Raw genomic sequence first — 72,089 nt, 5'->3', positions numbered from 1 at the left:
CCCACATTAGTGAGAGCTATATTTGCCAATGGCATTACACCCTACTCTACTTTTAAGATGTAAACAATTAAGAAGTATTTGTGTACTCGGAAGGTATTCATGGTTCAATACACCCTCCCTATGCTATATAACATCTATAATAAATAAAGGTCAAAGGTTGATGTTTATAATATTATAGGATTGGTCGAGAAAGCAATCAAATTGTGTATTGAAAAATTGTTCAAATGGTCCAATATGAAGGCCATATGTTGGTGTATATTGAAGTTCGATGACAAGGCATATGTGGATCCATGCTAAGTATATGCAGATTGTCTTTAAAATTGTAATGTGGACTTGTGTATTCCTCTTTTAATATAAATGATGTTATTCTAAGTTTTATTTCATAGAAGTACTTAGACTATTGATCTAGAATGGATCTTGTTAAGTCAAGTCAAAGTTTGCTATATGTTTGAAGTCCAAGATGGACCTAGGTAGAAAAATTTTTCTTGACATGTGCTGAGTTTTAACATCCTAGTTGCTCACAAAATCAGTGCCAAGTCGAAGAGCTCGACGCGTTGATTCTGGTGGTATCTCTGAATTCACATTTGGCCTTCGTATGAGGGAGAAAACAGTCGTTGAAGTTTATGGTGAACAGGTGAAAAGGGGCCTTGCTGACCATGTGGCATTCACGTAGTTCAACACGTGGCAATGGTCAAGTCAACAAGTCAAAGTTCATCTCGGTGCATATCTCCAGGTGAATGGTGAAATTTTGGGTTTTCGTTGGTTAAAGATTCATATTATAAGTCATGGGTGCATTAATAAGTTTATGGCGTAGTTGCAAACCTATGGTTTCTAAGCCACATGACATACCATATATGAAAATAAAGGTGCACAGTTTTATAAATGTTAAAACATGCCTAAGGTTAAAACTATGTGTAAAAACCATGGTGGGTGCAAGGGATGGATATCTTTTACAAACCATATAACTATATGTGATCCGGATTTAAACAGGAACGCAACAAATTACAGAGATAACCATATACACAAAGATGCAGCGGAAATAATACTTCATTTCATTAATGGAAAATACTGAAATATGCTTACAAACAAAAATGGAAATAAACTAGCTAGGGCGATGGTAGCTTATCTCTGAGAAGAGATGTGATGGCTACATGCCTCTGAACTGTGTTACAATGAGGCTCGAAGGCCTATTTATTGTTGAGAAACAATGGAAAAACCCTTAACATTCCAAAACCTAACCCTAGGAGATGAAACGCCAAACTGTGGGCCCCGTTTGGGGGTAAGTTGGTACATCAACTTCCCGGGGTCGTAACTTTGGCATATGATCTCCGTTTGATGCGTACAATAGCTCATTAGAAAGATCTATCCGAGCACTATCATTGTTGGAACGGGCAACACCAGTCCATTCCATGGACTCGTGTTGCCCCCGGATTCCCCAAAAAACGTCGTTTAGGGCCTCAAAATGGCTCCGGAAGTTCAGGACCCGAAAAACTGCTAAAAATAGTAAGTTGTGCTACAATTAAGGAAACTAAAAATGCTGAGAAATACAATGGTGGGGGTCCAGGTGGACTTGGCAAGTGGCCACCAATATCCACCTGGATCATTCCTCCCCCCTTAGGAAGCAATGGTCCCCATTGCGTTGAGCTCCTCCATGAGATGAGGAAACTTCTGCTGAACTTGTTCCCTAGTGAGCCACTTGCCCTGCTGAAGGAGTTGACCCGCTTTGACAACTCGATACAGTTGGATATTCTGTTGGCGAGTGTTCTTGATCTGTGTGTCCATGATCCGATCAGTTGCAGCTTGTTCCATGCAATCTGGATTTAATTCTGTGGGTTTGAGCTGTTCTGCAATGTCGGATGTGTCTAGCAATGGTGGAAAGTATGGCCGAAGGCGGTCCACATTGAATACTGGGTGCAGGCCAAGGAATGGGGGAATGCTGAGCTCAAATGCATTGTCTCCCATAGCCTTAGTAATGGTGTAAGGACCATATCGGAGTGGTCTCAATTTCCGATAGGCTCCAGTAAGACGTTCCTTTTGCAAATGCAACCAGACTTTGTCGCCCACCTGAAACTTGTGTGGCACCCGATGTTGATCATGTCACTGCTTGTACTTGGCATTTGATTTCTCAAGAATGTCATGGACCTGCTGGCGACTATGTTGGATGCGCTCAATGAAGCTGGTGGCCTTATCTGTTTCGGACTGGACATGAGCTGAATTCATGTGAGTAGCTGCAAGTGGCATGGCCACATCAATGGGGCATAGTGGCTGGAATCCCAAACCCACCTGAAAAGGGCTATGGCCAGTGGAGCTGTGAAGAGCTCGATTGTAGCTGTGCTGAACGTAGGGGAGGCTGTCGTCCCATGTGCGTGGATGCTTTGAGTTATACATGCGCAGAATGTGCACAATCATCCTATTGACAACCTCTGTCTGGCCATCAGTTTGAGGATGGAAGGCTGTGGACTTCGTGAGTTTGGTGTCCAGCATTGACCAGAGACTGGACCAAAAGGTGCTGAGAAACCGACTGTCCCGATCTGAGATGATAGACTGTGGGATCCAAAAGTGCACCCACACTCGTTCAAAGAAGAGTTTAGCAGTGGCTTCTGCTGTGATATTCTTCTTGCAGGCCATCATAATGGCCATCTTTTAGAACCTGTCGACGACCACAAAAACACAGTCATTTCCATGCTTAGTGGAAGGAAGGCCTGACATGTAATCCATGGAGATGGATTCCCAAGGTCGACTAGGGGTAGGCAACGGGGTATAGAGGCCTTGCTTCTTAATGGTCGGTTTGGCAATGGCACAGGCAGTACATGATCGGATGTACTTCCGAACATCCTGTCGAAGATTCGGCCAATAGAAATAGTTTTGCAGTACTGCCACTATTTTCTCGACCCCGAAATGCCCAGCAGCCCGACTGTAGTGTGCTTCCCAAATCATCTTGGCACGCTCGCTTGAAGGAACACAAAGGTGACCGAGGTGGCATAATAGGGCATCCTGGAGGTGAAAATCTGCAACCTGCCAACCCTCCAAGAGTGTCTGGTATGTGTGGCCGAATTCTGGGTCGCTTTTGTAGAGAAGTGGCCAATCAGAAGTCTCGTGCCCGCAAGAGTTGAGCACGGTGGTTAGCGCCATGATCGGTGGTCGACTGAGGCAATCTGCAACATTATTGGTGCTACCCTTTTTATACTTGATATTCAAGTGAAACTGTTGCAAGTATGTAGACCACTTCTGATGGCGATCATTCTGCAATTTCCCTTGGGTCTGTATGAACTGCAGAGGTCGGTGGTCTGTGTGGATGACCGTTTCCTTCCCCAAAATGTAATGCTTCCATTGTCGGCAGGCCTGTACAATGGAATACATCTCTTTATCATAAGTGGGGTACTTCAGGACTGTGTCTGAAAGTGTTTCACTGTGATATGCCACTGGATGTCCATGTTGAGTAAGGACTGCCCCAATAGCATAGTCAGAGGCATCTGTCTCGACCTCAAATGGTTGTTGTAAATCTGGTAACGCGAGCACTGGTGCCGTGCAGAGGCGATCCTTCAACTCCCTGAATGCCTTCTGTTGAGATTCAGACCAAAAGAATTTTGCCTTCGCCCCGCCCTTGGTGACTTGACTCAAGGGCCAAGAAATATGAGAAAATCCCAACACAAACCTGCGGTAGAAGTTGGCAAGACCTAGAAAGCTGCGAAGCTCTGTTAGAGTGGTTGGAGAGGGCCAATCCCGAATGACTTGGACCTTGGCTGGATCGACATGCACCCCCTGTTCATCAATGATGTATCCCAGATACTGAACCTCGGTCATGCCAAAAGTGCATTTCTCCAAATTGGCACATAGCTTGTGTTGCCGCAGTGTTTGGAGAACCTGTCGGATGTGGTGGAGGTGCTCTTCCCAACTCTGGCTGAAGATCAGAATGTCATCCAAGTATACTACTACAAAGGAGTTGGTGAATGGCTGCAAGATGTCATCCATTAGCCTCATAAAGGTTGCAGGAGCATTCGTCAATCCGAAAGGCATGACCAACCATTCGAAGAGGCCCTCCTTGGATTTGAAGGCAGTCTTCCACACATCTGAGGGTTCAATTGGTACCTGGTGATATCCTGACTTCAGATCGATCTTGCTGAAATATTTCGCCCCCTTTAATTGGTCTAGGAGGTCATCAATCCGCGGGATCGGGTACCTATTATGGACAGTGATATTTTTCAGCACCCGATAGTCAATACAGAGTCTCCACGTCCCATCCTTCTTCTGTACCAACACTATCGGGCTCCCACAGGGCGAAGAACTCGGACGGATGTGACCTTTCTGCAGGAGCTCCTGAATTTGCCTCTTGATTTCATTGTTCTCCAGAACGGAGCGCCGATAAATTGGTCCATTGGGTAGCGGCGCACCTGGGGTCAGATCGATGGAGTGCTTGACTTGACAGTGCAGAGGAACCCCTGCCGGGGAGGTGAAGATGTCATCGTACTCCTCCACAATCTTGTCCATCTGTAGCTGCCGTGCAGAGGGACCCCGTTTGGAGGCCGCAGCCACTGTCTTCTTCTTCCCTTGAGGGCGTATCATCAGGAAAACAAATTTCCTGGTTTTGGAAATGATCTTACTGCATTGTTTTGCAGTAATCAAAGAGATGGCAGTAGGTGGTGCTACCTCTGGTATCCTGAACAACTTATTTCCCAATGTAATAATAACAGCACGGGGCCTTGATTCATACACAGCATGTCGCTTCCACAAGTATGGTTGTCCTAGTAATACATCACAAACTTCAAGGGGAGCAATGTCACACAATACCTCATCCGTGAAGGGCTTGATGTTGTATGGAAGGCGACACTGCTGGCTCACGCGAAGATCTCGCCCTTGGTGAAGCCACCCAATGGTGTATGGTTGTGGATGTGCTATGGTCGGTAAGCCCAACCGCTTCACGACCTCTGCCGAAATGAGGTTCTTTTGACTCCCGCTATCAACAATGAACTGTATCAGGGAGCCCTTTACCCACATCTGGGAGTGGAAGAGACGCTCCTCCTCCTCTGGATCTTCCGGTTCATTTTTCTGGATCTTTGCGGTAGCAACAGTGGCGCTGAGATCCGCATCAATGATCTGCTTCCCTTTTTCATACCCCTTATCGGGTTCTGACTCAGAGTCGGAATATGCATCTGATTCTGAAACCTTTAGCTCAGCCACCAGTGACTGCTTGGCCCGACACTCACTTGTGTTGTGAGTGGAGATCTTATGGAACTCGCACCATTTTCCAGTGTCCTTTCTCGGCTTCGCGGCGTTGCTCTTTGCTTGCAGCTTCGGCTAGTTGTCTTGGGCTGTCCCGCCTTGGCTTTGTCCTGTGTTCTATGGTTTAGGGGCACCTTTCCCCTGCTTTGGATTCGCAGATCCAAAGTCTCGCTTCTTTTGTTTAAACTTCTGCTCAACCTTGACGGCATACCGGTATGCCGCGCCGAGCGAGGGGATGTTTAGGAACTGTATTTCTTCCTGGATGTACTTGTGCAGGCAGCCACGGTATTTGAGTATCAAATGTTGCTCCGAATCCTTGATACCCAACTTTGTGCGAAGGGTATGGAAAAGATTGGTGAACTCCGGCACGTCTTAGTCCCTTCCCTGCCGCAGCGTGGTCCACTTTATCTATTCATCCTCATAGCTTCCGACAGGGTAGTACTGCTCCTTGATGGCATCCCGGAACGAATCCCAGGTGGGTGCGGCTGAAAATAGTGAGCCAGTACTTTCATCCTTCTGCTCGCAGTAGGTTTCCCACCAGTCCTTGACGTGGGGGGCTGCTTTGAGAAGAGCAAAAACAATCTTTTCCCGACTAGAAAATTCATGAACAGAAAAATAACCCTCTAGCAGATTTAACCATTTATCTACGGCATCGGCGTCTATCTGACCCTCGAATATGGGGATTTCAAAATTAACTTGTACCTTAAAGGGTGTGGCGTTTCCAGAGGAGCTGCTGGAAGCCGATGCGCCGCTTCTGGGTAGCCGCTGAAGGATCTGCGCAAAGCTGTCCATCATCGCGTTCCGTTGTCGCTCGAGCGCTTCTTCGAGCAAGATTTTGATGGGATCTCCTGCCCCCTCATCTTTCTTCTCGTCCGCCATGGGAGGCCGTCGGGATTTGCGAGGTTGGTCTTGCAAAGGTTCAACTAGTTCAAGCCCTAACTCCTTATATCCCGACCTTGTTGGGGACATGCAAAGAAAAACAGAGAAAAAGCAGACCGCTCTGATACCACTGATCCGGATTTAAACAGGAACGCAACAAATTACAGAGATAACCATATACACAAAGATGCAGCGGAAATAATACTTCATTTCATTAATGGAAAATACTGAAATATGCTTACAAACAGAAATGGAAATAAACTAGCTAGGGCGATGGTAGCTTATCTCTGAGAAGAGATGTGATGGCTACATGCCTCTGAACTGTGTTACAATGAGGCTCGAAGGCCTATTTATTGTTGAGAAACAATGGAAAAACCCTTAACATTCCAAAACCTAACCCTAGGAGATGAAACGCCAAACTGTGGGCCCCGTTTGGGGGTAAGTTGGTACATCAACTTCCCGGGGTCGTAACTTTGGCATATGATCTCCGTTTGACACGTACAATAGCTCATTAGAAAGATCTATCCGAGCACTATCATTGTTGGAATGGGCAACACCAGTCCATCCCATGGACTCGTGTTGCCCCCGGATTCCCCAAGAAACGTCGTTTAGGGCCTCAAAACGGCTCCGGAAGTTCAGGACCCGAAAAACTGCTAAAAATAGTAAGTTGTGCTACAATTAAGGAAACTGAAAATGCTGAGAAATACAATGGTGGGGGTCCAGGTGGACTTGGCAGGTGTCCACCAATATCCACCTGGATCAATATGGTAGGTGGGCGAAAGACTTATGTTATCAAACCATGGTGGTAGAATATGTAATGAACCTATGGTATGTAATGAACCTATGGAAAATACGCAATATGGCAGAGTAAATCAAAACCTATGGAAAAAAGTTATAAACTATGGTGCAGAATTATAACAAAGTATAAACAAGTTCATACATGGTGGATCCCAGTCTAGTCACATGGCACGAAGGTCCAGTCACATGGTGGCAAAGTTAATGGCCATGACTGCCAGAGGATGTGAGTCAACTTGCCAACAAAGCGCCGAAGATATGGTGTTAAACCATATTTCAAACATATATGTTAAAGTTCGATGGAAAATATATATTAAAACAAAAACTATGGCTTTTATACAATGCAGAGGTGGCAACCATGTGGCTCGGTGATATAGCATGACAGGGATGAGAATGCACAATATGTGGTCGAGTAAACATATCAGAGTAGGTCGAGACCATCGAGGTTAGATTCCACAAGTCTATGGTTCTATAGACTGTCAGGTATGTGGTTACAACAAGTGTTACCCGGTGCGAAGATGTGTTACACGACACAGAGATGTGGGCATAATTAAAACAAAACCGTCGAGTTGATGCCATGACCGTCGGAGGTTGTGAATGTGGAGTATTGAGTCAACATTTCCATGGGATGTGCCATCGAATTTCGGGAACAGGTAAGGAGTAGGTCCATTTCACGTGGAAATCGATGTACGACTATGTGGCATGGGGTTACCACTGAAAGCAGTTCACATGGTCGTGGGTTGCCATAACACTTGACCACCACATCGACCAGAGTTGAGTTATGATATGGTCTTTCACCGAGTTATATGATAAAAATTTGGATTATTAGTGTAACAAAAGGCGCCGATCCACTCTATATGCAACATGAATAAACCTTAGGATAATACATTACATCAATGCACGAAGGATATTGTATTCAGTCCAACGTTTGTAAACCATATGCATTATATGGTTAGACCATACTAAAACGAAATGCGCCAAAGTTAATAGTTGTTATAACTATAGCGCTAAGTGTAATTTTGCTATTGCACTGAGTATAGGTTTGTCCACCTAATTAAAAAAACTTGTCATGTATAGCCCAGTAGGTTCGAACCTAGAACCTGACCAAGGCATTATAAAAGGATTACCATTGCACGACTGCAGAGGAGGAGTTGAACAATGAGCTCCATAACAGATTCATATTGTTGCCTATAATGTTCATTTGAGCATATCTTGGTCATCCTTGGGCCTTTTTGCAAATGGATACAGGTGTTGGAAAGTTGAGATAGAGGCCTCCTTTCTGATAGTCACTAATAGTGCCTCCAGGCATAATTCAGCTAGATGAAACTCTATGTAAAGAAGCAGTTCAAAGACATTTCAAAGGCAAGCAGTTGTGAAGTTAGTTTTTGGCTTTCCAGAAGCATCTGAAAGATTATTTGGAAATTTGAAGAGCTGAAATGGTGGTTTTGACATGTTCCAGATTCAATGGTAGTACTTATTTATCAGCAACAGTAGTGAAGTCTGCAGAATTTTGTACCTGAATTGTGTCTCCTTATACAAGTGGGGATGAGGTAAATAATCAATGTATTGATGAAACTCGAATTCTCAATTTCAATAGAGGTCAGAGTCATTGTTAGAGACTCTATGTTTCTGTTGTAAATGACAAGTTCTTTGTAGAATGTCAAGTGAAATTGAGAGAGTTCACTAAAGGAGAGCATTTATGTACTAGGGAGATAGTTGCAATTGTATCAACAATTTTGATGTACCTCTTCTTATTCATTGAAATATGATCGGCCTAGCCTTTTAGAGCAGGGCCTGGAGAGGTAGCCCAATGGGGGTGAACTGTATCAACAATCTTGGTGTCTTTTTGTTTAACATTGCATGCTTATGTGTGTCATGTCCTTTTTGGATAACTTGTTCAGATGTATTAAATTACTATTTTGAAAGGCCCATTTAAAACTTGCCAAGTGTCAGGTAGCAATCTAATTCCACAATTTCATATCAACTATAGTTTTCTTTCGTAGTGCAAGTCAGTAGGTAAGGCTCCCTACTTGGTTTGCGTTGTGAATTCATTTATTTCTTAGTTAGATTATCTAATTAGACAATTTGTATTTCTATTTATGTGTAGATTAATATTTTAATTCTCTATAATTTTAGTTCTTGAAATTTCATACGATCTTTATTGCAAAAGTGTGGATTCCTATAGAGGTTAGGCACTGAAGGTTGATGAACAAAAGTGCTTTTTAAGGAATTGCAAAACTATTTTATGCTTATGCAAAACAAAGTATTGTGATCAGAGATCATAAAATTGTTTTGTAAATGTAATCCTAGTGATCATGCAAGCCTGTATCATTTTCCTTTCTTCCTAATTGAATTTTATCTTTCAAGTGTAAAGTGCGTATTCCCCCCTACAAAAGTTAGGCATTAACAATTGAAGAATGAAAGTGCTTCTTAATTAATCATAGAATCATTTTATGACAAACAATGGAATATGATTGGAGTCCACAAGGTTGTCTCGAAAACATAAGCTCATTGATCCAACAAATCTTTGTATCCCTTTAATTTTCACTCTGATAGTTCATTTTATTGCCAATGCATGCCTTGGAGCATTAGATTGTAAAAGTTCTCCCATAGCTTGAGAATAATTTATGTATTAGTTCCACAGATACAATGTTGGTGTTTAAAATTTTATGACCATAGATTGACAATTAAATATAATGGAATTTAAGTAGCTAAATTTCTTAACAATAACCTTCTCAAACTAAAGGAGGTTGTATCCAATCAATTTTGAGCAACCTCCTCAAATCAAAATAGGTTACTATAATTTAAATTTCCTAAAATTTGATGTGGAATCTAGGAGCCCTCTCCAAATTTAACAATAAGGGGTGACACCAAATCTATATTAATTATCCTTCTCAAAAATCAATTTTGAACAACCTCCTTAAACACATTTTATGTGGATAAACTTTGAAAATCTAGGAAATATTTGGATAACTTGTTCATATGTATTAAATTACTATTTTGAAAGGCCCATTAAAACTTTCCAAGTGTCAAGTAGAGATCTAATTCCACAATTTCATATCAACTGTAGTGTTCTTTTGTAGTGCAAGTCAGTAGGTAAGGCTCCCTACCTAGTTTGCATTGTGAATTCATTTATTTCTTAGTTAGATTATCTAATTAGGTAATTTTTATTTCTACTTATCTGCAGATTAATATTTTGATTCTCTGTAATTTTAGTTCTTTAACTTTCATACATTCTTTATTGCAAAAGTGTGTATTCCCTATAGAGGTTAGGCACTGAAGGTTGATGAACGAAAGTTCTTTTTAACGAATTGCAAAACTATTTGATGCTTATGAAAAGCAAAGTATTGTGATCAGAGATCATAAAATTGTTTTGTAAATGTAATCCTAGTGATCACGCAAGCCTGTAGCATTTTACTTTCTTCCTGATTGAATTTTATCTTTCAAGTGTAAAGTGTGGATTCCCTCGTACGAAAGTTAGGCATTGAAGGTTGAAGAATGAAAGTGCTTCTTAATTAACCACAGAATCATTTTATGAAAAACAACAGAATATGATTGTAATCTAGAAAGTTGTCTTCAAAATATAAGCTCATTGGTCCAACAATTCTTTGTATCCCTTTAGTTTTCAGTCTCATAGTTCATTTTATTTCCAATGCATGCCTTGGAGCATTAGATTGTAAAAGTTCTTTCATAGCTTGAGAATAATTTATGAACTAGATCTACACATACAATGTTGGTGTTTAAAAGTTTATGATCATAGATTGACAATTAAATATAATGGAATTTAAGTAGCTAAATTTTTTAACAATAACGTTCTCAAACTAAAGGAGGTTTTATATAATCAATTTTGAGCAACCTTCTCAAATCAAAGTAGGTTACTATAATTTAAATTTCCTCAAATTTGATGTGGAATCTAGGAACCCTCTCCAAATTTAACAATAAGGGGTGACACCAAATCTATTTTAAATATCCTTCTCAAAAATCAATTTTGAACAACCTCCTTAAACACATTTTATGTGGATAAACTTTCGAAAATCTAGGAAACCCTTCAAATTTGAGGATAGAATCTTAATATGAGGCATGTCTATCATAATAAACACATTTTAATTGAGAAAAAATTACAAAAGGACTCATTCTTCCTATCGATTTCAAAAAATCTCAAGAATTTTACACAATCTTCTCAAATTTGAGGAAAATTTCTATAGTATGCCTACCATATATTATTAGATATATTATCATAATGCAATAAATAAATATCATGTGATAATTATTCTATAGCTAATCATTAAAACATATTAATGATTACATTATATAATAATTGTCATATGCCTATTGTTATATAATATTTGTTTATTATATTATAATCATAAATCTAATAAGATATATAAAGTATATTACACTTTTATAGAGAATAAAAAAATGACCAATAGTTAAGAACCTGTGTTTTTTCCTAAAAAGACAAATATTCAAATATAAAGGGATTTTCCATAAACAAGTGTCTCATACAACAATTTTGGTTCCAAACTTGGCTATGGCTTTAAAATTAAATTATTATTATTATTATTATTTGTTGAAAAACTATGAAAGATGTAAAACTAAATTTTCCTTTAATTGAAGAGAGTTATATTCTTAAACTTAAGTGTAGAATTTTGCGTATTTAAAATAATGAATTATATATATATATATATATATAGGAAGGAAATATAGGAAAGAGTATTCTCTATGATAAAATAGTTTCAATATTCACTAGTATAGATTCATTTTAATCCGAAATCTATCAATTGTGGGGAGGGATTAAATCCCTTATGTGTTAATTTCTTTTAGAGAGTAGTGTATATTTTTTGATTGTTTAAATTGCATCAATGCCTTGAAAATCTGGTTGAGCACTTGGATTATGTGAAGTGCACAACTTAAACTTACAATTCCAACAATTTTTTACTACATTTCAAATGACTGAAAAATATACCCCAAAGGAGCCAACATGTAGAATAGTAAGACTAATTAAAATGTTTTAACCATTTTTTTTATTGATATATTTGATTTAAAACTCAATTTTTATTTATTTATTATTAATAGTGTTTAAATGCCACATTAATTTTATATTAAGAATTGAACAAATTGCATATGTCTCTTTTTTTAATTATTCTTATCAAGAAATAACTAGTTTTTTCTTTATTTCAATTATTTATTTTCTTTATACATTTAAATAATTTAGCTAAATCTTATATTGAGTATTGTTGTGAAGTATAATAATTGTATATCCTCCACACTCAATGAAATATGTTTACCACATTTTTGGAGCTGTAATGTCAATAATAAATCCAGCTAGCATGGTGAGAATAAGATTATTAATATTTTTTTAATTATAATTAACAAAATGGATGTATTCATTTCTATTTTTAATTATCATTGGCATTTTTTTATTTAAAAAAAAAATTATTTTTCTTGTAAAAGGTACATGTGTCATAATGTGTTTGTGAGTCTAATACTATTATTTTTTACTTTTAATTACTTTTATCCTTTTTCAAGTTTGACATAAAGTTATGTTAGTTCACATGAACATTGAAATACTTTATTTATAGTTGAGAGTAAGAATGAAATATTCTTACACATCTTTTGAGTAGTAATAATGCATTTAATTAAAAATAACTATTCACTAAATAAATATATCTTTTTTTGTTTTTAAATATAGTGAACATTTAAGAAAAATAAATTTTGTTTAAAAACATTCAACTAAAAAATTTAGCATTGAACACATTACACATTTACCTTATTAATTTCCTAAAAAAAAATAATTTTTTTTATAAAAAAATGAATATTACACTTCTTTTATAAATTCTCAAACATAAAAAACAATTATTAACCTATTAATAATAATTAAACATATAAATAATACTAAATGTGACTTTTCCATAAATATAAACTAATCATTTTTTAAATTTTAAATAAAAAATTCCAATAATTAAATGTAAATTGGTTTAAATCACATGAGCAAGTGCGGAAGCCACCAACCACAACTCAATCGAATATGATATATATTATTTTTTTACCCAAAGTTACAGTGGGTTAAACATTTCGCTATTCAGTTATTTCTTTACACGTGCTAGGACACGCGGACGCTGGAACTCCTTAGGTTGAATTGAATTCACTATCTTGAGTTTTTCACTAGAGAGCGACTGTGGATGTAGGTACCACATTTATAGGCCATGATAAGGTTTTCCGACCATAACCAATTCCGACCGATGAAAAGGTTAACGTCCATTTCTGTAAAAGGAGAAGGAGAAGTGGGCCAGGTAAGTAAGTTTGGGAATATGCCGTTAATCTGGATAAGGGTTGCCGAAACAGAAAATAAACTAAAATAATAGGTAAAAACAGAGAACTGAGAAAAGCACGCAGCAGGTAATTAAAAGAACTGAGAAATAAAAATACTGAGTTAAAAGATTGGTTTAGTGAATAGTCATTAAGATTGGTTAAAGCTAAATTTGAAGACAACGGTCCAAAAACTCAAGCATAAAACTCACGAATGGCCGCGGCCTAATGAATGAAAAATGAGAGACAGGGATCGGTGAAGAATGAGAGGAGCAAATTCACATACTAGGAGGAGGATGTGATGGTAATTTTTGCAATACAGTGCGAAAACAAACAACAACAGGGTGAGCTCGAATGGATTATTACTAATTTTTCTGTTCCTTTTCATTTGTTTGTCGTTCTCTCTGTTTGGTTAACCCGGGAGGGAAAGGCTATTTTTATGTAACTTCACAAATCTTTTTCTCTGTTCAATCTACAGGTTAATCATCATGGGCGTTCTTTCTCTCTCAACCACTCACTGTGTGTCTTATGCAGCGCTCCATGAATGTTATGTTCTGCTCTGTTATGTGGAGTGTTGTATGCATCAATGTCCTGTGTAGTGTTGTGGTTGTGTCTTTTGTGTAAATGTTTGTTTGTTTTGTGTGTCTGTTAACTAAGAGAGAAAGTCCATGGGGAGGAGAATATGAAGAGGAGGTTGAAGGGCCAACTTGGTCAACAAATAATGGAATGCATACAGAGTGAGTGAGTTAGTATTCATGACAATATTTTCTTGAATTATTTTTAAATTCATTCGGCCAGGCCCTTCTTTATGTTTCTTTTTCTAATGACTTGGAATTTTATATACAGGAGCTGCTGGAGTAGAGTTTCCGGTGCTTTTGGAGCTGAGAATGAGGATTTTTCGAGCGCGTATCACTTTGCAGAGTTTCAATAGAAAATGAAAATTTCCTAAAAAGCAAGGTTAGTATGTTAAAATCTCTCGCCCCCATCTGTGATCATCCTTCCTTGACATTTCTGTTTGTGAATATTTTTCCATTTTAATTTAGAAAATCTACCTACCCACTGAGTGCATCTCTCTCTGTCATCCATTCTATATGGAATTTCAGTTAGGATTTTTCGTGTTCAAAATATTTTGTTCTTCCTTCAAGCGAGAACTGTTTGAATTTAATACCTTGGACTTTCGGTTACACCTAATAAAACACCTGTCCTGCATCGATGTGTTTCCAAGTCCTCATGGATGTGTTGAAAGCCGATATAAGTGGTTATTAGTGAATGAATTGTAGTCTAGTGAAATTCCTTTTGATGGCGTTAGTAGTCTGGTCTTATTGTTATTATTTATGATATTACATTTGGATCATAGCGCTAACAAAATCATCTCTTTGTTATTATTTATGATATTACATTTGGATCATAGCGCTAACAAAATCATCTCTGCGTTAACATTTTGGAATAACTCCAAGAAATTGTGTGGTATTTTCCTCTACTTAGCCCTAGTACATAATACAAGTTACGTTGCAATCGGCATTAAATCACACCTCAACTCTTCTTATTTAAATTCTGGAGAGTTATTTGAAATGGTAAACCGTTCTGGGGTTGTTTCCAATAGAGAGTGGCATGGGCTCTAAAACTTCTTCATGTCTCACGACTTTTCATTTCATTGCATACATAAACGTGTACCGTTGTGTTGGAAGTTTCTTTTCATTTCATTGCATACTGTGTTGTGTTGGAAGTTTCTAGAGTCACTGCATCTGCTCCTAACCATGCTGCTTACACTTATAACTCCATAGGCGAATATGGCTCTCGTCTGGGTCTCGTTTATGAGTTTCACTTTATTAAGTTTCTAGAGTCACTGCATCTGCTCCTAACCATGCTGCTTACACTTATAACTCCATAGGCGAATATAACTCCATAGGCGAATATGGCTCTCGTCTGGGTCTCGTTTATGAGTTTCACTTTATTAAGTTTCTAGAGTCACTGCATCTGCTCCTAACCATGCTGCTTACACTTATAACTCCATAGGCTAATATGGCTCTCGTCTGGGTCTCGTCTATGAGTTTCACTTTATTAATTTAATTAACCCGATAGGCATGTCTATGTTTCAGAATTTCAATTTATTTACCTGCTTACACTTATAACTCCATAGGCCAATAGGGGTCTCGTCTGTCAGTTTCACTTATTAATTTAATTAACCTGATAGGCCTCTATAGGTTCCAGAATTTTAATTTATTTACCTGCTTACACTTATAACTCCATAGGCGAATAGGGGTCTAGTCTGTCAGTTTCACTTATTAATTTAATTAACCCGATAGGCCTGTCTACCAGATTAAGGTTAATTCGATGGGGATATTTCCAGGTTGGAGAGGTAAGAATTTGAATCTTGTTGTTTTGGGTACATTGGCTGAATTTTTTTGTTTCCTTCTCATTGAAGATCTATTAACCTTTTTCTTTTTATATATCTCTAGAGTGTTATGTTTCGGTTGGAGAGGGAAGGGCTTTAAATTAGCCGGAGTTAACTGTTTTTACTTTAAGGTTTTGTGGTGGAGAAGGTCCAGCTTCAAATAGAGAAAAACACAGAAATTCCTACAACTTTATTTCTTGTCATTTCCATTGTTCCTGTATCACATCACAAAAATGAAATTTACGAAAAATATGTGGGAATTCTTTATTAATACCCATCACTGTCTTTAGCTCGTCTTATCGCTGCCATTTTCAGATTCCTAGAATAAGCAAGGAAATGCAGAAAGAGAGAAAAACACCCACCCAACAACAATATATTCCTACAACACCCACAAAGATAAAAGACAAAATATAATGTATGATGCATTCCAAATACCTGTGAAAACATTCCAAACGAAAATATAATATGGAATACCTGTGAAAACATTCCAAACGAAAATATAATATAATATAATATTTGATGTGGTTGTCATTACTCTGGATAAACAATATAATATTTAACTTCATCTCATAACCTTTTAGTATTGCGAAGGTCATAACTTCATCTCATAACCTTTTAGTATTGCGCACGCGCAGTCCCAGAATGTCATGATGATGACATAAAACAATCATACAAGACAACAACTCTCAGATAATCAAATATTCCTTTTTCCTTTCACTTATAAATTACATTACGTAGTTTTCTTATACAGCAAGATGTTTTCTCTTCAACGTTTTTTTTATAAAACATCTTCAACGTTTTTTTATTAAATTTCCGGAGAGAAATATATTTACGATTGTGTAGTTAGGTAGTTTTATTAATTATACTACAAGATGTTTTCTTTTTCAAATGTCTTTTTAATTACATTTCTAATTTTTTTTAATTAAATTTCCAAGGTTTATTGAGAGAAATATATTTACCAAAAATTTGGGTTGTAGATTTAGAATTTCAAAAATAAGTTTAGAATTTCGAAAATAAGTCACCATGTTATTTATTATTTTATTTTATAGTTTACTTCAAAAAATAATAACATTTAATTGTTGAAAAAATTATTTACTAAATAAAATTTTAAGATTTTATTAATAAAAGTATGTTATTGTTGTATTGAAGTTAAAAGTTATCCAATGTGTTTTTTGTATTTACTTTTTAATATGTAATGGTTAGATTTAATCATTATTATGTTAAATTTATAAATTATATCGTACTTGTATCACTTTATATAATAATATTGTATTCATGTTTTTTCTTAATATTTTTCATGCATTATAGGTTTAAGGTTTTATATATATATATATATATATATATATATATATAATATGGATTTTTTTTTATGAATGGTACATTTAATTATGTTACAAGTTATTAGGAAAGGTTTGTATACTAACAATGGCATTTTAATGTTGTATGTTGCAGAAAATTTATCAATACTAAAGTTGCTCGTGGGTGGTTGGAAGACATTATCTATTTTTATGTTTTTTAGTGTTGTAATATATATATATATATATATCTATATATATATATATATATATATATATATATATAGTTTAGATGGGCCCATCAAAAAATGTACATGAACACAAATTATCATTAATAAAATGAGTAGGCTTTTTTTTCTGTTGGAGGGGAATTCAACCCCTCCAAAATGCTCTTAGGAAGGTTAAATGGTAACCCTCCTTTGAGTTGTGTTCCTTGTGCTTATGGTTTTCATGATCTTTAGTTTATAGGAACTCCAATATGCACAAACACAAACACCTCCTTTTATTATAATAATAATTTATAAACATGTTTTAAACATCTTCCCAACATACACATAAATGGCAAAATCAATTTTATTCACATAAATCATTTAACATTTTTTCAATGTTTTAAATATCTTCCCCACATACACACAAATACCAAAGTCACTCTTATATTTCACATAAATTACTTAACATTTTTTCAATATTTTAAACAACTTCCCCACATGCATACAAATGGAAAAACCAATCTTATTGACATAAATTATATAACGTTTATAGCCTAAATTTATTGATATTTTTTAATTTCTATAATTTTCTTGATTGTTGTTTTTTTTTTTTTTTTAATTTTGAATTTCCTTTGATTTGTTTTTATTTGTTTACTTTTATATTTTATTATATATATATTATAATTTTTCCTTCTTTTCATTTATATATATATAATTTAATATTTACATTGATATTTTTATAAATTTAAATTAAATATTAAAATATTATTTGGAGTGTTTGTATTTGTAAATATTTAAATGTTTTTATTATTTATTTGTATAAATATACTATATCTAAATATTTGTGTATTGATTGTGTTATTTATATATAATAAATATATTCTTGAAAGCTTATATATATATATATATATTTGGCTTATAATGTATGCTTTGGATTCTTTATTTTGTATGTATATATGAATGTATTATTTTCAGAATACATGAAATGAGAGTGTTTGCATTACTTTTTTGTTGTATTTGTATGAGTATTATTCACTTGTATTCTAGATATGCCTATGAATGTATTCCTTCATTATTTGCTTTGTGTGTGTATTCTTTGAGTATTCTTGTGTATGGATATTGTTAACTTGTATGTGTATGAATGTATTCCTTCATTATTTTCTTTGTGTGTGTATTCTTTGAGTATTCTTATGTATGGATATTGTTTACTTGTATGTGTACAAATGTATTCTTTGTTGTATTTGTATTAGTAATATTCACTTGTATTATAGATATGTGTATGAATGTATTTCTTCATTATTTGCTTTTTGTGTGTATTCTTTGAGTATTCTTGTGTATGGATATTGTTTACTTGTATGTGTATGAATGTATTCCTTCATTATTTTCTTTGTGTGTATTCTTTGAGTATTCTTGTGTATGGATATTGTTTACTTGTATGTGTATGAATGTATTCTTTGTTGTATTTGTATGAGCATTATTAACTTGTATTCTAGATATATGTATGAATGTATTCTTTGTTGTGTTTGTATGAGTATTATTCACTTGTATTCTAGATATGTGTATGAATGTATTCTTTGCTACATTTGTTTGTGTCGTGTTTAATTATATTCTTTGTATGTGTATGAATATGTTCTTTATGTCTATATAAATATATTATTTGCTACATTTGTATGCCTCTTGTTTACTTGTATACTTGGTATGTGTATGAATGTATTATTTGCTACATTTGTGCGTGTCTTGTTTACTTGTATTTGTATCAATGTCTTCTTCAACTCTGTATGAATCTATTCTTCTTTGCTACATTCATATGTGTCTTGTTTACTTGTATTCCTTGTATGTGTATGAATGTATTCCTCATGTGTGTATGAATCTATTCTTTGCTACACTTGTATGTGTATTGCATAATTGTATTCTTTGTATGTATGTGTCTTGTTTACTTGCATTCTTTGTATGTATGTGTCTTGTTTACTTATGTGTGTATGAATTTAGTATTTGCTAGACTTTTATATGTCTTGCATAATTGTATTCTTTGTATGCCTGTGTCTTGTTAACTTGAATTCTTTGTATATGTATGAATGTATTCTTCATGTGTGTATAAATATATTCTTTGCTACACTTGTATGTATGATTGTATTCTTTCTATGTGTATGCATCTATTCTTTATGTGTTTATGAATCTTTCTTTGTTATATTTGTATATATATTATTTACTTTTAGATATATGAATGTAATTTGTGTGACTATATATATATATATATGATTATAAATATACTATCATTATTTCTATATATAAATATATTATTTAGAATATTAACTTGCAAATACATTAGTTTAAATATTTGTGAAAATACTATTATTATTGTTTTTTATTTTTATTTTTTTTTAATCAATTTTTTATTATTTTTTTTTCACTTTTTCTTTTTTTTTCCCTATTTTTATCATTTTTAAAATGACAAATAACATACATATTACATAGTATTAGCCTTCCAAGTACAACCTAATTAATGATTATCATGTTATAAAACATTATGAAAACCATGAGACTCAATGTTCAAATCCCCTAGAAAGGAACAAACAATAACATGACATTCATAATAACATCAATTTGTAATAACACATATCAATTAATTATTTAATATTAAAATCAATACAATAAATTAGTTTTATTAATTTTATTTAAAAATTCCTTAATTTTAATAATTTATAAAAAAATTCATAACACTAAAATTTAGTAATATGTAAAAAAATATTAATTCTAAAATTTTATTAATAATATATATAAATATTTTTTAAAATAATAAAGAAAATATATACTTCTCAATTTTCATAATATGCTTATTAACTTATACAATAAATGTAATTGTCAACATCATAATATCTATATTGAATCATTATCACATGTATAAAATAATGTTAATTGTAAAATTCATAGTAAGCATAATAAATGTGACCTTGTGAGTCAATATGTGTAATGTTTGTGGGTATTTGTATGTTCGTGTGCATCCTTTGTTTGTTGTATGCATGTATGCATGTGAGTAATTGTGCCTCATTGACAATGGATTGTGTGGGTGCGGGTGAGTGGTTAGTCCCATGTCAATGATGGACCATTTTTGGGGTCATAAAAGCTCTCACCTTCACGTGGTTGACCCTGTTAGTAGAGATTTTACATCTCCAAACCAAGAGGAGCTTTATATATAGTTCCTTTTAATTAATTTAAAAGTTTTTTAAACAATATTTATTTTTGTAAATTATATTAATTATTAAAATAAACTAATATAATTTAAAGTGTAACATACCTTGGTATTCATGTGGAACATACCTTGTTTAAAGTGTGAAATTAAACTATACTAGATCTATTTTAACTTTGGAACTACAAAGCATCAAGGGAGATCAAATCTCTTTTAACTCTAAAATAAGTTTCCATCTCAAGAGATTTGATTCCTTTTAGTGCTTGGTAAATCTGATGTTAAAATAAAATCTAGATTGGTTATTAGTGCTTGGTAAATCCGGTGTTAAAATAAAATCTAGATTGGTTATATTTAGTTTCCTACTTTTACATTTTATTATATATTTTACAATTATAAAATAAATTAATATATTTTTAACAATTTATAAAATAAATATTTAATAAAAAATATAAACATATACTATACCATTCATACCATTCATTATTGGTTAGTCTATATATTCAATGGAAAATAATAATAATATAATATTACAAATATAAAACACTTAATTATTAAAACATAATCATAATAACATATAATAAAATTAAAAATATAGAATATTTATTTAAATTTGAAATATAATTAAACCAACATTTAAAAATTTATCATTAATATTAAAAAAATAATTTTAAAAACTATTTTTTAATAAATAATAATCATCTAAAGCACATTATTATATAATATTACAACTATAAAACACTTTTTGGTTATTAAAACATAATCATAATAACATATAATAAAATTAAAAGTATAGAATATTTATTTAAATTTGAAATATAGTTAAACCAACGTTTAAAAAAAACTATCTTTTTTTAAATAATAATAATCATTTAAAGCACATTATTATATCATATTACAAATATACAACACCTTTTTGGTTATTAAAACATAATCATAATAACATATAATAAAATTTAAAATATAGAATATTTATTTAAATTTGAAATATAGTTAAACTAACATTTAAAAATTTATCATTAATTATTAAAAAAATTATTTTAAAAACTAATTATTTTTAAATAATAATAATCGTTTAAAGCACATTATTATAAAACTTAACTTTAAGTGTAACTCATCTTTATTTGTCTCTTAAAATGTCAACCAAAAATTATATTGTTCCAATAAAATTACTCTTTTTATACACTATACATATGTATGCTAATTTTTATTATTTTAAAAACCTATAAATATACTAACTTAATAAAATTATAATTATATATATATATATATATATATATATATATATACTTACTAACTTACTTTCTTTCACTTTACAACATTTTTTAAACTATATTAACTATAAAAATAAAAATCTAAATAAATATATATTTATAATTATTGTGATGTTTTATTATAAAAACATTTAAAAAATATAAATATCAATAATATATTATTATATTTATCATTCATATTTAATTATTATTTTATATATATATATATATATATATATATATATATAATTTTATTTTGATGATGAACTTTAGTTGAAGGTTAGAAATTTTAATCTTCAAGATATGGATAGGATGAATCCTGAAAAACTATTACAATCCAAAAAAAACTATTACAACAAGGTAATAACCCTAGAAATCTTAAATATTTGTCTTGAGAAATGCTTTCTAACCTATATGGTAAAGATTTTGTAAACTCCATATATATATATATATATATATATATATATATATATATTTAAATAAAATAAAATTAAATGAAAAGATTAATGTAAAGTAAACATTTTAAACATTTTAACCAAGTCAAAAATAGAATTAAAAATAACAAAATAAAAATAAAAAATGAGTCATGGTATTGAAAATTCATGGTATTCATGTGGAACATACCTTGTTTAAAGTGTGAAATTAAACTAAGCTAGATCCATTTTAACTTCAGAACTACAAAGCATCTAGAGAGATCAAATCTCTTTTAACTTTAAAAAATGTTTCCATGTCAAGAGATTTGATTCCTTTTAGTGCTTGGTAAATCCGGTGTTAAAATAAAAATCTAAATTGGTTATATTTAATTTCCTACTTTTTCATTTTATTATATATTTTACAATTATAAAAAAATTAATATAATTTTAACAAATTATAAAATATATATTTAATAAAAATATATAAACATATACTATACCATTCATTATGGGTTAGTCTATATATTCAATGAAAATAAAATAATAAAAGCCAGCACTGAAAAATGTATCATTATTTATTAAAAAAATCATTTCAAAAACTAATTTTTATTAAATAATAATAGTCATATAAAGCACATATTTTAACATTAAAACATTTGAAAATAAAATGATAGAATGTTTTAATAACATTTTATAAAAGATATAATATGTATTTCAGTAAAATTATAATGAAATAAGTAACAAATATTTATTTATTAAAATTTAAAATATATAGCTGGTATATGAGTGAAAATTTTCCAACTAGTAAGTGTAACTCATCTTTATTTGTCTCTTAAAATTTCAACCAAAATGTGAGTAATCTAGAAAGGTTCCAATAAAATTACTCTTTTTATACTTTCTCTCTCTATACAATAATTTTGGATCAAGATAAAATCAAATGAACTTTGATGGTAGGGGAAAAAGTATGTCACCTTTAATGGTTACTCAAGAGACTTAAAAAATAAAATAGAAGAATAATTAATTAAACCAACATTTAAAATTATATCATTAATTATTATAAATTTATTTCAAAAACTATTTTTTTTTAAATAATGATATTCATTTAAAACTCTTTCTATACAATAATTTTGGATCAAGATAAAATCAAAATGAACACTGGGAAAAAAGTATGTCACCCTTAATGGTTACTCAAGAGACTTAAAAATTAAAAATTAAAATAGAAGAATAATTAATTAAACCAATATTTAAAATTATATCATTAATTATTAAAAATTTATTTCAAAAACTATTTTTTTTTAAATAATGATAATCATTTAAAACACATTATTATAAACATTAAAACATTTGAAAATAAAATGTTTTAATAACATATTAATAACATTTTATAAAATTGTATTTTAGTAACTATTCTCAATTCTGGTTAATATAAGATGTTAAACAAAATTTTAGATTTTTTATTTTATTTTTCTAAACTTTGTTAAATTAAATTAATTTAATTTGATATCTTAATTCAATAAACGTTATATATTAATATTAAAAATCTGATATCTTAATTCAATAAACATTAACCCCATATATATATATATATATATATATATATATATATATATATATATATATATTATTTAAATTTTTAAATATTAAAATGTTGAAATGAATGAAAAGTGGAATTGTGACTTATTAAACTGCTATTGGCTCGAAATTTATATATATGTTTTTGATTTTGTTCATAATATAACATTGTTATCTTTTTTTTAAACCATAGTTATGAGTAGTTATCTACTCAGATTCCTACTTAAAACAAAACCTCCAAAACAGAAAGGGCCAAGAGGGTATGGGAAACTTGAGGCAAGAAGAATAAGGAGGACGAAGAATGGATAGAGAATAAAAATATTCAAAAGTTGTTTGGCTACTGAAGTTGAGAATAAAAACACTCAATATTTGGTTGGCCAATGAAGTCTATCTTGGGAGTTCTAGATCAAGTTGTGAATCTATTGCTAAGTTTCATAAAGACCAGATAGCTTAGTAGGAATTATAAAGACCGATTCTAAAACTAGATGGGGATAGCTGGCTTCGGGAGAGGTGCAATGAGATGACTGAACCCGTGGTTGGGTAGAGCATTGCTTGCTCTAGAAATTTACATGCTCATGAAAGAACAACTGGAATCTGAATGAATCTGCGTGAATGAATTGAAATAAAGTAACTAATGGTTATGTTCCTCACATTATGTAAATTCTAGTGTGGATTATTAAATCATAAGAACACATATAAATAATGACTTGAAATAAAGTCACTAGTGGTTATGTTCCTCTTTTATTACAACATTATGTAAATTTCTATTGTGGATTATTAAATCACACTAACACACATATAAATAATTACTTGATTATGATTATGTGTGAATGGAGTAGGAAAGTAAATCTGAATTTTGAGTGAACTAATTTCAAAATTGTGTAGTTATCATTACTGTCTCATACAAGTAAAATCATTATTTAATTGCATGAAAATAGACTATTTGTAGTTATTTTAAAAAGTACAACCATCACTTTAAATACATTAAAAACATATAACTATAGTATTATCTTAGAATACAAGTATGGCAGGGTAATGAAACCCATTTGGCCCCTATATATTAAACATTTTTTCTAAATTATATATATATATATATATATATATATATAAAAGTTATATTGTTTAGTTTAATAATTAACCTATTTAATTCTATATATTTTTATATATTTATTTATTTATTTAAATTATATTAGCTTATTTAATTGATATAATTTATACAATTGTGATATATATATATATATATATATATATATATATATATATATATATATATTAATTTATTTTATATTAATTTATTTTATAGTAAGTTTGTATATTTAAATGTTTTTAAAATATTAATAAATAAAAAAAAATTATTTAAAAAACTATTTTAATGTTTTAAAGATAATGTTATGTTTTAAATTAATTAAAAAAAACTATATAGAAAGCTCCTCTTAGTTTGGAGATGTAAAATCTCTACTAAGAGGGTCAACCACGTGAATGTGAGAGCTTTTATGACCCCAAAAAGAGTCCATCATTGACATGGGACTAACCACTGACACGCACCATCACAATCCATTGTCAATGAGGCACAATTACTCACATGCATACATGCATACAACAAACAAAGGGTGCACACGAACATACACATACCCACAAACATTACACATAATGACTCACAAGGTGACATGTTCACACACATCACATTTATTATGCTTATTATGAATTTTAGAATTAACATTATCTTATACATGTGATAAAGATTCAATATAGATATTATGATGTTGAAAATTACATTTATTGTGTAAGTTAAATAGTATATTATGAAAATTGATAAGTATTTATTTTCTTTATTATTTTTAAAACAAAAAAGATTACTAATAAAATTTTAGAATTAATATTTTTTTTTACATATTATTAAATTTTAGTGTTATGATTTTTTTATAAATGATTAAAATTAAGGAATTTTTTAAATAAAAATAATTTATTGTATTGATTTTAATATTAAAAAATTAATTGATATGTGTTATTACAAATTGATGTTATTATGAATGTCATGTTACTGTTTGTTCCTTTCTAAGGGATTTGAACATTGAGTCTCATGGTTTGCATAATGTTTTATAACATGATAGCCATTAATTAGGTTGTACTTGGAAGGCTAATATTATGTAACATGTATGTTATTTGTTGTTTTAAAAATGATAAAAATAAGAAAAAAAACAAAAGTGAAAAACAAAATAATAAAAAATGACTAAAAAATAAAAATAAAAATAAAAAACAATAATAATAATAATAATATTTTCACAAATATTTAAACTATTGTATTTGCAAATTAATATTCTAAATAATATATTTATATATAGAAATAATGATAGTATATTTATAATCATATAAATATTTAAAATAATGTATTTGTAAGTTAATATTCTAAATAATATATTTATATATAGAAATAGTGATAGTATATTTATAATCATTCATATATATATATATATATATTCACACAAATTACATTCATATATCTACAAATAAATAATATATATACAAATATAACAAAGAAAGATTCATAGACGTATAAAGAATAGATGCATACACATAGAAAGAATACAATCATACATATAAGTGTAGCAAAGAATAGATTCATACACACTTCAAGTAAACAAGACACATACATACAAAGAATACAATTATGCAAGACACATACAAGTGTAGCAAAGAATAGATTTATACATACATAAGGAATACATTCATACACATACAAGGAATACAAGTAAAAAAGACAGATACGAATGTAGCAAAGAAGAATAGATTCATACAGAGTTGAAGAAGACATTGACACAAATACAAGTAAACAAGACACATACAAATGTAGCAAATATTACATTCATACACATACTAAGTATAAAAGTAAACAAGAGGCATACAAATGTAGCAAAGAATAGATTTATATAGACATAAATAACATATTCATACACATATAAAGAATATAATTAAACAAGACACATACAAATGCAGCAAAGAATACATTCATACACATATCTAGAATACAAGTGAATAATACTCATACAAATACAACAAAGAATACATTCATACACATACAAGTAAACAATATCCATACACAAGAATATTCAAAGAATACACACACAAAGTAAATAATGAAGGAATACATTCATACACATATCTAGAATACAAGTGAATAGTACTAATCCAAATACAACAAAGAATACATTCGTACACATACAAGTAAACAATATCCATACACAAGAATACTCAAAGAATACACACACAAAGAAAATAATGAAGGAATACATTCATAAACATATCTAGAATGCAAGTGAATAATACTCATACAAATACAACAAAGAATAAATTCATAAACATACAAGTAAACAATATCCATACACAAGAATACTCAAAGAATACACACACAAAGAAAATAATGAAGGAATACATTCATAAACATATCTAGAATGCAAGTGAATAATACTCATACAAATACAACAAAGAATACATTCATACACATATTTAGAATACAAGTGAATAATACTCATACAAATACAACAAAGAATACATTCATACACATACAAGTTAACAATATCCATACACAAGAATACTCAAAGAATACACACACAAAGCAAATAATGAAGGAATAAATTTATACACATATCTAGAATACAAGTGAATAATACTCATACAAATACAACAAAGAATACATTCATACACATATCTAGAATACAAGTGAATAATACTCATACAAAGACAACAAAGAATAGATTCATACACATATACAATGAAGGAATACTAACACTCAAGGCATACTCAAACAATACACTCATAGAGATACAAATAAACAATGGAAAGAATACTCAAAAGCATGCAAAATGAGACATTCATAAGCATAGAAGAATAAACACTCCAAAGAAGTACATACAAGTAATGCAAACACTCTCGTTTCATATATTTTGAAAATAATACATTCATATATACATACAAAATAAAGAATCTAAAGCATACATTATAACCCAAATATACATATATATAAGCTTTCATGAATATACTTATTATATATAAATAACAAAATCAATACACAAATATTTAGATATAGTAAATTTATACAAATGAATAATAAAAACACACTCTAAATAATATTTTAATATTTAATTTAAATTTATAAAAATATCAATGTAAATATTAGATTATATATATATGTAAAGATGGAAAAATTATAACATAAATATAATAAAATATATAAGTAAAGAAATAAAAACAATTCAAAGGCAATTCAATATCTTAAAAAAAAAAAAAAACCAAGAAAATTATAGAAATTAAAAAATATAAATAAATTTAGGTTATAAATGTTATATAATTTATATCAATAAGATTGGTTTTTCCATTTGTATGTATGTGGGGAAGTTGTTTAAAATATTGAAAAAATGTTAAGTAATTTATGCGAAAGATAAGAGTGACTTTGGTATTTGTGTGTATGTGGGGAAGATGTTTAAAACATTGAAAAAATGTTAAATGATTTATGTGAATAAAATTGATTTTACCATTTGTGTGTATGTTGGTAAGATGTTTAAAACATGTTTATACATTATATTATAATAAAAGGACATGTTTGTGTTTGTGCATATTGGAGTTCCTATAAACTAAATATCATGAAAACCATAAGCACAAGGAACACAACTCAAAGGAGGGTTACCATTTAACCTTCCTAAGAGCCTTTTGGAGGGGTTGAATTCCCCTCCAACAAAAAAAAAGCCTACTCATTTTATTAATGATAGTTTGTGTTCATGTACATTTTTTGATGGGCCCATCTAAACAAAACATATATAATTTTTTCTAATTACAACACTACAAAACATAAAAATAGATAATGTCTTCCACCCACCCACGAGCAACTCTAGTATTGATAAATTTTCTGCAACATACAACATTGAAATGTTATTGTTAGTATACAAACATTTCCTAATAACTTGTAACATAATTAAATGTACAATTCAAAAAAAAAAATCCATTTTACATATATATATATATATATATATAACCTTAAACCTACATTGCATGAAAATTATTAAGAAAAAACATGAATACAATTTTATTATATAAAGTGATACAATTATGATTTAATTTATAAATTTAACATAATGACAATTAAATCTAACCATTACATATTAAAAAGTAAATAAAAAAAATACATTGGGTAACTTTTAACTTCAATACAACAATAACATACTTTTATTGATAAAATCAATAAAATTTTACTTAGTAAATAATTTTTCCAACTATTAAATGTTATATATATTTTTCGAAATAAACTATAAAATAAAATAATGAATAAAGTGGTGCTTATTTTTAAAATTCTAAATCTACAACCCAGATTTTTGGTAAATATATTTCTCTCCATAAACCTTGGAAATTTAATTAAAAAAACGATTAGAAATTTAATTTAAAAAACGTTGAAAGAGAAACATCTTGTAGTATAATTAATAAAACTACGTAACTACGTAATCGTAAATATATTTCTCTCCGGAAATTTAATAAAGAAAACGTTGAAGATGCTTTATAGAAAAAACGTTGAAGAGAAAACATCTTGCTGTATAATAAAACTACGTAATGTAATTAATAAGTGAAAGGAAATTAAGTAAGTGAAAGGAAAAAGGAATCTTGTTGTCTTGTATGATTGTTTTATGTCATCATCATGACATTCTGGAATACTACATGGAATAGTGAACTCCGCTTGACTACTGGGAATAGTACATCTGTTTGCAAACTTTGATGAGGAAGCGAATAATCGAGGATGATAATTGATGAAGAAGCGACTCATGTTATCACTACGCGGGTCATGGTTACCTCTATCGAGAGTAATGAGTTACTGTGCGGGTTAAATATTATATTGTTTATCCAGAGTAATGACAACCACATGAAATATTATATTATATTTTCGTTTGGAATGTTTTCACAGGTATTTGGAATGCATCATACATTATACTTACCTTAATCTGGTAAATGAATTAAAATTCTGGAACATAGAGAGGGCTATTGGGTTAATTAAAGTAATAAGTGAAACTGAGAGACTAGACCCCTATTCGCCTATGGAGTTATAAGTGTAACCACGTAAATGAATTAAAATTCTAAAATCCTGGAATATATACAGGTCTATCGGGTTAATTAAAGTAATAAGTGAAACTGACATACGGGACCCCTATTGGCCTATGGGGTTATAAATGTAAGTAGGTAAATAAATTAAAATTCTGAAATATAGACAGGCCTATCGGGTTAATTAAAGTAATAAAGTGGAACTTACACAGAGGAGACCCCTGTTAGCCTATGGAGTTATAAGTGTAAGCACGTAAATAAATTAAAATTCTGGAACATAGACAGGCCTATCGGGTTAATTAAAGTAATAAAGTGAAACTCACACATGAGACCCATATTCACTTATGGAGTTAGAAGTGTAAGCAGCCTGGTTAGCAGCAGATGCAGTGACTCTAGAAACTTCCAACGCAACACAACGGTACACGTTTACCTATGCAATGAAATGAAAAGTCGTGCGAAGGGAAGAAGTTTTAGAGGCCGCACCACTCTCCGTTGAGAACGGTTTACCATTCCAAATAACTCTATAGAATTTAAATAAGAAGACGTGATTTAATGCCGATTGCAATGTAACTTGTATTATGTACTAGGATTAAGTAGAGGAAAATACCACACAATTTCTTGGACTTATTCCAAAATGTTAACGCAGAGATGATTTTGTTAACGCTATGATTCAGATGTAATATCATAAATAATAACAATAAGACCACACTACTAACACCATCAAAAGGAATTTCATTATACTACAATTCATTCACTACTAACCACTTGTATCCGCTTTCAACACATAAACACATCGATGCAAGACAGGTGTTGTACTAGGTGTAACAAAAAGTCGAGGGTATTAAATTCAAACGGTTATAGCTTGAAGGAAGAACAAAATATCTTGAACACTAAAAATCCTAACTGAAATTCTATATAGAAAGGATGAGAGAGAGCGATGCACTCCGTGGGTAAGTAGATTTTCTGAATCAAAATGGAAAAATATTCACAAACAGAAATGTCAAGGAAGGATGACCACCGATGGGGGCCAGAGATTTTAGCATACTAACCTTGCTTTTTAGGAATTTTCAATTCCTATTGAAACTCTGCAAACTGATGGGCGCTCTAAAAATCCTCATTCTCTGCTCCAAAAGCACTGGAAACCCTACTCTAGCAGCTCCTCTATATAAAATTCCAACTCATCAGAAAAAGAAACATAAACATAAAGAAGGGCCTGCCAGAATGAATTTAAAAATAATTCAAGAAAATATTGCCATGAATACTAACTCACTCACTCTGGATGCATTCCATAGTGATGCATTCCATTATTTGTTGATCAAGTTGGCCCTTCAACCTCCTCTGCATATTCTCGTCTGCATAGACTTTCTCTCTCACACACAAAATTACAGAGAAAACGATTTATGAAGTTACATAAAAATAGCGTTTCCCTCGCTGGTTAACCAAACAAAGAGAACGACAAACAAATTAAAAGGAACAGAAAAATTATCAATAATCCATTCGAGCTCACCCTGCTTTTATTTGTTTTTGGACTGTATTGCAAAAATTACGATCACCTCCTCCTCTTAGTATGTGAATTTCCTCCTCTCATTCTTCACCGACCGCTGTCTCTCATTCTTCATTCATTCATTAGTCCGCACGCATTCCTGAGTTTTATGCTTGACTTTCTGGATCGTTGTCTTCAAATTTAGCTTTAACCAATCTTTTAATGACTATTCACTAAACCAATCTTTTAACTCAGTATTAATATTTCTCAGTTCTTTTAATTACCTGCTCCTTGCTTTTCTCAGTTCTCTGTTTCTACTTTCGAGTATATTTACGTATTCTATTTTATAATTTAGGATTATTATTTCTCAGTTCTTTTAATTACCTGCTGCGTGCTTTTCTCACTTCTCTGTTTCTACTTTCAAGTATATTTAGGTATTCTATTTTATAATTTAGGAGAATATTGTTGTAGTTTTTTTTTCTGTTTGGGCAACCCTTATCCGGATTGCCGCGCATTCCCATACTTACTTATGTGGCCGTTTTCCTTTTATAGAAATGGACGCTAACCTTTTCATCGGTCGGAATTGCTTATCGTCGGAAAACCTTATCATGGCATATAAATGTGGTACCTACATCCACCGTCTTTCATCCTCTAGTGGAAAACTCAAGATAGGGAATTCAATTCAACCTAAGGAGTTCCAGCGTCCGCGTGTCCTAGCACGTGCAAAGAAATAACTGAATAGCGAAATGTCTAACACACTGTAATTTTAGCTAAAAAAGTAATATATATCATATCGATTGAGTTGTTGTTGGCTTCCGCACTCGCTCACGTGATTTAAACCAATTTACATTTAATTATTGGAAATTTTTTATTTAAAATTTAAAGAATGATTTGGAATAGTCATATTTAGTATTATTTATATGTGTAGTTATTAATATGTTAATAATTATTTTAGAAATTTTATCAAAACTTTTTTATATTTGAAAATTTATAAAAAAAAATCGAATATTAATTTTTTCTAATATTTTAGAAATTTAATAAGGTAAATGTGTAATGTGTTAAATGTTGAGTTTTTAAAACAAAATTAATTTTTTTCAAATGTTCACTATAATTAAAAACAAAAAGAGATATATCTATTTGGAGGGGGAGGAGGAGTAGGTGCAGGTGGAGGAAATGTGGAGGAGAAGGTAAAGGTGGAGGTCGAGGTGGAGGAAGTGGAGGAGGAGGAGGTGGTGGTGGTGGAGGTGGTGGTGGATGTGGAGGGCAAAGCAGAGGAGGTGAAGGTGGAGGTGGAGGTGGAGGTGGAGGTAGAGGAGGTGGTGGCGGAGGTGGAGGAAGAGGATGAGGTGGTGGTCAAGTTGGTGGTGGAGGAGGCGGAGGAAGAGGAAGAGGAGAAGGTGGTGGAGGTGGAGGTGGAGAGGAGGAGTAGGTGGATTTGGAGGAAAAGGAGGAGGGAGTAGGTGGATTTGGAGGAAAAGGAGGAGTTGGAGGTGGACGTTGAGATGGATGTGGAGGTGGAGATATGCAAGTTAATTTAAGATTCATGACTTAAGTTCAAATATTAAATTGTCACTCACTTCTCCACAGCTGGAAATAAAAGCTACAATCTCCTGAATCCAAAACATATCTCTTCACATACATAATATCCTACTATTAAATGATAAGTAATACATTTAGGAGTATTTCCTCCACTCACAAATATAGTCATTCAAGTACATGAAATTTATTTAACTTTTAGATCTCATGCCTTGGAAAATAATTTGAAGCATTTTTAAAGATTAAAATTTTGTGTTTATTTCATTTAAAACTTTTATTAGTCCCTTAATCACTTATAGTTCTCATTTTGTTGTTCAATGAACCAATTGTTTGGGAATGACTGGTTTCATCCAATTATAATTAATTTTAAAAGTAGTGGGTTAAAGTTAACATTGTTTCTTGGTTAAGAAGCCTTATGTTCTTCTTTTAGAATGTTTACTTGAGAAACCTAGGATATATGGCTTTGTTTATTCATTTGTTATTCCACAAATTTTGCATAATTAATATTAATTTTTTATATATCTAATGGTTTAAGGAAAAAAAAAAAAAAATTACTGTTCACTTTTTGGCATGACCTAAGCTTCTTCACTTTCTAGAGAATTGACTCTATCTTTTATTTTATTTCAAAATATCTATTAGGAAAGGGAAATATGTTCTACTTGGATATTTGTATGGAAAAATTACCTATTCTCTAGCTTCCTCACTTTCTAGAGAATTGACTCTATCTTTTATTTTATTTCAAAATATCTATTAGGAAAGGGAAATATGTTCTACTTGGATATTTGTATGGAAAAATTACCTATTCTCTAGCTTCCTCGGTGTTCATTGTAGGGGATCTATTATCATGGGGAAAACATTCTTTTAATGAAAGTATACTTTTGAGGGAAAGGCTAAAGGAGCAATACATGAAATTAGTGGAGGATGAGACACTGTTTAGTGTATTATCATTTTTGAAGTGGAAATCCTTTGACGATACTTATTTTATAACATGTTATACTAAGTAATGAAAAATTTTCTTCGTGGGCTATATATTTAAACTCGAATATTGTGGCTTTATATGAGTTTGTGTTAATTGATTTTTTATCGTATAGGAAATTAACTTTCATTATATATTTTGTCTTTTAGTCAATCTCATTGTGAATTTTGTTTAATTTCGAAAAATTGTGTATTGATCAACAATTATTAGAGTTTTGATTGAAGAAGGAAACACAATAGTTACTATAATAGTTACACACCAAGGAGTTGAAAAACTTATAGATGGTGAGGAACCAGAAAATCCTAATGATGTTGGTTTATTTGAAGTGAAGTAAATGGATAACTATTTTTCTATTAGAGAATCAATGCTCTAGAAGGAAAAGTAACTTGATGTAGAGATTAAATGAGGGATTCACAAATAATTTACAAGATTTTACGATTCAATTGAAAAATCCACAAATATTTTACAATGTTTTATATTTTAGTAAAATATTGCAAAGAAATTGATGTATACTTCTTGTAATGTAGTAGACAATGACCATTGGTTACTAGTATAAAGGAAAACAAGAAATCACATGAAGATAAGGAACATAGGAATGGAAGAAGAGAAACAATGTAGCATAGAGCCAAGAAAGTGTTACTTTATATTTTATTCTCTTGAGAAGCCAATCACAATAGATACAATGTTTCATACATTTCCCCATATATTATGTCAAGATAGTCACACCAATTTAGTTTAGCAAATTCCTTCTATAGAAATCACATAAGAGAAAATTTTGGTCGACGAGTTTTGAACCAACAAGTGTGGTTCATCACGAGGACTAGATTAAGAGGAAGACAATAAATAAAGGGTCGAGAAAATAAACTATAATGAAAAATAAATCAACAAAAAATACTGTAAAAAAGGACACCAATACCTACAAAAATAAACAAACAAACAAAATAAATCTAAAAAGGAAGCCTAAGAAAAAACTAGGAGGAAAGGACAGGAACCTAACTTCCTCTCCACCTTGAATGTATTTCATGCTAATATTAAGAATAGATCTTCCATAGTTATAATTTAATTATTAGGTTCATCATAGATATTTAAACCCCATGAAATATGTTGGAATATTCATGGTAATATTGACATATCAATCATAAAATTTATTAACCCATGGAATATGTTGGAATATTCATCGTAATATTGACATATCAATGATAACATTTCTGAACCCACAGAATGTGTTGGAATATTCATGGTACAATTGGCATAGCAATGATAAGATTTATTTTCAAGTTAAATATACTCTATTAATTAAATTATCTCACATTAATTAATTTAAGAAGATGGCATATCAACACATCATATTCTATATACATTATATTCTAAACTAATTTTGAAATAATTTATTTAATTAAATTGAGAAGGAATTGAGATCATAACTATATTTCAAATAAATCTCAGTATTCTATTCACCGCTAATATTAAAAATATTAATTATTGATTATTGAATATCTAGCACCAAACTATTGATTATTGATAATTAAATTAAAATTCTAGAAACCATATACACACATATCAAGATAAAAAAATTAAGGAATCATAAATAATTTTTCACATATTCAGTTATATTATTGGTACAAAATGTTGATACATGTAGATATCAAAACACAGACGTAAAGTTAAAGGTTCAATATTAATAATCAATTTATTTTATTGTATAGGCTCGTTGTATAAAAATACACAAAGTGAAACTAGTCGCATCACCTAAGTTACATTTCTATCTCACTACATCAAGATATTATGTAAATGGATAACAATCTATTCCCATGTACTTATCACACTGAAACAAGATAAATATGCAATTATGATCTCTTTGGATCAACCCTTGTATATTACTATTAAAACTAATTAAAAAATACTCATAAAAATAACATAAAATACACTTCATTACTATTAATAAACACAAAATTCTCTCCTAAAGGAATAAACTAAGGAAAATATAGTCAACATGAGAAATGAAAAATTAATTAACCCTAAAAATTACATGTAACTTTGTAGTTAACCATTAGCTAGCTTATCTAAAATGATGCAAGAGTAGTCAAACCCTTAGCCATATCCAACAATCTAGTCAATGACACTCTTTCAGAATTTTATTATCATCTCAATGACTAACTCAATAGCTATGGTGGAAACCAAGATAATAAAAACACCAAATCATGTGGGGAAAAAACACTACCTAACTAAGCCTAGCCTAGCCTATCATAGCCTATTCTACTCTAACCTAGCCTATTTTTTAAGAGCTTAGTCTAGCCTAGCCTATGTTGGCATTATGATTCAGGTGTTGTCCTTGATGGCAAACCCATTCAGGTGATAAATCAAGAAGGACGCAGGTAATATGTTCAGCAAGTGCGTCCCCGCAGGTATACCATACAGAACCCGCGTCCAGGGACGCTGGCCAGCCGTTCAGGAGGTGCGTCCGCCCAGTGCACACATTTCAAGGCAGAGAAAAGCACGTGGGGGTTTCTTGTGTGGTTTCTAGCCGATGGTTTTGTGTTTCTATGGTGTCGGCTCGTGGTATTGTTCCATGTTTTGGGGAGAAGCTTGCCTATATAAAGCAAAGGAGTTCATTTGGATTTATCATCATCTTGGTTGAACATCTCTTGGTGAGATCTAGTCTAGATCTATAAGGGCGAATCTTCTAATGGACTATGATCTCTATGGCGCATGATCAGATCTGTGGATCTGAGTGCTTGGGTTGGTTCTGAAGTCCTCATATTTCTTATATCTGAAGGGACGCAGGTTCAGTGAAGAGAAAGTGCGCTGGGACGCAGTGCTGTAAAAGCTCAGGTGCGTCTCTAAGGCAAGGGACGCGGCGCGACTGTGTTATTGGGTGCGTCTCTGAGGCAAGGGACGCGGCGCGACTGTGTTATTGGGTGCGTCTCTGAGGCAAGGGACGCGGCGCGACTGTGTTATTGGGTGCGTCTCTGAATCGAAAGACGCGACGCGATAGTGCTGCTGGGTGCGCCGGTCGCAGAAAAGCTTAGAAGAACAGTGCGTCTGCACGCAGAACAGAAGAAGGTAGACTGCGTCCAGTCGCAGGCCACAGAAAGAAAATATGCGTCCCTGTCTTAAGATGATCTGTTGACTGTATATTTCTGTTCATAAGGTGTTCTGGGTTGTTTCTGTAATTACTGATCTGATATCTGTAGTGGACTGTATCTGTTGTATACTTGTTGATCATTTGTTTCTTCATGAAAAGAAGTAGGGGGTTGTAGCTCCCTTCCAGGAGAGACTGGAAAACGAGAGAGAGTTGTAGCTCTCTGCAGGTTGCAGCCTGCGTACTGGTAAAGGACTGCACCAGTACAAAATCATTGTAAAAGGAATTTCTTGAAAGAAGATAGAGACATATTGCAGCAGGTGGTTTTCTCCCGCATTGGGTTTCCACCTTACATCTTGTGTTCTTTGGTGTGACTGTCTATTTTCTTTATTCATGCTCATTATTTTATGGTACTGATATGCAAGAATAATTCAAAAGATCAAATAAGGAAGATTTGGTAAATTGCTTGATAATACTGATTCACCCCCCTCTCAGTATTATTTCCAACAATTGGTATCAGAGCAGGTCCTTTAGAAAAGCTTGATCGCTTGAAGGTAGATCGTTCATCATGAGCAACTACGAGAGAGAAGCATCAATCAGGCCACCAGTTTTTGATGGGACAAACTTCAATTATTGGAAGGTAAGAGTTACTGCATATCTTCAATCTCTTGGTACTGAAGTTTGGAACATTGTAGAAACAGGCTATGCTTTTCCTTCAGCTACTCCTACAGATCCAGCTGAGAAAAAGACATATGAAACAAATGCAAAAGCAGTCAGTACTCTATTAGGAAGTATATCCCAAATAGAATTCATGAAGGTCATGCACTTCAAATCAGCAAAAGAGATATGGGACAAAATGATCACTAGCTATGAAGGAGATGAACAGGTAAAGGAAGCTAAACTTCAAACTCTCAGGATTCAATATGAGACTCTCAAGATGTATAATGATGAAAGTGTGGCTAATTATTTTCTTCGGGTAGATGAGATTGTTAATTGTATGAAAAATTTGGGTGAAGAAATAAAAGAGACTATAGTAGTTCAAAAGATTCTAAGATCTTTATCCCCCAAGTTTGAATCTAAAGTATCTGCAATAGAAGAAAAGGAAAATCTCCGTGTTCTCACTATGTCTCAGCTACATGGAATTCTAACTGCTTATGAAATGAGAAAGGGAGGACCATCAGACAGAAGGGAGGCTGCTTTTAAAGCATCAGGCAAAGAAGATTACTATGAAGCAAGCCATGATCCAGAAGAAGAGGAAGAAGAATCAAATTTTGTCAGAAATCTTCAAAGGGGTTCTGGAAGGTTCAGAGGTAAGCTACCTTTCAAATGCTTTGCTTGTGGAAGAGTAGGTCATTATGCTGCAAAATGCTCTTATAAGGATAAAGGAAAGGAACCAGTTAGATGGAACAAGAAACAAAGCGCAAATAAGAAAAGCTACTACACCCATGAAGATAGTGATGGCTTATCAAACAGTGATGAAGATGAACAAGGTAATAAATATAGGTTGTTAATGGCATTTGAAGATGATGATTATGAGGATGCTGTAGATGTGGATAACCTTTATGATGAAATTACTAGACTCAAGAGATGCATAGAAGAAAAGAACATGATTATTGATACTCTACAATTCCAAATTGATGAAAAGGAAAAACATCTTGAAAAATTAGAAGGTGAAATTGTTGGTCTTAGAAAAGAAATTGAGAAAACAAAAACTATTAATCTCAAGTTTGTCAAAGGATCTGAAACTTTGGATGAGATTATCAGTGTGCAGCGGTCTCCACTAAATAAGACAGGTTTGGGCTATAATGGAGAAACTTCTCAAGCATCCACTTCAAAAAGTTATCTTGATGCAGCAAGAAGAAATGAGCAAGAACACAAGGAAGATCATCAGGTAAAGCAGGGACAAATGTCAAACAGAAACTATCAGGGGCAATCCAGCTTAAGGGTGAACAAAAGCCACAACCAGCCACAGGTAAAATCTTCTCAATTTGGTTCAAGAATAGATGAAAATAGAAATTACAATCAGTTGGCTGGTAGATCCAATAATCGCAGAAGCTTCTTCAATGGACAATGCTTTTCTTGCCATAACTTTGGTCACAAAGCAGCTCAATGTGTTGCATATAAAACAATCATGACTAGGGAAGCTCAAAAACAAAGAAGTATGACAGGGATTACAAAAAGGACCTATAACAACTTTTCAGCTCTTGAAAATGAAGTTGAATGTTCTATTTGCAATAATTTTGGACATAAAGACTTTGAATGCAGAAGCAGGTTTCCGGAAAGAAAGGTACAAGAGCAGAAAAAGGAACAAGCCTCAGGCACCAAAACATGGAGAATAAAGGAACCTCAAACAGAAAGATGTGGGATAGCATTTTATGCAGAAGGACAAGAAAATCTATGGTACATTGACAGTGGATGTTCGAAGCATATGACAGGTGATAAAGAAAAACTTGAGTCTTATTCTAATTTAGAAAAGGGAAAGAAAGTCTCTTTTGGAAATGATACTCCTGCAACTATAAAAGGAAAAGGTATTGCTCCTTTAAAAGAAGATGTTAAGGCTGGAAATGTTTTGTTTGTTGATGGATTGAAGCATAATCTGCTAAGTGTCAGCCAGATGTGTGATCAAAGAACCGAGGTTATATTCAGATCAAATGGATGTCTTGTTCGTGATCTTGATACAGGTAAAACAGTTCTCAAAGGGAAAAGAACTCCAAATAATCTATACATATTTGAAGAAGGACAACAACAATGCTATCTAAGCAAGGATGAAGAGCACTGGTTATGGCATCGAAGGTTGGGACATCTAAGCTTCTCACAAATAAGGAAAGCATGCAAATATCAGGCAGTTCGCGATCTTCCAGATATCAAAATTCCTGACAACACCATATGCAGATCATGTCAGTTTGGAAAACAAACCAGAACTAACTTTCCAGAGAAAGAAGGATCAGCTAGCATGCCTCTTGAGCTAGTACATACAGATGTATGTGGACCATTCAGAAAAAGAACACCTAGAGGAGAGGAATACTTGATATTATTTATTGACGATTTCTCCAGGTTTGTTTGGTTAGGACTTATGAAGCACAAAGATGAAGCATTCGAAAAATTCAAAACCTTCAAAGCCTTGGCTGAAAATGAATCAGGTCACAAAATTAAGTGCCTCAGATCTGACAGAGGTGGGGAATTTACTTCAAATGAATTTTTCGATTTCTGTGATGAACATGGGATAAGGAGAGAATTCTCTACAGCTAGAACTCCTCAGCAAAATGGAGTTGTTGAAAGAATGAACAGAACAATCCAACAAATGGCTCGTGCTATGCTTGATGAATCAGGAACCCCCGCAACCTTCTGGGGTGAGGCTGCACATACTGCGGTTATTATTCTCAACAAGACAAATGTTCGGGTGAACAGCACTCAAACCCCTCATGAGCTCTGGAGTGGTAAAACTCCTTCGGTAAAGCACTTCAAAATCTTTGGGAGCAAATGCTATATCAAGAATACTGAGGAGCAGCTTGGCAAACTTGATCCTAGAGCAGATGAAGGCATTCTTCTTGGCTATTCTCCACATAGCAAAGCATACAAATGCTACAATAAAAGACTTGGCAGAATTGTTGACAGCATTGATGTAGTGGTTGATGAAAAGGGATATATTCCTAGGCAAATACATCGTGAAGACATCGAAGAAGATGAGAGCTACCCTCAAAGACAGAATGATGAAGAAGAAGAACCTCAAGAAGAATCTCAAGAAGAACCTCACGAAGAAGCAGAAGAACGGACAAGAATAGAAGAAAAGACTCCATCCAGATATGTTCAGAAGAACCATCCAGAATCTCAGATCATGGGACAAAAGGAAGCAGGTATACAAACTAGAAGAACAGTTGCAGAAGCTTCAAGCTATTTGGCATTACTTTCCTCTACCGAACCACAAAATGTGAAAGAAGCATGCAAAGATGAATGTTGGGTGAAAGCAATGGATGAAGAACTTGAGCAAATTGAAAAGAACAACACTTGGGAGCTGGTTCCTAGACCAAAAGATAAGAATGTTATTGGGACAAAATGGGTCTTCAAAAATAAATTGAATGAAAATGGAGAAGTAATTAGAAACAAAGCCAGACTCGTTTGTAAAGGGTATGCGCAGCAAGAAGGAATAGACTTTGAAGAAACTTTTGCTCCTGTTGCAAGACTTGAGGCTATCCGAATGTTCCTTGCTCTCTCAAGTTTTCAGAACTTCAAAGTATTTCAAATGGATGTGAAATCAGCCTTTTTGAATGGAGACTTGGAAGAAGAAGTGTACATTGAACAGCCAGATGGGTTCATTCTTGGAAATGATCCAAATCTTGTATGCCGATTGAAAAAGGCTCTCTATGGTCTCAAACAAGCTCCAAGGGCTTGGTACTACCGGTTGGACAAATATCTTCATCAACAAGGTTTCTTAAAAGGTTCAGCAGATAGCAATCTGTATATAAAAGTTGAAAATGACAAATTGCTAATACTTGTTGTGTATGTAGATGACATTATTTTTGGCAGCAATGAAGAAGCTATGAGTCAAAGCTTTGCCTCAGTCATGCAGAAAGAATTTGAAATGTCCTTGCTAGGAGAACTGACATATTTCCTTGGTTTGCAAATCCAACAGAAGGAAGGAGGAATCTTTTTATCTCAAACCAAGTATCTCAAGCAGATTTTGAAGAAATATGGCATGGAAGATGCAAAACCAGTATGTACACCCATGGTCACAGGATGTAGTCTCAGTGCAAATGATGAATCTGCAGCAGTACATCAACCAACCTACAGATCTATGATTGGAAGTTTACTATATTTGACAGGTACCCGACCAGACATCATGCATGCAGTTGGAATAGTTGGAAGATTTCAGGCAAATCCAAAGGAGACTCATCTTCAAGCAGTGAAGAGAATTTTCAAATATCTTCAAGGGACTCAAAATTATGGCTTATGGTATCCTAGAGATACAGATCTCACTCTTCATGCTTATACAGATGCAGATTGGGCCGGAAGCGTGGATGACAGGAAAAGCACAAGTGGTGGTGCATTCTTTATGGGCTCCAGACTGGTATCTTGGTTCAGCAAGAAACAGAGTTCAATTGCCTTGTCTACAGCTGAAGCGGAATATGTTGCTGCTGCATCTTGTTGCACCCAACTTCTTTGGATGATGCAGACTTTGCAGGATTATCAAATCACTTGTACTCCTCCTATTCCTATCTTATGTGACAACACAAGTGCAATCAGCATCTCAAAGAATCCGGTTATGCATTCAAAAACCAAGCACATACCAATCAAGTACCATTTTCTCCGGGAACAAGTACTTGAACAGAAGGTCAAGTTGGAGTATGTTCCTTCTAAGGAACAAGTTGCTGATATTTTCACCAAACCGTTGCCCAGGGACACTTTTGAATACCTCAGGCAAAAGCTGGGGGTTGTTGATGCATCATCTTACTGTTGATCATCTTCCTATTGGTGGTATAGGCTCAGGGGGAGCACATAATGCATTGTTGGCATTATGGAGAAGGAGATCTTGGAAATAGCTGCAATATGTCTCTATCTCCTTCATGATGGATTTCTGGTTACAGATCTGGAGATGCATGAGCATAGGGGGAGCATACCCTTTGCCCTTGATGTCAAAGGGGGAGAATGAAGCTGAAGATTATGTGGTTGCCATCAAGTCCAAAGGGGGAGATTGTTGGCATTATGATTCAGGTGTTGTCCTTGATGGCAAACCCATTCAGGTGATAAATCAATAAGGACGCAGGTAATATGTTCAGCAAGTGCGTCCCCGCAGGTATACCATACAGAACCCGCGTCCAGGGACGCTGGCCAGCCGTTCAGGAGGTGCGTCCGCCCAGTGCACACATTTCAAGGCAGAGAAAAGCACGTGGGGGTTTCTTGTGTGGTTTCTAGCCGACGGTTTTGTGTTTCTATGGTGTCGGCTTGTGGTATTGTTCCATGTTTTGGGGAGAAGCTTGCCTATATAAAGCAAAGGAGTTCATTTGGATTTATCATCATCTTGGTTGAACATCTCTTGGTGAGATCTAGTCTAGATCTATAAGGGCGAATCTTCTAATGGACTATGATCTCTATGGCGCATGATCAGATCTGTGGATCTGAGTGTTTGGGTTGGTTCTGAAGTCCTCATATTTCTTATATCTGAAGGGACGCAGGTTCAGTGAAGAGAAAGTGCGCCGGGACGCAGTGCTGTAAAAGCTCAGGTGCGTCTCTAAGGCAAGGGACGCGGCGCGACTGTGTTATTGGGTGCGTCTCTGAGGCAAGGGACGCGACGCGACTGTGTTATTGGGTGCGTCTCTGAATCGAAAGACGCGGCGCGATAGTGCTGCTGGGTGCGTCGGTCGCAGAAAAGCTTAGAAGAACAGTGCGTCTGCACGCAGAACAGAAGAAGGTAGACTGCGTACAGTCGCAGGCCACAGAAAGAAAATATGCGTCCCTGTCTTAAGATGATCTGTTGACTGTATATTTCTGTTCATAAGGTGTTCTGGGTTGTTTCTGTAATTACTGATCTGATATCTGTAGTGGACTGTATCTGTTGTATACTTGTTGATCATTTGTTTCTTCATGAAAAGAAGTAGGGGGTTGTAGCTCCCTTCCAGGAGAGACTGGAAAAAGAGAGAGAGTTGTAGCTCTCTGCAGGTTGCAGCCTGCGTACTGGTAAAGGACTGCACCAGTACAAAATCATTGTAAAAGGAATTTCTTGAAAGAAGATAGAGACATATTGCAGCAGGTGGTTTTCTCCCGCATTGGGTTTCCACCTTACATCTTGTGTTCTTTGGTGTGACTGTCTATTTTCTTTATTCATGCTCATTATTTTATGGTACTGATATGCAAGAATAATTCAAAAGATCAAATAAGGAAGATTTGGTAAATTGCTTGATAATACTGATTCACCCCCCCTCTCAGTATTATTTCCAACAGCCTACTTTTGAATAGCTTTGTGTAGCCTAACCTATTTTTGGATAACTTTGCCTAGCCTAACCTAGTGCATTATAGGCTAGCCCAGCCTAGCCTAGCCTACTCTAATGTAGAATACACTACTCAATTCTAGAATATGTGAGGCTAGCCTACTCTAGCCTAGCCTATCCTAGTTTCGCCTACTCTTGTCTATTTTAGCCTACTCTAGCCAAGCCTACACTAGCTTAGCTTAGCCTAGCCTATTGTATCCTACTCTATCCTACCCTACAATAGATTAGCGTACCTGAACATGGCATATTTTAGCATAGCTTAGCCTAACCTACGCTAGCCTAGCCTTCATTAGTCTAGCCTAACCTACTCTTTCTTAGCCTAATCTAGTCAAGCCAACTTTAACCTAAATTAGCAAACTATATCCTGTGCTAATGTAGCCTATCCTAGCCTACTCTAGCCTAGCTTATTCTAGCCTTTCCTAGCCTAGCCTACACTAGCATAGCCTAATCTAGCCTAGCCTAGCCTACATTAGCCTAGCCTACTCTAACCCAACCTACTCAAGCCTAGTTTAGCCTAGCATACTATAGCCTAGCCTAGACAACCATAGCCTAACATACCCTAGCCCACTCTTGTATTTCCTAAGCTACTTTAGCCCATTCTAGACTAACCTACTCTAGCCTAGGTTGGCCTACCATTTCCTAAGCTAACCTAGCTTAGCCTAGCCCAATCTACTCTTCCTAGCTTAGCCTAACCTAGCCTACTGTAGCCCAACTTATCCTTGCTTAGCCTAACCTACTCTAGCATAGCCTAGCCTTCTCTAGCTTAGGCTACCCTACTCTACCCTAGCCTTACTACTCTAGAATAGATTAACCTAGCATACCCCACCCTAGTCTAGTGTCACCTACTCTAGCAAATCATGCTTTATCCTAGACAAGCCTATCCTAGTGTAATCTAGCCTAATCTATCCTAGCCTTGCTTACTCTAGCCTAGACTACTTTGGGCTAGCCTATTGTAGCCTAGACTACTCTAGCCTAGAGTAGACTAACATAAATTAGAGTAGCCAAGCATACTCTAGCCTAACCCATCGTAACATAGCCTAGAGTGGGCTACTTTAGCCTAACCTATTCTATCATAGCCTACTTTGTCCTAGCTTACTCTATTGTATCCTAGCCTAGTTGGTCTACTCTAGCCTAGCCTAGCCTGCTCTTTCCTAACATAGCCTTGCATACGATATTCTAGCATAACCTACTCTAACCTATCTTAGACGTTATCTTACTCTATCCTAGACTACCCTATCCTAATTTATCATAGCCTTGCCTACTATATCCTAATATAACCTAGCCTAAACTACTCTAAACTAGATTAATCTAGAGTAGTTTACTCTACCTTCGCCTAACCTGGCTTACTCTAGCCTAGCATAACATAGCCTTTCCTACTTTAACTTACTGTTTCTTAGCCTAGCCTAGCCTAAGCTACTCTAGCTTAGTCTAGCATAGTCCTGGATAATATGACCTATTGTAGTCTATCATAGCCTACTCTACTCTAGCCTAGTCGATCCTAACCTTTTCTACGCTAGCCTAGCCTCCTCTAGACTAGTCTAGGCTTACCTACTATAGCCTAGACAAGCCAACATAACTTATACTGATCTAGCCTTGTCTACTCTCGCCTAACTTATTATATCCCAGCCTCCTTTAGCCTAGCATACTCTACCCTATACTAGCCTACTCTTACCTCACCTAGCCTATCCTTATTTACAGTATCCTAGCCTACTCTTGTCTAACCTAACCAACTCTTCCATATCATACTCTAGCGTAGCCTACTCTACCTTATACTAGCCTACTCCACCATATGCTAGCCTACTCCAGCCTATATTAACTACTATATACTATCCTATCTTAGTGTAGCCTACTCTAGCCTAGCTTACTCTATTTTAAACTAACCTACTCTTACCTGACCTAGCCTAACCTTCTCTACACTATCCTAGCCTACTCTTGCCTAACCTAACCTACTCTACCCTTTCCTTCGATAGCTTAACATTGTCTAGCCTAGCATAGCCTAGCCTAAGTGACTCTAGCTTACCCTAGCCTAGCCTAGTATATTATGGCCTCTTGTAGACCATCCTAGCCTACACTACTCTAGCCTACCCTAGCCTACCCTACTCTATCCTATCATAGAATACCCTTCTCTACCCTAGCCTGGCCCACTCTAGGCTATCATAGGCTTACCTACTATAGCCTAGCCAATTCACAGTAGCCTAGACTAATCTAGCCTTGTTTAATCTAGTCTAGCCTACTATATCCTACCCTAATCTAGCATAGCCTCCTCTAGCCTAGCCTACTCTAGCCTAGCCTAATCTTCGCTATACTAGCCTACTCTTACCTAACCTAGACAAACCTTCTTTACACTATCCTAGCCTACACTTTCCTAACCTAACCTATTCTTGCATAGCCTACGTTTCCGCGACCTACTCTAGCCTAGCCTACTCTACCCTATACTAGCTTACTCTTACTTGACCTAGTATAACCTTCTTTACACTATCCTAGCCTACTCTTACTTAACCTAACGTACTCTACCCTTTCTTGCTATAGCTTAACATTTCTTAGCGTAGCCTAGCCTAGCCTAACCTTCTCTACCCTAGTCTAGTCTACTCTAGTCTAGCCTAGGCTTACCTACTATAGCCTAGCCAACCCAACATAGCCTAGACTAATCTAGCCTTGTCTACTTTAGTATAGCTTACTATATACTATATACATGGTTGTCAAGGTATGAAGCTTGTGGTGATTGCATGTAAATTTTATGGCATGCATGAGCATGTAGTTCTTTACGATTCATAATGTGGTGATTAACAATGATGCTATGTTATCATGATGACATGCAAGAGTTGGCATGTGGATTTTTTTCTATGATACTATGATGGTATAACTAATGCATTGGTTGCATGTTGAGGTGTGATGATTGACAGGACTCCACAAAAGGGCCGAGAGGGCTGGTTTATATGATGATCTTGTGCGAGCCCATACACATGATGGAGATTAAGTAACACCATATGGGCTGCAGACAAAGTCAACCAACACTACATATCCCAGTGGTTCCTTTGTCTTGTGTAGCTCTTGATGGATAGCTCTTGAAGGGTTATGGGACCATCTTGAGGAGGCCAAGTGCCTAATGTTTTAGGTTAGGTGGCTGTTATTGGATTGGGATGCTGAAGTCTGGTGGGGATCTAAGGACTTCGATTCCTAAGGCTGTGCACCTTAGTAGTTGTGGAGGGAGTGGGCCAGCCTTGCGAGATGCCCAGAGTCATTGAGTACCATACCGGATGCCTGCCTTGCGGCAGGTGAGGTCTGAGTCAAGCGCGAGGCTTGGGGCCAACCTTGGACTAGGATACAGGCCGAGGAGGCTTATGTCTGGTTCGAAAAGTCAGAAAAAGGACAGAGACTCGGGATTTCCTGGGTGTTGTGAAATTTTGGATGCCTGCTAGTTATACTAGTTCAACAGAGGGTGTCGGCGAACATGAAGTAATAAATAACAAAATAAAATGTTAAATAATTCAACTTATCTTTGGGATGAAGTTTCTTAAAGTCGGGGAGTATGTAATGTCCCTTAATAATAAATAATAAATAATAATAATAATAATAATAATAAAAAAGCCCCAAGGGTTAGCTCAATCGGTCAAGCCGGGACCTCGCCAATGGGAGGTCACAGGGTCGAAACCCGAAAGCCCTTGGGGTTAGGTCTGTGATGGCCGAGGGGTGTGACCCCCTTCGGGTGGGGTCCACTCTAGAGACTTTTGATCCTGGACGTAGCGGACCACTGACCATGGTATCCGTGAACCAGAAGTGAAAAAAATAATAATAATAATAATAAATAATATAATATAATATTAAAATACAAGAAAATAAATAATAAACAATAAATAAAAAATAGTAATAGTAAATAAATAATAAATAATAAATAATAATAAAATAATAAATAACAATACTAAATCTCTAAATAAATATAAATAAAAATAAACAGAAAAATAGTAAAATTCATAAAGCTATCAAAAGGTAAAAGCAAAAGAAATAAAACAAGAAAGCAGTAAAGTTACATGTGGACACATGGAGTGTGTGCATGTGGTTTCCCTTTCAATGTTTGCTCTATTTAATATATGGTGAGGAAGATGAGAGGCATTCCATGATTCCATGATTCCATCATCCATACCCTTGGGAGAACAGTGTTGTGAGACAAAGGATTCCTTGGCAGTAGTATGTTGATCTAGGGCTCGGGGGCGGCGAGTTGTAGCAAGATTTTGTACAATTGAGCCTAAGGTTGGGTGGAGAGTCATGCCCAAGACTTTGTTGCAATTAGGAGAATTCAACTAGCGTTGAACCCTGAAATCACAAGTGAGAAACATCATCGCCACAGGTAAGTTGTCTCTACTCATATTTTTGAAATTTGATGTTAATTAGTTGATAATTTGCATGTTGATTATAAATCACATGATTAATCTAATTAATTACATGTTTTTATTTCGGGGCTGTTATAGTTAGGCTAGGTTGGGCTGGGCTAGCTTAGGTCAGTTTACGCTATGGTAGGCTAGGCTAACTTAGGTTAGGTTACGTTAGGTTAGGCTAGAGTAGAGTAAGCTAGGGTATGCTATAGTAGGGTAGAGTAGGGTAGGTTAGTTTAGGTAGCTAGGTTAGTGTAGGCTAGAGTAGGCTAGGCTAGGTTGAGCCATACTAGAGTAGGCTAGGTTAGGTTAGAGTAAGCTAGGGTAGGTTAGAGTAGTCTAGGCTAGGCTAGAGTAGAGTAGGCTACGTTAGGCTAGGAAAGAGTAGGTTAGGGTATGCTAAAGTAGGCTAGGCTAGGCTCGACTAGGTTAGAGTGTGCTAGAGTAGTCTAGGATATAATAGGCTAGAGTGGGATAGGCTAGGCTAGGCTAGAGTATGGTAGGCTAGGTTAGGCTCTAGAGTAGGCTAGGATAGGTTAAGCTAGGCTAGAATAGGTCAGGATAGGCTAGAATAGGCTAGGCTAGGCTAGGCGAGAGTAGGCTAGGGGCTAGGCGAGTGTAGGCTAGGGGCTAGGGAAGGGTAGGCTAGAGTTTGGTAGGCTAAGCTAGGGTAGGCTAGAGTAGGCTAGGCTAGTCTAAGCTAGGGTAGGATAGAGTAGGCCAGGCTAGGGTAAATTATATTAGGTTAGGGAAGGACCATAGTAGGCTAGGGGCTAATTGTAGTACAATTTACTATTTTTCGCAGTTTTTTGGGTCTTGAACTTCTGGAGCCATTTTGAGGTCCTAAACGAAGTTTTTTGGAAAATCTGCGAGCAACATGGTTCGATGCATTGATGTTTCTCTTCCCAAAGTTGTAGTCCTTGGATCGGTCTTTCTTACAAGCTATTGTGCGCATTGTACATAGATCATATGCAAAATTTGTTACCCAGGGAAGTTGATGTAGCAATTTAACCGAAACAGGGCCCATGGTTTGGCATTTCATCTCCTAGGGTTAGATTTTTGGATAGGGTTTTCCATTGTTTCTCAACAATAAATAGACCTTCGAGCCTCATTGTAACACAATTCAGAGGCATGTAGCCGCCACATCTCTTCTCAGAGATAAGCTACCATTGACCTAGTTAGTTTATTTAATATTTTACATTAATGAAATGAAGTACTATTTCTATTGCATCTCTGTATTTATGGTTATCTCTCTAATTTGTTGCATTCCTGTTTAAATCCGGATAAAAAATTCTTAGGGTTTAGGGTTAAGGGTTCAAGGTTTTGGGTGTGGTGTTGGGGTTTAGGGTTTATGGTTTATAATGCCTTAATAAAGTATTTTAAGAAACACTTAAATACAAGTTACAAAATGGTTTTTAAAATGTTATAAAATGCATAGGGTTTACAGTTTATGTTTAGGGTTTAGCGTTTGGGGTTTAGGGTTCAGGGTTTATTAAAATTTAGTACTTGGTTTTAATGTTAGAAAATACTTAGGTTTTAGGGGTGATAACACTTTAGTAAATGCTTCTAAGAAACTCTTAAGTAAACATTACAAAACTCTTTATAAAATGATATAAATATCTTAGGTTTTAGGTTTTGGTTCTTAGGGTTTATAAGACCTTTGTAAATGCTTTTAGGCTTTAGGGTTTATAAGACTTTAGTTAATGCTTTTAGGGTTTAGGCTTTAGGCTTTAAGAATTAGGCTATAAGGTTTGGGATTTGGGGATTAGGGTTTAGGCTTGATAAAGCTTAACTAAATTCTTTTAATAAACACTTAAATGAAAGTTACAAAACAATTTTTAAAATGTTATAAATTTTTAGTGTTTACAGTTTACGGTTTGGGATTTAGGGTTTAGGGTTTATAAGGCTTTAGTAAACGATTTTAATAAAATCTTAAATAAAAGTTACAAAAAACTTTTTAAAATATTATAAATTTCTTAGGGCTTAGAGTTTAGGGTTTAGGTTGTGGGATTTGGGGTTTAGGGTTTAGGATTTATAACACTTTAGTAAATTCTTTTAATAAACACTTAAATAAAAGTTACAAAACTCTTTTTAAAATGTTATACAATGATTAGGGTCTAAGGTTTAGGTTTTAGGGTTTATAACACTTTAATAAATTCTTTTAATGAACACTTAAATCAAAGTTATAAAACACTTGTTGAATGTTATAAAAATCTTAGAGTTTAGGGTTTAGGGTTTAGGGTTTATAACATTGTAGCAAAAGCTTTAAAAAAACAATTAAAAAAAGTACAAAATTCTTTTTAGTAAACACTTGAATAAAAAATACAAAATGCTTTTTAAAATGTTATAAAATGCTTTGGTTTTAGGGTTTAGGGTTTAGGGTTTGGGGTTTGGGGTTTAGGGTTTAGGGTTACAAAACACTTTTTAGAATGTTATAAGATGCTTAGGGTTTAGGGTTTAGGCTTAAGGTTTATAAAACTTTAGTAAATGCTTTTAATAAACACTTAAATAAAAGTTACAAAACGCTTTTTAAAATGATATAAAATGTTTATGGTTTAGGGTTTAAGGTTTAGGTTTTAGGGTCTAGGGTTTAGGGTTTGGGATTTAGTGGTTAGGGTTTACGGTTTAGGGTTGATAACACTTTAGTAAATTATTTTAATAAACACTCAAATAAAATTTACAAAACACTTTTAAAAATGTCATAAATTTCTTTCAGTTTAGGGTTTGGGTTTAGGGTTTATAACACTTTAGTAAATATTTTTAATAAACACTTAAATAAACATTAAAAAATGTGTTTTTAAATGTTATAAAATTCTTAGGGTTTAGGGTTTAGGGTTTTGGATTTAGGATTTGGGGTGTAGGGTTTAGGGTTTGTGTTTTATAATTCTTTGGTAAATTATTTTAATAAACACTTAAATTGAAGTTACAAAATGCTTTTAGATGAGAATAATTTGTTTACAGTACTTTAAGTATTTTTTAGCTTTCGAATGTTTATGTAATGTTTTTATAGGAGATGAGGTCACATTTCTTTTGAATATATATTCTAGTTTATATCCACTACCACATACATAAAATTCCCTTTCTAAGACCCATTTTCAGTTGTAAGGCCGAAAAGAATCTTAGAGTTGCTTATCTCTCAGTTCCTACCAAGATTCTCCTTTTCCCTAAATCATCTACAAGTTAAAGTAACTTACCTTACATATCTAGAATTATTTCATGAGCTCCCAACCAATCCATACCACAAATTATAACATTGGATCCCAAGGTGGTCATATATGATAGTATCTAAGTACTGCATGCTCTCAAATTAAGTCTGTAATATTTTAACAATTGTTCTACCCCTTTTTAATAATTAAAGTCATCTCAACCAATTTATAACGAATTTTCTTGCATGCCATTAAACCACATCTAAATAATGAATTTGGAGAAATAAAAGTTTTATTGTCTTTTGGATCAATTAATAAAGAAAATTTGATTCCATTTATTTTACCTACAATCTACAAGATTGTATATTGATGTTCTACTTGATAATTATTCACCATAACATGAATCCTATGTGTCTTATGTTAGGTTAATATTGACTCACAAAGTAGTTAAGATAACCTTGTTTTGGTCATTGATGGATTTATCGTTGGTGTTTTATGCGCCCATGGCATGGGAGACCCATGGTATTTAATTTGATGAATCCTATGTAAAGGCTTGAAGAACTCCATAAAATGCCTCAAGTGGCCTAGTGTTTGGACAACTCAATGGATAAAGTCAATATATATATATATATATATATATTTCTAATTTTCCCACTAAAGGGTTTCTAGGGTAAATAGAATCTTTTCTACATGTGTACCATGAGTTTATTCCATTTCTCTAGTTACACTCCATTTTTAACATGTGGTGTCATAGCACAATTAGAGATATAATATAAACACAAATGATTATACACATGGAAAACATGTACATAAGAGTCAATATTTACCTTGGACACATTTTACCAGGAAAGCCAACACTCGAGATATATATCTTTGTTACCATAATCCAAGCCAGCCAAGCAACAAGCCACTCGAGGTATTTTACAATGGATTCCTTCAAGCCTTAAAATAAGCTTAATTGCATCAAATATCATGGGAAAATACCATCGGTTTTCCAATACCATGATCCTATAAACCACCAAAAGTAGTCATGTTAATAATCAAATCAAATATATTGCATATGCTAAGAATAATTTGCGGACCTATGGAATACTAATGCAAGTCTGTTGAGTGATCAATTATATAATGGTGTTGAAGGATGCCGGAAGGTATCCTTAGTTGGATCATTGATGAGATCAAGAGAAAATGCTAAAAACTCTTGTGTATGAGTTTGATATGGTTTGCATATCAATGATGCATAGCAGTTGGAGGAACTAGAGAACATTATGGGGGTAGTATGAGACCAAATAGGGACACTTTACGTGAAGTGATTTCAATGTGCAAGAAATTTAGCCAAGTGGATGAATGCAAATTTGCGTCAGCTTGGTTTAGCTCATCATGACTATGTAGAAGATTAGTTATGCCCCTTTAGTGGCTTTAATGGATTCCACTCAACCATTAAAGAAAGAACAAGAAATAAGAGTTATGGGAAAGGATAAATCACATTGACACACTAGGGGAGAACTCACTATCAAAGAAATTACACCCGTGAGTCTCCTAAGTCAAATGATCATATATTTTAGCACCAAGATGGAAAAAATTCATTAGTAATGATCAATTACAAATTAATGGAGTTGGAGCTATTACAGTTAGACAAAGGAATGTTTAGATATCACACACTGGCACTTACTTGAGCATGGCATCAAAGATTCAAACCATACAATTCAAGGTTGTCATTGTGATTATAACAAACATCCTTTCCTCCTACTAAAGCAATCATCCCTTAGTGTTAACCAAATGAACTCATTGCTTACATGAAGTTATGGTTCATGGGAGAATAAGTTTAAGCTAGGGTAGGGTGGGCTAGACAAAAATAGGATAGGCTACTCTATAATGGGCTAGGGTAAGCTAGAGTAGGTTAGGCTAGGCTAATATAGAGTAGACTAAGGTAAGTTAGAGTATCCTAGCATGGGCTACTAAATAATAGGCTAGGCTAGGTTTGGCTAGGTTAGGTTAGGTTAGTTTAGGTTATGTGAGGCTAAGATAGGCTAGGTTAGGCTAGGTTAGGCTAGGGTAGCTTAGGTTAGGCCAAGCTAACTTAGATTAGGTTAGGTTAGGTTAGGTTAAGCTAGGCTAGAGTAGGGTAGGTTATTTTAGGTAGCTAGGTTAGTCTAGGCTAGAGTAGGTTAGGCTAGATAAGGCTAGGTTAGGCTAGAGTAGGCTAGGCTAGCTAGAGTAAGCTAGGGTAGGCTAGAGTAGTCTAGGCTAGGCTACGCGAGAGTAGGCTAGGTTAGGCTAGGAAATAGTAGGTTAGGCTATGCTAGGCTACGCTAGAGCAGGCTACGCTAGGCTCGACTAGGTTAGAGTACGTTATAGTAGGCTAGGGTATGGTAGGTTAGAGTGGGCTAGGATAGGCTAAGCTAGGCTAGAGTAGGCTAGGCTGTGGTAGGCTAGGCTAGGCTAGAGGAGGCTAGAGTAGGCTAGGCTAGGTGAAGCTAGGCTAGAATAAGTTAGGCTAGGCTAGCCCAGAGAAGGCTAGAGTAAGCTAGCCTAAGCTAGTGTAGGTAGAGTTGGATATGCTAGGCTAAGTTAGAGTAGGTTAGGGCAGGTTAGGCTAAGTTATGCTAGGCAAGGCTAGAGAAGGCTTGAGTAGGCTAGGCTAGAGTCGGTTAGGCTACGCTAGAGTAGGCTAGGCTAGTTTAGGCTAGGCTAGAGTAGGTGAGGCTAGGTTACGCTAGGCTAGAGTAGTTTAGGGTGGGTTAGGGTAGGTTAGGGTAGGTTAGGTTAGGCTAGAGTAGGTTAGGCTAGGTTAGATTAGGTTAGATTAGGCTAGAGTAGGTTAGGCTAGAGGAGGCTAGAGTAAGCTAGTCTACACTAGAATAGGCTACGGTAGGCTAGTTTAGGCTAGGCAAGAGTAGGTTAGGCTAAGTTAGGCTAGGATAGAGTTGTTGACGCTAGAGTAGAGTAGGGTAAGTTAAGCTAGTTTAAGTTACGCTAAAGTAGGTCAGAGGAGTAGGGTAGGTTAGGCTATAGTAGGCTAGGTTATACTAGGTTAGACTAGAGTAGGCTAGAGTAGGCAAGGCTAGAGGAGTCTAGGCTAGGCTAGATTAGGCTAGAGCACGCTAGAGCAGGTTAGGCTAAGCTAGCGTAGGGTAGGGTACATTAGATTACACTAGCTAGGGTAGGTTATGATAGGCTACATTAGGCAAGGCTAGGCTACATTACGAAACATTGGGCTAGGTTAGGCTCCGTTGGGCTAGGTTAGGCTACACTGGGCTAGGTTAGGCAAGGCTAGGTTAGGAAAGGTTAGGTAAGGTTAGGGTAGGTTAGGCTAGGGTAGGCTAGGATAGGCAAGGCTATGTTAGGCTAGGTTAGACAAAGCTAGGCTAGGGAAGGTTAGGCTAGGCTAGGTTAGGCTAGGGTAGGCTAGAGTAGGCTAGGGTAAGCTAGCTTAGGTAGAGAGGGGTAGGCTAGGCTATGTTAGAGTAGGTTGGGGCAGGTTAGGCTAAGTTAGGCTAGGCTAGGCTAGAGAAGGCTAGAGTAGGCTAGGCTAGAGTCGGTTAGGCTATGCTAGAGTAGGCTAGGCTTGGAAAGGTTAGGTTAGGTTAGTGTAATGTTCCTTAATAATAATAATAATAAAAATAATAAATAATATAATATAATATTAAAATACAAGAAAATAAATAATAAACAATAAATAAAAAATAGTAATAGTAAATAAATAAGAAATAATAATAGTACGTTAAATAACAATACTAAAGCTCTAAGTAAATATAAATAAAAGAAAATTGAAATTTATGTGTCTTATCAATACTTTAAAAACTATCGTAATTGAGGAGACTTAATCTTTGATTTAATGGAACGAATTTTATTTTCTTCTTTTCCAATTAATAATTAAAAATAATAATTCATATATTGATAACAAAGTTCAAAACTGTGTAGAAATAACAGAACAGATTTTAAAACCATCTTCTTAATCACATGAACATATAACCCGTATCCTTAAATACCATGCATACATATCTATAACTAACACTTCAAAAATAATAATCTCATGCTATAATTGTTGGTAGACATGCAAAGCTCATGCTATAAATGTTAATAGACATGAGTAGGCATTGACGCTTCTTAAAAAAAGAATTGGAGACTTTACCAATTAACATGGTTTGGAGTTCGATGATAAGATATAACATAATAAGGTGAAATGTATTTAAATAGAAGCATCAATCCATTAATGAAATATCTACATGGGTATATTATATATTTAATGTTTAAAATGTGTGTTAATATTCATTTATTTTTGGTTATGTGAGTACATCTGAAATTACATTCTCTTTTTCTGTATATGTAGTTTTTGTATTAAATTTTATAGAAAATTGAATTATATTTTTTTAAATGATGAGAATAATAATATCATATATATATATATATATATATGTATGTTAAGTGAAATTAATTTTAACATTATAGATATATATTTAAAAATAAAATATAATTATTTTTCATAGAATAATAACTATTTCATTAAAATAAAAAGATTCAAAGATAAATATATTAGTATGGTGTGAAAATGTAACATTTAAATATATGGTTATGTATGTGTATAAGTGTATGGTGTGGTGGGGATAGGAATAGAAATATCAATTAAGACTTATGTGGCTACTAAGTTTTTCTTTTTTATGTTGATAAAAAAAACATGCACAAACATCAACTCAAGGTAATGCTTGGAATTTGTTAATTGGATATTACATCATTTATTGCAAAACAATTTGCATATCTGCATTTAAAATTAGTGTTTAACTTTGTTAGGATGATGTTACTTCTCAGAAAGGAATCAATGGTGTGGTGAAGGGATCAAGGAAAATAGTATGATGAGTTGATGAAATTGAAACAAATAATGACATATATTCTAGATTTATTTTGTCAAATGTGTCAACTAGTTTAGATATTCTAATATATGATTCTCGTATTTATGGAGTTATGTTATGAGGTTATATTGACATGTGGTTCCATTTATTATGTGATGTCATGAGTATCTCTGATGTTATACATTATGATGATATTTCAAGGTATGAAGCTTGTGGTGATTGCATGTAAATTTTATGACATGCATGAGCATGTAGTTCTTTAGGATTCATAATGTGGTGATTAACAATGATGCTATGTTATCATGATGACATGCAAGAGTTGGCATGTGGATTTTTTTCTATGATGCTATGATGGTATAACTAATGCATTGGTTTCATGTTGAGGTGTGATGATTGACAGGACTCCACAAATGGGCCGAGAGGGCTAGTTTGTATGATGATCTTGTGCGAGACCATATACACGATGGAGACTAAGTAACACCATATGGGCTGGAGACAAAGTAAATCAACACTACATATCCCAGTGGTTCCTTTGTCTTGTGTAGCTCTCGATGGATAGCTCTTGAAGGGTTATGGGACCATCTTGAGGAGGCCAAGTAACTAATGTTTTAGGTTAGGTGGCTGTTATTGGATTGGGATGCCGAAGTCTAGTGGGGATCTAAGGACTTCGATTCCTAAGGTTGTGCACCTTAGTAGTTGTGGAGGGAGTGGGCCAGCTTTGCGAGATGCCCAGAGTCATTGAGTACCATATCGGATGCCTGCCTTGCGGCAGGTGAGGTCTGAGTCAAGCGTGAGCCTTGGGGCCAACCTTGGACTAGGATACAGACCGAGGAGGCTTATGTCTGGTTCCAAAAGTCGGAAAAAGGACAGAGACTCCTTGGGATTTCCTGGGTGTTGTGAAACTTTGGATGCCTGCTAGTTATACTATTTCAACAGAGGGTGTCGGCGAACATGAAGTAATAAATAACAAAATAAAATGTTAAATAATTCAACTTATCTTCGGGATGAAGTTTCTTAAAGTCGGGGAGTATGTAATGTCCCTTAATAATAAATAATAAATAATAAAAATAATAAATAATATAATATAATATAATATTAAAATACAAGAAAATAAATAATAAACAATAAATAAAAAATAGTAATAGTAAATAAATAATAAATAATAAATAATAATAAAATAATAAATAACAATACTAAATCTCTAAATAAATATAAATAAAAATAAGCAGAAAAATAGTAAAATTCATAAAGCTATCAAAAGGTAAAAGCAAAAGAAATAAAACAAGAAAGCAGTAAAGTTACATGTGGACACATGGAGTGTGTGCATGTGGTTTCCCTTTCAATGTTTGCTCTATTTAATAGATGATGAGGAAGATGAGAGGCATTCCATCATTCCACGATTCCATCATCCATAACCTTGGGAGAACAGTGTTGTGAGACAAAGGATTCCTTCGCAGTAGTATGTTGATTGAGGGCTCGGGGGCGGCAAGTTGTAGCAAGATTTTGTACAATTGAGCCTATGGTTGGGTGGAGAGTCATGCCCAAGACTTTGTTGCAATTAGGAGAATTCAACTAGCGTTGAACCCTAAAATGACAAGTGAGAAACATCATCACCACAGGTAAGTTGTCTCTTCTCATATTTTTGAAATTTGATGTTAATTAGTTGATAATTTGCATGTTGATTATAAATCACATGATTAATCTAATTAATTGCATGTTTTTATTTCGGGGCTGTTATAGTTAGGCTAGGTTGGGCTGGGCTAGCTTAGGTTAGGCTACGCTACGGTAGGCTAGGCTAACTTAGGTTAGGTTAGGTTAGGTTAGGCTAGAGTAGAGTAGGCTAGGGTATGCTATAGTAGGGTAGAGTAGGGTAGGTTAGTTTAGGTAGCTAGGTTAGTGTAGGCTAGGTTTAGCCATACTAGAGTAGGTTAGGTTAGGCTAGAGTAAGCTAGGGTACGTTAGAGTAGTCTAGGCTAGGCTAGAGTAGAGTAGGCTAGGTTAGGCTAGGAAAGAGTAGGTTAGGGTATGCTAAAGTAGGCTAGGCTAGGCTCGACTATGTTAGAGTGCGCTAGAGTAGTCTAGGATATAATAGGCTAGAGTGGGCTAGGCTAGGCTAGGCTAGAGTATATTAGGCTAGGTTAGGCTCTAGAGTAGGCTAGGCTAGGTTAAGCTAGGCTAGAATAGGTGAGGATAGGCTAGAATAGGCTAGGCTAGGCTATGCGAGAGTAGGCTAGGGGCTAGGCGGGTGTAGGCTAGGGGCTAGGCTAGGGTAGGCTAGAGTTTGCTAGGCTAAGCTAGGGTAGGCTAGAGTAGGCTAGGCTAGGCTAAGCTAGGGTAGGATAGAGTAGGCTAGGCTAGGGTAAATTATAGTAGGTTAGGGAAGGGCCATAGTAGGCTAGGGGCTAATTGTAGTAGAATTTACTATTTTTCACAGTTTTTTGGGTCTTGAACTTCCGGAGCCATTTTGAGGTCCTAAACGAAGTTTTTTGGAAAATATAGGAGCAACATGGTTCGATGCATTGATGTTTCTCTTCCCAAAGTTGTAGTCCTTGGATAGGTCTTTCTTACGAGCTATTGTGCGCATCGTGCATAGATCATATGCAAAATTTGTGACCCAGGGAAGTTGATGTACCAATTTAACCGAAACAGGGCCCATGGTTTGGCATTTCATCTCCTAGGGTTAGATTTTTGGATGTTTAGGGTTTTCCATTGTTTCTCAACAATCAATAGACCTTCGAGCCTCATTGTAACACAATTCAGAGGCATGTAGCCGCCACATCTCTTCTCAGAGATAAGCTACCATTGACCTAGTTAGTTTATTTAATATTTTACACTAATGAAATGAAGTACTATTTCTATTGCATCTCTGTATTTATGGTTATCTCTGTAATTTGTTGCGTTCCTGTTTAAATCCGGATAAAAGATTCTTAGGGTTTAGGGTTAAGGGTTCAAGGTTTGGGGTGTGGGATTGGGGTTTAGGGTTTATGGTTTATAATGCCTTAATAAAGTATTTTAAGAAACACTTAAATACAAGTTACAAAATGGTTTTTAAAATGTTATAAAATGCATAGGGTTTATAGTTTATGTTTAGGGTTTAGCATTTGGGGTTTAGGGTTCAGGGTTTATTAAACTTTAATACATGGTTTTAATGTTAGAAAATACTTAGTTTTTTGGGTTGATAACACTTTAGTAAATGCTTCTAAGAAACTCTTAAGTAAACGTTACAAAACTCTTTATAAAATGATATAAATCTCTTAGGTTTTAGGTTTTGGGTCTTAGGGTTTATAAGACCTTTGTAAATGCTTTTAGGCTTTATTGTTTATAAGACTTTAGTTAATGCTTTTAGGGTTTAGGCTTTAGGCTTTAAGAATTAGGCTATAGGGTTTGGGATTTGGGGATTAGGGTTTAGGCTTGATAAAGCTTAACTAATTTTTTTTAATAAACACTTAAATGAAAGTTACTGAACAATTTTTAAAATGTTATAAATTTTTAGTGTTTACGGTTTATGGTTTGGGATTTAGGGTTTAGGGTTTATAAGGCTTTAGTAAACGATTTTAATAAAATCTTAAATAAAAGTTACAAAACACTTTTTGAAATATTGTAAATTGCTTATGGCTTAGAGTTTAGGGTTTAGGTTTTGGGATTTGGGGTTTAGGGTTTAGGATTTATAACACTTTAGTAAATTCTTTTAATAAACGCTTAAATAAAAGTTACAAAACTCTTTTTAAAATGTTATAAAATGATTAGGGTCTAAGGTTTAGGTTTTAGGGTTTATAACACTTTAATAAATTCTTTTAATGAACACTTAAATCAAAGTTATAAAACACTTGTTGAATGTTATAAAAATCTTAGAGTTTAGGGTTTAGAGTTTAGGGTTTATAACATTGTAGCAAAAGCTTAAAAAAAACAATTAAAAAAATTACAAAATTCTTTTTAGTAAACACTTGAATAAAAAATACAAAATGCTTTTTAAAATGTTATAAAATGCTTTGATTTTAGGGTTTAGGGTTTAGGGTTTGTGGTTTGGGGTTTAGGGTTTAGGGTTACAAAACACTTTTTAGAATGTTATAAGATGCTTAGGGTTTAGGGTTACAAAACACTTTTTAGAATGTTATAAGATGCTTAGGGTTTAGGGTTTAGGCTTAAGGTTTATAAAACTTTAGTAAATGCTTTTAATAAACACTTGAATAAAAGTTATAAAACACATTTTAAAATGATATAAAATGTTTATGGTTTAGGGTTTAAGGTTTAGGTTTTAGGGTCTAGGGTTTAGGGTTTGGGATTTAGTGGTTAGGGTTTACGGTTTAGGGTTCACATTGGTTTTCAATTTTTCAAAGTTGTGTGAGTATTCCATTATAATAATTCTAAATTTTGATGTATTAATGAAATTAATAGATTACTGTTTTTTTTATTTTTATATTTATTTTTTATTTTTCAAAGTTGATTTGATTGTTGGAGTGCTATTTTTAAGCTTTTTGAATTCTGTATAAATAGATTAACTTAATTTAGATTTTAAAATACATGTAGAAATCGTATCACATGGCATGGTTGGAAAGTGTAATCATTTTTATTGTGCATTGTAACAAAAAAATTATGTTGATATATATTACATATATTTTTTAAACATTTGTATTGTATTTATGCACAATGATTCAATTCCAAATAAGGAATTGTTACCTCTGCTTTCCAGCTTTTCGCATTTATGCACAAGGATTCCATTCCAAACAACTAAGGCATTGTGGCCTCTGCTTTCTCGCATTTTCCTGGTGCTTATTCTACAACTGATGCAGCTTTATGTACTTTCCATTGCAGCCATATCTGCTTCACATTCCATCACTCTTTTCGTGAAATTAAATGACATGGTCAAATGCTTAATCTTATATGATAACGAAAATTACATGGTCAAATGCTTTTACTCTTGAAGTATGATTAGATTGTTGGTTGTTGTTTTTCGTGAAATTAAATGACATGGTCAAAAGCTTATCTTATATGATAACGAAAATTACATGGTCAAATGCTTTTACTCTTGAAGTATGATTAGACTGTTGGTTGTTGTTTTCTAAGGTTTTGTGAATGTGGGGTTAAATTAAATTTAAGTTTAATATGTTTCTTCAATTATTTGACATTAGTACTGATGAAATTGCTTGACAAATGAGATATGATTAGACTGTGGATTGTTGTTTTCCTAAGGTTTTGTGAATGTTCCGTTAAATTTAATATGTTTCTTGAATTATTGAATTATTTGACATTAGTATCGATGAAATTGGTTGACAGAGTGTCTTTTGAATTTCTGGAATTTTTTTAAAGATACGGTTAAATTAATTTTAATTTCGATAGACTTGTAAAATTATTTGGTATGGTACATGTAAAATGTTCAAAGAGAATTCCTTTTTCGTGGCCTTCCTAGCACATTTATGTTGAAATATTTTTGGCACCTGTAAAAATGTTTGAAGAGAATTCCTTTTTCGTGGCCTTCTTAGCCTAATGATCATGCTTTTAAGTCTGTACTTCAATCTTTTTTCTCTCTTCTTAGTCCGCTCGCAATCCCATTAATTCCTTTTAATTTTTCGTTTTATTTTGATATTTTGGCTATGTTCTCGGTTGCCATTAATTTTGGCTCTCTTATTTCTATGTAGTTTTCGATCTTTAACATTGATTTGTTCTTTCTGTGTAGTTTTCTTTCATCATGAATGATACTAATTTTTATGTTTCTTGAATTAAAATAGTTGAATTAGAGAAACATCCATTACATACTAATTTCCTGTGCGCTGCTCTCAAAGCAAAACCCAGTCCATTCATCTCAGTTTTATTATTCCATTTTCCTTCTGGTTTCCTTGGCTCTACAGTTTCTTCTTAATTCATTTCAACTGTTATAATCTCATTGAATCAAAATTATTCGCTGGATCCGTTTCATTGTTTTATGTTGCATCGTATGAAGCAGATTACAAACCTCCATGGCCTTCAGTTACAATTACAGTTATATTTCCTCTGAGCAAATATGGATCCGTCCCATTGTTTTATGTTGCATCGTGTGAAACAGAGAAATTATAATTATGTTCTATTTCGTAAGTTTCCAAGGATCAACTGTGGAATTTTATACTCCCCAAATTTCAACAAGATATTCCTAACTTTTTAGAAAATAATAGCCAGTGATTTGCAAAGAGGTGTTATATTTAACTCGGTAGGAAGAAATTACGAGTCAATCTGAGTAACAATAACGAATAATTCCCCACATCTAAAATTTAAGTATAATTCATATCTTTTGGCATACTGACTTTCCCTTCATGTTTATTGAAGGGTGTTTTGAGGATTATTGAAGGGTGCCTTCAGGATTTTGATTCTATAGATTATACTGTTCTTAATTTTTTAATTGTTTTTGAAATAGAAGTAATTTACAATATTTATAAATTAATAAAATGGTAAACATTGTTAGGAGAAGAAAATACAGAAATTGGAGAATTCCATAAATACATAGAAGAATAATTAGATTTTATTTAATAATTATTTTTTTCCAGCTTTCTAATAACTAGAATGTCAAACCACAACAAGAATAAAGTATAGGGTATTTTCAATTACTATTTTCAATATTTTTTTGTTAAATATCTCAAAGCCACGTGCCTTTACTCAGTCATAGATGTAGTTTGTATTCATCCTCTAAGCTTTGCTCTACATGGAAACCTAATCCTTTCATTTCAGTTTTTGTTTTGTTAATATATTTAACACTGTAATGATTTAGTTTTATGAGAGTGGTTTTTACTAATTTTTTTAGCTAGGCTGAATTTATTATTGTAATTTTATTGATCCAATTTGTATCCCACTCATTTCAGATTATTACATTTATTCATTGATTTAGTTTATCTCTATGAAAGTTTGTGGTTTTATTTAAATTGGTTTCTTACTTTTACATTTATATGTCTATGAGTTTTCTGTCTCAATTAAAAATATAGTTGACTTAACCTATGCCTCCCATAAACATTTTTGGATGAGCCCTCCAATTATATTTTTATATTTTACAAATATATTTTTAATTTACAAAAATGCTTTTTATTTATGTCTTATAAGATATGGTACATTTAAATTTTTAGATTATTGGATTTCTCTAAATGAATTTCAATTAGACCTTTATATTTTACAAATATGTTTTTCATTTAGAAATATGTTTTTCATTTATATATTATAACTTACTTTACATCCTCTTCTTACGTTAGTATTGTGGTTAAATTCAATGTATTTTAAATTGTATATTCATATATTTAATTTATTTTAACTAAATGTTGTTATATTTAATTTTTTTTATTAATGATATTTAGTTTAATTTGTTTTTGAATGATTTCTTTATTAATGTTGTCGTTTAATTTAATTTTTAAAATGATTTTCAAATTTAAATATTTAATATGTTATTTAAGTTCTGCACTATATTTATTAATGGTACAATGATGTATGACATATTTTTTTAGTTAAAATAAAATAATGTACAAAGAAAAATGTTTGAATTTATATAATATAAAGTGATAATGCTCTTAAATTTAAATATTTATGATAGACTTAAATTGTAACATAAATATTTTATAAGATTGCTTTTGAATATATTTGATTAAGGTTTTCAACTAGAACATGTGTATATATAAACTCTTAGGAATCTACATTTATGTTAGAATAGGCAAGACTAAGCTAGAGTGGGCTAGGATAGACTAAATTAGGCTAGGATACACAAGGATAGAATAAGTTTAAGCTAGGGTAGGGTGGGCTAGACAAAAATAGGATAGGCTACTCTATAATGAGCTAGGGTAAGCTAGAGTAGGTTAGGCTAGGCTAATATAGAGTAGACTAAGGTAAGTTAGAGTATCCTAGCATGGGCTACTAAATAATAGGCTAGGCTAGGTTTGGCTAGGTTAGGTTAGGTTAGTTTAGGTTATGTGAGGCTAAGATAGGCTAGGTTAGGTTAGGTTAGGCTAGGGTAGCTTAGGTTAGGCTAAGCTAACTTAGATTAGGTTAGGTTAAGCTAGGCTAGAGTAGGGTAGGTTAGTTTAGGTAGCTAGGTTAGTCTAGGCTAGAGTAGGTTAGGCTAGATAAGGCTAGGTTAGGCTAGAGTAGGCTAGGCTAGGCTAGAGTAAGCTAGGGTAGGCTAGAGTAGTCTAGGCTAGGCTACGCGAGAGTAGGCTAGGTTAGGCTAGGAAATAGTAGGTTAGGCTATGCTAGGCTACGCTAGAGTAGGCTACGCTAGGCTCGACTAGGTTAGAGTACGTTATAGTAGGCTAGGGTATGATATGTTAGAGTGGGCTAGGATAGGCTATTTAATATGTTATTTAAGTTCTGCACTATATTTATTAATGGTAGAATGATGTATGACATATTTTTTTAATTAAAATAAAATAATGTACAAAGAAAAATGTTTGAATTTATATAATATAAAGTGATAATGCTCTTAAATTTAAATATTTATGATAGAATTAAATTGTAACATAAATATTTTATAAGATTGCTTTTGAATATATTTTATTAAGGTTTTCAACTAGAACATGTGTATATATAAACTCTTAGGAATCTACATTTATGTTAGAATAGGCAAGACTAACCTAGAGTGGGCTAGGATAGACTAAATTAGGCTAGGATACACAAGGATAGAATAAGTTTAAGCTAGGGTAGGGTGGGCTAGACAAAAATAGGATAGGCTACTCTATAATGGGCTAGGGTAAGCTAGAGTAGGTTAGGCTAGGCTAATATAGAGTAGACTAAGGTAAGTTAGAGTATCCTAGCATGGGCTACTAAATAATAGGCTAGGCTAGGTTTGGCTAGGTTAGGTTAGGTTAGTTTAGGTTATGTGAGGCTAAGATAGGCTAGGTTAGGTTAGGTTAGGCTAGGGTAGCTTAGGTTAGGCTAAGCTAACTTAGATTAGGTTCGGTTAGGTTAGGTTAAGCTACGCTAGAGTAGGGTAGGTTAGTTTAGGTAGCTAGGTTAGTCTAGGCTAGAGTTGGTTAGGCTAGATAAGGCTAGGTTAGGCTAGAGTAGGCTAGGCTAGGCTAGAGCAAGCTAGGGTAGGCTAGAGTAGTCTAGGCTAGGCTACGCGAGAGTAGGCTAGGTTAGGCTAGGAAATAGTAGGTTAGGCTATGCTAGGCTACGCTAGAGTAGGCCTCGCTAGGCTCGACTAGGTTAGAGTACGTTATAGTAGGCTAGGGTATGATAGGTTAGAGTGGGCTAGGATAGGCTAGGCTAGGCTAGAGTAGGCTACGCTAGAGTAGGCTAGGCTAGAGGAGGCTAGAGTAGGCTAGGCTAGGTGAAGCTAGGCTAGAATAAGTGAGGCTAGGCTAGCCCAGAGAAGGCTAGAGTAAGCTAGGCTAAGCTAGTGTAGGTAGAGTGGGCTATGCTAGGCTAAGTTAGAGTAGATTAGGGCAGGTTAAGCTAAGATAGGCTAGGCTAGGCTAGAGAAGGCTTGAGTAGGCTAGGCTACAGTCGGTTAGGCTACGCTAGAGTAGGCTAGGCTAGTTTAGGCTAGGCTAGAGTAGGTGAGGCTAGGTTACGCTAGGCTAGAGTAGTTTAGGATGGGTTAGGGTAGGTTAGGGTAGGTTAGGTTAGGCTAGAGTAGGTTAGGCTAGGTTAGATTAAGTTAGGTTAGGCTAGACTAGGTTAGGCTAGAGGAGGCTAGAGTAAGCTAGTCTACACTAGAATAGGCTACGGTAGGCTAGTTTAGGCTAGGCAAGAGTAGGTTAGGCTAAGTTAGGCTAGGCTAGAGTTGTTGACGCTCGAGTAGAGTAGGGTAAGTTAAGCTAGTTTAAGTTATGCTAAAGTAGGTGAGAGGAGTAGGGTAGGTTAGGCTATAGTAGACTAGGTTAGACTAGAGTAGGCTAGAGTAGGCAAGGCTAGAGGAGTCTAGGCTAGGCTAGATTAGGCTAGAGCACGCTAGAGCAGGTTAGGCTAAGCTAGAGTAGGGTAGAGTAGGTTAGATTACGCTAGCTAGGGTAGGTTATGGCAGGCTACATTAGGCAAGGCTAGGCTACATTACGAAACATTGGGCTAGGTTAGGCTCCGTTGGGCTAGGTTAGGCTATGCTGGGCTAGGATAGGCAAGGCTAGGTTAGGAAAGGTTAGGTAAGGTTAGGGTAGGTTAGGCTAGGGTAGGCTAGGATAGGCAAGGCTATGTTAGGCTAGGTTAGACAAAGCTAGGCTAGGGAAGGTTAGGTTAGGCTAGGTCAGGCTAGGGTAGGCTAGAGTAGGCTAGGCTAGGAAAGGTTAGGTTAGGTTAGTGTAATGTTCCTTAATAATAATAATAATAAAAATAATAAATAATATAATATAATATTAAAATACAAGAAAATAAATAATAAACAATAAATAAAAAATAGTAATAGTAAATAAATAAGAAATAATAATAGTATGTTAAATAACAATACTAAAGCTCTAAGTGAATATAAATAAAAAAAAATTGAAATTTATGTGTCTTATCAATACTTTAAAAACTATCGTAAGTGAGGAGACTTAATCTTTCATTTAATGAAACGAATTTTATTTTCTTCTTTTCCAATTAATAATTAAAAATAATAATTCATATATTGATAACAAAGTTCAAAACTGTGTAGAAATAACCGAACAGATTTTAAAACCATCTTCTTAATCACACGAACATATAACCCGTATCCTTAAATACCATGCATACATATCTATAACTAACATTTCAAAAATAATAATCTCATGCTATAATTATTGGTAGACATGCAGAGGTCATGCTATAAATGTTAATAGACATGAGTAGGCATTGACGCTTCTTAAAAAAAGAAGTGGAGACTTTACCAATTAACATGGTTTGGAGTTCGATGGCCTTATTATGATATAACATAATAAGATGAAATGTATTTAAATAGAAGCATGAATCCATTAATGAAATATCTACTAAAATGTGTGTCAATATTTATTTATTTTTGGTTATGTGAGTAAATCTGAAATTACATTCTCTTTTTCTGTATATGTAGTTTTTGTGTTAAATTTTATAGAAATTTTTTTTAAATAATGAGATTAATAATATCATATATATATATAAAATTACAATATTATATATAAGTAATTTACAATATTTATAAATTAATAAAATTGTAAACATTGTTAGGAGAAGAAAATACAGAAATTGGAGAATTCCATAAATACATAGAAGAATAATTGGATTTTATTTAATAATTAGTTTTTTCCAGCCTTCTAATAACTAGAATGTCAAACCACAACAAGAATAAAGTATAGGGTATTTTCAATTACTATTTTCAATATTTTATGTTAAATATCTCAAAGCCACCTACCTTTACTCAGTAATAGATGTAGTTTGTATTAATCCTCTAAGCTATGCTCTACATGGAAACCTAATCCTTTCATTTAGTTTTATGAGAGTGGTTTTTACTGATTTTTTTAGTTGGGCTGAATTTATTATTGTAATTTTATTGATCCAATTTGTCCCACTCATTTCAGATTATTACATTTATTCATTGATTTAGTTTATCTCTATGAAAGTTTGTGGTTTTATTTAAATTGGTTTCTTACTTTTACATTTATATGTCTATGAGTTTTCTGTCTCAATTAATAATATAGTTGACTTAACCTATGCCTCTCATAAACAGTTTTGGATGAGCCCTCCAATTATATTTTTATATTTTACAAATATATTTTTAATTTACAAAAATGCTTTTTATTTATGTCTTATAAGATATGGTACATTTAAATTTTTAGATTATTGGATTTCTCTAAATTAATTTCAATTAGACTTTTATATTTTACAAATATGTTTTTCATTTAGAAATATGTTTTTCATTTATATATTATAACTTACTTTACATTCTCTTCTTACGTTAGTATTGTGGTTAAATTCAATGTATTTTAAATTGTATATTCATACATTTAATTTATTTTAACTAAATTTTGTTATATTTATTTTTTTTTATTAATGATATTTAGTTTAATTTGTTTTTGAATGATTTCTTTATTAATGTTGTCTAGTTTAATTTAATTTTTAAAATGATTTTCAAATTTAAATATTTAATATGTTATTTACCTTCTCCACTATATTTATTAATGGTGCAATGATGTATGACATATTTTCTTAATTAAAATAAAATAATGTACAAAGAAAAACCTTTGAATTTATATAATATAAAGTGATAATGCTCTTAAGTTTAAATATTTATGATAGAATTAAATTGTAACATAAATATTTCATAAGATTTCTTTTGAATATATTTTATTAAGATTTTCAACTACAACATGTGTATAAATAAACTCTTAGGAATCTACATTTATGTTAGAATAGGCAAGACTAAGCTAGAGTGGGCTAGGATAGACTAAATTAGGCTAGGATACACAAGGATAGAATAAGTTTAAGCTAGGGTAGGATGGGCTAGACAAAAATAGGATAGGCTACTCTATAATGGGCTAGGGTAAGCTAGAGTAGGTTAGGCTAGGCTAATATAGAGTAGACTAAGGTAAGTTAGAGTATCCTAGCATGGGCTACTAAATAATAAGCTAGGCTAGGTTTGGCCACGTTAGGTTAGGTCAGTTTAGGTTATGTGAGGCTAAGATAGGCTAGGCAAGGTTAGCTTAGGCTAGGGTAGCTTAGGTTAGGCTAAGCTAACTTAGATTAGGTTAGGTTAGGTTAGGTTAAGCTAGGCTACAGTAGGGTAGGTTAGTTTAGGTAGCTAGGTTAGTCTAGGCTAGAGTAGGTTAGGCTAGATAAGGCTAGGTTAGGCTAGAGTAAGCTAGGGTAGGCTAGAGTAGTCTAGGCTAGGCTACGCGAGAGTAGACTAGGTTAGGCTAGGAAATAGTAGGTTAGGCTATGCTAGGCTACGCTAGAGCAGGCTAGGCTAGGCTCGACTAGGTTAGAGTACGTTATAGTAGGCTATGGTATGGTAGGTTAGAGTGGGCTAGGATAGGCTAGGCTAGGCTAGAGTAGGCTAGGCTGTGCTAGGCTAGGCTAGGCTAGAGGAGGCTAGAGTAGGCTAGGCTAGGTGAAGCTAGGCTAGAATAAGTCAGGCTCGGCTAGCCCAGAGAAGGCTAGAGTAAGCTGGGCTAAGCTAGTGTAGGTAGAGTGGGCTATGCTAGGCTAAGTTAGAGTAGGTTAGGGCAGGTTAGGCTAAGTTAGGCTAGGCTAGGCTAGAGAAGGCTTGAGTAGGCTAGGCGAGAGTAGGTTAGGCTATGCTAGAGTAGGCTAGGCTAGTTTAGGCTATGCTAGAGTAGGTGAGGCTAGGTTACGCTAGGCTAGAGTAGTTTAGGGCGGGTTAGGGTAGGTTAGGGTAGGTTAGGTTAGGCTAGAGTAGGTTAGGCTAGGTTAGATTAGGTTAGGTTAGGCTAGAGTAGGTTAGGCTAGAGTAAGCTAGGCTACACTAGAATAGGCTACGGTAGGTTAGTTTTTGCTAGGCAAGAGTAGGTTAGGCTAAGTTAGGCTAGGCTAGAGTTGTTGACGCTAGAGTAGAGTAGGGTAAGTTAAGCTAGTTTAAGTTACGCTAAAGTAGGTCAGAGGAGTAGGGTAGGTTAGGCTATAGTAGGCTAGGTTAGACTAGGTTAGACTAGAGTATGCTAGAGTAGGCAAGGCTAGAGGAGTCTAGGCTAGGCTAGATTAGGTTAGAGCACGCTAGAGCAGGTTAGGCTAAGCTAGCGTAGGGTAGGGTAGGTTAGATTACGCTAGCTAGGGTAGGTTATGGTAGGCTACATTAGGCAAGGCTAGGCTACATTACGAAACATTGGGCTAGGTTAGGCTCCGTTGGGCTAGGTTAGGCTACACTGGGCTAGGTTAGGCAAGGCTAGGTTAGGAAAGGTTAGGTAAGGTTAGGGTAGGTTAGGCTAGCGTAGGCTAGGATAGGCTAGGATAGGCTAGGTTAGGTTAGGCTAGGTTAGGCTACGGTAGGCTAGAGTAGGCTAGGCTAAGCTAGCTTAGGTAGAGAGGGGTAGGCTAGGCTATGTTAGAGTAGGTTGGGGAAGTTTAGGCTAAGTTAGGCTAGGCTAGGCTAGAGAAGGCTAGAGTAGGCTAGGCTAGAGTCGGTTAGGCTATGCTAGAGTAGGCTAGGCTATGAAAGGTTAGGTTAGGTTAGTGTAATGTTCCTTAATAATAATAATAATAAAAATAATAAATAATAAATAATATAATATAATATTAAAATACAAGAAAATAAATAATAAACAATAAATAAAAAATAGTAATAGTAAATAAATAAGAAATAATAATAGTATGTTAAATAACAATACTAAAGCTCTAAGTAAATATAAAAAAAAAAGAAAATTGAAATTTATGTGTCTTATCAATACTTTAAAAACTATAGTAAGTGAGGAGACTTAATCTTTCATTTAATGAAACGAATTTTATTTTCTTCTTTTCCAATTAATAATTAAAAATAATAATTCATATATTGATAACAAAGTTCAAAACTGTGTAGAAATAGCCAAACAGATTTTAAAACCATCTTCTTAATCACACGAACATATAACCCGTATCCTTAAATACCATGCATACATATCTATAACTAACATTTCAAAAATAATAATCTCATGCTATAATTGTTGGTAGACATGCAAAGCTCATGCTATAAATGTTAATAGACATGAGTAGGCATTGACGCTTCTTAAAAAAGGAATTGGAGACTTTACCAATTAACATGGTTTGGAGTTCGATGGCCTTATTATGATATAACATAATAAGGTGAAATGTATTTAAATAGAAGCATAAATCCATTAATGAAATATCTACATGGGTATATTATATATTTAATGTTTAAAATGTGTGTTAATATTTATTTATTTTTGGTTATGTGAGTACATCTGAAATTACATTCTCTTTTTGTGGATATGTAGATTTTGTATTAAATTTTATAGAAAATTGAATTATATTTTTTTAAATGATGAGAATAATAATATCATATATATATATGTATGTTAAGTGAAATTAATTTTAACATTATAAATATATATTTAAAAATAAAATATAATTATTTTTCATAGAATAATAACTATTTCATTAAAATAAAAAGATTCAAAGATAAATATATTAGTATGGTGAGAAAATGTAACATTTAAATATATGGTTATGTATGTGTATAAGTGTATGGTGTGGTGGGGATAGGAATAGAAATATCAATTAAGACTTATGTGGCTACTAAGTTTTTCTTTTTTATGTTGATAAAAACAACATGCACAAACATCAACTCAAGGTAATGCTTGGAATTTGTTAATTGGATATTACATCATTTATTGCAAAACAATTTGCATATCTGCATTTAAAATTAGTGTTTAAATTTGTTACGATGATGTTACTTCTCAAAAAGGAATCAATGGTGTGGTGAAGGGATGAAGGAAAATAGTATGATGAGTTGATGAAATTGAAACAAATAATGACATATATTCTAGATTTATTTTGTCAAATGTGTCAACTAGTTTAGATATTCTAATATATGATTCTCGTATTTATGGAGTTATGTTATGAGGTTATATTGACATGTGGTTCCATTTATTATGTGATGTCATGAGTATCTCTGATGTTATACATTATGATGATATTTCAAGGTATGAATCTTGTGGTGATTGCATGTCAATTTTATGACATGCATGAGCATGTAGTTCTTTAGGATTCATAATGTGGTGATTAACAATGATGCTATGTTATCATGATGACATGCAAGAGTTGGCATGCGGATTTTTTTTCTATGATACTATGATGTTATAACTAATGCATTGGTTGCATGTTGAGGTGTGATGATTGACAGGACTCCACAAATGGGCCGAGAGGGCTGGTTTATATGATGATATTGTGCGAGCCCATACACACGATGGAGATTAAGTAACACCATATGGGCTGGAGACAAATTCAACCAACACTACATATCCCAGTGGTTCCTTTGTCTTGTGTAGCTCTTGATGGATAGCTCTTGAAGGGTTATGGGACCATCTTGAGGAGGCCAAGTGCCTAATGTTTTAGGTTAGGTGGCTGTTATTGGATTGGGATGCCGAAGTCTGGTGGGGATCTAAGGACTTCGATTCCTAAGGCTGTGCACCTTAGTAGTTGTGGAGGGAGTGGGCCAGCCTTGCGAGATGCCCAGAGTCATTGAG

Source organism: Pinus tabuliformis, chromosome 4_2 (genome assembly GCF_031772625.1).
Source record: "Pinus tabuliformis cultivar Carrire ecotype Pingquan chromosome 4_2, CPIR1, whole genome shotgun sequence".
Lineage (NCBI taxonomy): Eukaryota > Viridiplantae > Streptophyta > Pinopsida > Pinales > Pinaceae > Pinus > Pinus tabuliformis.
This window is presented reverse-complemented; position numbering follows the sequence as displayed.